Source organism: Dipodomys spectabilis, unplaced genomic scaffold (genome assembly GCF_019054845.1).
Source record: "Dipodomys spectabilis isolate Male_0828 unplaced genomic scaffold, ASM1905484v1 ptg000164l, whole genome shotgun sequence".
In the NCBI taxonomy this organism is placed as follows: domain Eukaryota; kingdom Metazoa; phylum Chordata; class Mammalia; order Rodentia; family Heteromyidae; genus Dipodomys; species Dipodomys spectabilis.
This window is the reverse complement of record NW_024870841.1, coordinates 8,854,673-8,926,761: the sequence shown is the minus strand read 5'-3', so window position 1 is coordinate 8,926,761 and position 72,089 is coordinate 8,854,673.

Here is a 72,089-nt window from a genome sequence, read left to right as displayed (position 1 = left end):
TTGACACATCATGATCACATTGTGACACTCAAAACCTACTATATACTCTTAGCACCTTTGAAATATCACATGGCCTTTGTAACACCGCAGTCACTTTGTGAGCCCATATCATTGTGAACGGACAGCTGAGATTAGACATGTCATTGAATAACACAGTTTTTTGCCAATTTCCCCAGTGTGATATCACATTGTTGTTATGACATCAGCTCATTGTGACATCACAAAACTACAATGACAACATACCCTTATAGCATAACATTGTAATTATGACATCATAGATGCATTGTGAGTGCACATTTTGTGATTCTATTCTATTTAAAAGCTGGTATGCCTTTTAAATCTGAAAAGCATGTGTACTCATTACCATTGTAACATCAAAAACCCTTTGGGACATCAGCAGCATTGTGACATCACATTGGTTCTATAGTACCACAGTTCACTGTGACATCAGAAAATGACAATATCATCATAGCATTATGATATCACATTGTGAATTCTTTTATGGGATTGCACTCTATTTTAAATGTGATATCAGAAACAAATTATGACTTCATAACCATTATTACATTACAATCACATTGTTACATTACTTCATATCGCTACCACCCTGTAACATCATAAACTTATCCTGTATGTTTGGGAAATGCTGCTTTTGTGATATCTAAGGCCCTGTGTGAGCTCAGAATCTCTTTTCAAAATCATAATTTTTCAAGTATGACTTACTGTATAAGATATTCAGTTGAACATAAGGACCATGGTGCCATCAGACTGGCAGATGTCATGACCAATATGTCACATGGTAACATCACAAACTTGTTAGGAATGCAGAAATTTATGAAAACACATGCCTTTGAAGACATCACAATCCCACTGTGAACTTATAACTCATTCTGAGTTAATGATAATTGAGATCTGGCATGCCACTGTGACATCACAAACCTATTGTGACTTCATCACCATTGTGGCATCACCAACAAATTGTGACATCACAACATTATTATGACATGATACTTTGAAATCAAATTGTGATTTCACTTTGCCACTGTGTTTTCAGAAACCTAGAAAAATTCATAGCCTATAGGAATTGAAGGTCCTTCTGTGAAATTGTAAATCACTATGAATGAATATTAATTGATATTGGACATATGATTGTGATATTACATAATCGTGACATCATAAACTCTGTGATTTCATCAGTGGTGACATGAAAAATTCATTGTGTCATCACATTGCCATTGAGACATCATGATAACATCATGATATTCCAAAGCTATTATGAGCTCATAATACTTTTGAAAAAATATGGCCCTTTTGAGCTTACAGTCCCGTTGTGTACCCATATCCTCATTGTGAACAAATGACAATTGATAGCAGATAGGCCATTCAATATCACAAAATCTTTGTGATATAAACACCAGTGTGACAACACAATGTCATGCCATTGTGATATCATAGAGACATTGAGAATGTGTATTCCATCATTTCATTCTATTTCAAATGTGGCCTTTGTCCTCACAAGCATTGTTACATCACAATGCATTTGTGACCCAATATTGCCACTGTAATATCACTAACACACTGTGACATCACAAACGTCCTACTCTTAGTTCATGAGAATATTGGTACACAAATGGACTGTGATGTCACAGAGGTCATCTGTTTTTTCAAAGGGGCTAATGTGACCATAATCAGTGGGGGATGTCACAAAGGTTTTGTGATGTCACAGATGTGATGAGGTCAAAACTGGTTAGTGATGTCACGTGTTTGTAATATCACATGACATATCCAATGAGAAGTGCTACTAGCTCACAATGAATATACAAGTTCACAGAAGGATTTTGAAGTCCCAAAGGCCATGAATTCTCTCAAATGATTTCTGATCATATTAGGTTTGTGAAAACACAATGGAACAATGATATCATAATGGCAATATGATGTCACTATATCAAATCATAATAATATTTTGATGACACATGTGGTTGTTGATGCCATTCTGCTGATAGGGTCACAATAAGTTTACAATATCGCAATGGATTGAAAATATCAAAATGACATTTTAGATTTCAATTTTCATTAATCCATAATGAGTATATGAGTTCACAAAGAGACTGTGTTGTCTCTGAAGGCATAAGTTATAACAAGCATGAAGATTCCAAACAGGTTTCTGATGTAACAATGTGAAAATATGGTCATGGTGTTTGAAAAGGTGATGTCACAGTGGTCATGAGATCACAGTGTATTTCTTATGTCAGATATTATATGTGAAATATGATGAGTTCAAAAACAGATTATGAGCTCACAAAGGGCCTAATATATCACAATGGCAGCATATCACAAAGGTTATGAGGAGAGGACAGGTTTGTGATAGCACAGTGGGTTTATATCAAAATGGCAATGTGATTTCACAATTGTTATGAGGTTGCAATGGGTTTCTAATATGAACCTACATGCCTTATTGAAATAGAATGAAAGCACAGAATTGGCATTCAGCAAGTGTCTATGACTTCACAATGACAATGTGTTGTCATAATGCTATGATACCATTGCAGATTTGTGATATCACAATGAGTTGATGCTGCCATAAGGACAATGGGATATCACAATTTGGAGGATGTTAAAAAAAGTTTGTTATGTTACAATAGCATATCTGATCTGCAGTGTCACTTGGTCACAATAAGGTATGGGAAGGAGTTTGGTGCTATTGGTTTACACCTGTAATCCTAGCTACTCAGGAGGCTAAGATCTGTTGATCGTGGCTCAAAGCCAGCCTGGGCAGCAAAGTCCATGAGTCTCTTATCTCCAATCAGCCACAACAAATGTGGAATTGGTGCTGTAGCTCAAGTGGTAGAGCACTTGCATTGAGCTGAAAATCTCAAGGATAGCACGCAGGCCCAGAGTTCAAACCCCATGACGAGAAAAAAAAAGATATGGGTAAACAAAATTTCTGTGATGTCAGAAAAGCCAAGTGTATTGTCAAATATGCTAATAGGTCATAGCAGGTTTGGGATGGTACAATGTGATGGTGATAGCATAATAGGTTTTTGATGTCACAATGGTAATGAGGCCACAATGGGTTTGTAATGTCAGTACAAGTTTGCAATACCACAATAACATGTCCAAGTTCTATTGCGACTAGTTTACACTGAGGATATAAGTTCACAGGAAGAGACTGGAATCCCAAAGGCCATGAATTTTCTAAAATATTATGAGATAACCCCACATTTGGGAAAACACAATGGGACAGTGTTATCACTATGGCCATGTGATGCCACCATATCATGTATATAATTTTCTTTAAAATATTTATTGTGATTGACCTAAATTTCACAAATTTCATAGAATTGTGAGATAGTGATAGTTAAATTTTCAAGCACATTCTAACACTCATGAAGCAAATTGTGGTCCATAATTTGGGAATTAGATCAGCTTAGAGAATAAAGCTATTTCTTCTATAACAAGTGATATGTATATTTCTTTCCTTTTGCTTACTGTCAGTTTTTCCCTCTAGCTCCCTCATTCCATCCCTCCCATCACTGTCCTTGAGTAGCTTAGTTCATTTTCATTAATGTCCAATGCAGCTGATGTCTCCTTCTGGTTTGTTTTCCTTTATCTATCTCTGATTCTGTTTCCTCTTTTAGTTTCCCTCAGATGTGTGCATATATACTTTCAATGTGGTCAGTAGCTTTGGGTTATTTTGTAATGAAACAAGGTGACTGGAAGTTCTTTGTTTGTCGAGTCCTGTTTACTTTGTTGTATCTCTTTACATGTTGTATTTAATATCCGCATATCAAGGAGATCGTTTTCCATTTGTCTCTTTTGGCTTACCTCACTCAAAATTATTTTTCTAGTTCCATCCATATCCCTGCAGATGCCATTATTTTGTCCTTTCTAATGGCTGCATAATATTCCATTGTATATTGGTACCACCATTTTTGGATCTATTTATCCATTAGGAACATCCAGTATGGCATCTGGGTTGTTTGCATATCTTGACCATTGTGAGCAGTGCTGCAATAAACATGGAAGTGCATGTGTACTTGTATCTGGTTCCTATTGTTCAGCATAGATGCCTAGGAGTGGTATGGCTGGGTCATTGGGAAGGTCTATGATTAGTTTTCTGAGGTACCTCCTGACTGCTTTCCAAAGTGGTTGTGTTAGTGCCCATTCCCAGCAGCAATGCAATAGAGTTCCTTTCTGTGCATTTGTCAATGACTCCCTCCAGCCTTTGTTTTTGTCTGACCTTAGGAAGCAGACCATGCTGAATAGAATAAGATGAGATCTCAGGATTGTTTTTATGTGCATTTCCGTGCATTTCCACGTATGAATAGCATTTCCTCATGTGCTTCTTTGCCATTTTTATCTCTTCTGAGAAGTCTCTTTTTAGTTCCTTTGGCCATTTAGTAATTGGTTCATTAGGTTTGGGAGAGATTTGTGTATATACTGTAGGCCTTTGTCTGATATATTGCTGGTAAATATTTTTCCCAATTGGTTCTTTCTAGTTTGGTTGCTATGTCTTCAGCTGTGCAGAATCATTTTGTTTTAAAGTAGCCCCATTTGTTGAGTCTCTCCCCAATTTGTTGTGATCCTGGAACTCTGCTAAAGAAGTTCCTGCCTGTGCCTATGCATTCAAGTGTCTCTCTCAGTCTGTGCTTCAGTAGATTCAGATTTTCGTGATTGATGTTATGGGTTTTTATCGATTTTGAGTTGTCAAATATCAGATGATTGTAAGCATGGATCTTCTAATCTATACCATTTTTTTTCTTTTATGAATTACCAAATTGTCTTTGTTTTTATGGCTCTATAGTAGAGTTTGAAGTCCAGAATAGAGAACCCTCCCTTTTTTTTCTAGAATTGTTTTGGCAACCTTTCCTGGTGTCCTGATATCTTTAGGTTTTTATGCTTTTCTTTAAATACATCCTTTCCATCTTTGGTTAGGTTAATTCCAAAATGTATTATTTTTTGAGGTCATTGTGTGAATGGTGTTATTTCCTTGATTTTATTTTCAGCTTATTTGTTGTTCATGTACGTTACAGAGAACTGATTTTTGTGGATATTTGTATTCTGCTACTTTGCCAAAGTGGTTTATAAACTGTTTTGGGGTGGAGTTATTAGGATCATTGAGGTATAATATCATTTCATCTGCAAAAAAGGATAGTTTAACTTCTTCCTTCCCAATGCAGATCCCTTTAAAGTCTTTCTCTTGCCTTATTACTCTGGCTAAGCATTCCAGGACTGTATTGAAGAGGAGTGGTTAGAGTGGGCATATTTGCCTTGTTCTTAATTTTAGGAGAATTTGTTGTAGTATCTCCCCTTTATGTATAATATTGGCTTTTGCTCTCTCATATATGGCTTACAGAGTTTTAAGAAAATTCCTCTACTATTCTCTTCAGAGCCTTTAACATGAATAAATTTGTATTTTATTAAAAGACTTTTCCATATCAATGGAGATAATCATGTGCTTCTTTTCTTTTGTCTGTTTTAGGGCCTAAACTATGGGCCTTGGTGTTGTCCCTCAGATCTTCAGATCAAGGATAGCACTCTACCACTTGAGCCACATTTCCACATCTGGTTTTTTCTGCTTATGTGATGGTGAGGAATTGAACCATGTCCTCATGAATGCAAGGCATGCACGTTACCACTGAGCCATCTTTCCAGCCCATTCCTGACTATAATTAGGTGCTGGTGGCCTGAGTTGTTAAATAACCAGTCTGGGATACAGAAGCCAGGCTCCGGTGTTGGGATCCCTGCACACACACAGATCTTTCGCTGTCATTGGTTGGTTCCTGAGGGCTGCTATTCCTTTCTTTCCAGCCTCTTCTGAATCCTGTGCTCAGCCTCTGACTTCAAACAGGAGAGATCATTTATGTAGCTCACTCACCCATCCTCTGCCTGGTCCTGTCTTTCTGTCACCATCCTGGGACACACTCTTTGGGCTTAGGTGAGACCTGTGCTGCTGGGCTTCCCACGCAGGGTACAGAGTTTGGATTTCTTCTGCTGCTGGCTCCTGTGGCCCGTTGGTGGTCTTCCCAGCTTGAGCGTTTAAGCTCCCTTAATGGGTTGCTTTTTTTCAAGCCAGGTGGGCTAGATGTGCTCCAAAGGCTGATGGGGTCCTTGCACAGTTTTAATGGAACCTGTAGTCCACATTGTAGGGGGAAGGATATGGGTCAAGCTCTGGAGGTTACTGCCAGCACTCGTTTTTCTTGGAAAGGGGTAAGTCTGTTCCTGTTGGGGTGCTTAGCTAGAACTGGTTGAGAGCTGTGGAATGGTCCTGGCACAGATCATTGTCTCTGTGCACTGTAGATTGCAGGTTGCTACCAGTGTTAGCATTGTATTGAGATGACTGTGGGTTGGGCTGGGTGATGGTGGTGGCTCAGGGCCTGTGTTTTACACCATCTCTGACTCTGTTTATGTGGTCCTGATAAGCTCCATGGGTGTTCTTGCATTGGCTTCCTATGGGTCACTGTGGTTATGGGGGCCCAGGAGTTTTGGCAGGATGGCATTGAACCACTTTGCCAGAGAGGTGTCCAATAGGATCTTTCTGCACGTTCTGAGCTCCGATGATTTTGTCTCTATTTGCAATGTCCATATCAGTACAGGCACCTGGGAGCCTCCTGCACTGGCCTTCCTTGGATGGACCCTTGTAGTTCTTGGCTTCCCACCACTGTTGTGAGGCGTGGGGAATTTGGTAGGATTATGCAAGGTTGCTCTACCGATGAGGGGTTGGTGAAAGCTCTTTGTGAAGGTTCCAAGTTCTGAGGTGCCTCTTTTAACAAACACTGATTCTGGCATCAGCACTTTGGGTATGTTCTTTGTGGGCATTCTTCAGATAGCCTACTGTGGTTCTGGGGGCTCTGGGCTGGGCTCTGGTTTGGCACAGATTTACAAGAACATCAATGGTTGGGGAAGGGTCTTCGTGTTTTTCCCATTGTATTTTTTTTCCTTTACTTTTTATTGCACCTCTTTTTATCTGGGTGGTCATCTTTTCAGTCATGGGTCTTTTGGGGAAATTGAGCCTTGGAATTCTGTTTGTTTGGAGAGAGCTGTGGTGTTTCCCTACTGTTTTGGCATCATCTTGGTACCCACTTCCATAATTATGTTTGATGTAAAAATTAGTTGGTTATAGCATAGTGTTGAGGAGCTCACAATAGATTTCTAATATCACAATGGTTGATGATGTCACAATAGCATGGTTGATCTCAATTGTCATTAACTTACAATGATTATGAGTTCTCAAAGGACTGTGATGTCTCCAAAGGTATGTGTTGTCACAATAGTTGACATGCTTGTGATGTCAAATGTAACAATGTGGTCAATGACATCTAGCTGTGTGATGTCACAGTGGCCATGATGTCAGAGTGGATATCTGATACCATACATTCCTGAAATATTATCATGTGAAAAACAGATTATGAACTTACCTAGAATCTAAGATGTCATAATGGCAACATGCCACAAAAATTAATAGGACAGGACCAATTTGTGATGTCATAATGGGTTAATGATATCACAATGGTAATGTGAGGTCACAGAGGGATTGTCATGTCACAATGATTATGAAGTCAAACTGGGTTTCTGATATCAACCACATGCCTCATTTGAAAGAAAAAAATCACAACATAGGCAATCACAATGTGTCTATCATGTCATATTGGCTATATGATGCTGTAATAGTTAATGTCATTGTACTTTTGTGATATCAAAATAAGGTGATAGTGTCAAAATGACAATTATGGTGTCATAATGGTTTGTGGTATTATACTGGCCTATCTGTTGCAGTAGTCATTAGTTCACAATGAATATATGGATAACAATGGGAGTGTGGTATCACAAAAATGATGTGTTTTTTCAAAGGTGCTCAGATGCCAAAATAGGTTTGAGATGTCACAATTTGATTTTGATGTCACAACAGCAATGTGATGTCACTATACAACTGTGCTGTCACAGATGTAATGAGGTGATTTCATAATATTAGTAATATTGATTACATATTCCATTTAAATTGGTCTTAGAAATAAGGATAGGGCTTCACAGAAGTAGCTTGAAGTCACAAAGGCCATGATTTTGAAAAACGTAATGAAGTTATATTAGTTTTTTTGAAAACATAATGGGAGTTATATACCAAATATGATATGCTGTCACACTGGTTACTGCATCATTAGGGTTTCTGCTATCAACCCAGAGTCCACATTTGAAGTAGAATGAAATCAGAGAATATGCATTCACAATCTGCCTATGACATCTCAATGACAATGTGAAGTAATAATGCTATGGTGACATGGTAGGTTGGTGATGTCACAATGCGCAATGTGATTTTACACTGGTGATAAACTCAGAAAGGCTTTGTGATGATACAATGGCATGTCTGATCAAAATTGTCATAGTACACAATGAGGATAGGGGTACACAAAGGGACTGTGATGTCACAAAGACCATGTGTTTTTTCAATGATTGTAAGAGGTCATAATAGGTTTGTGATGTCACAATGTGATCGTGGCTAAATGCATGAGTGATGTCATATTGATGATGAGGTCACAATTGTTTGGTGCTGTCATAATGTGTTTATAATACCAATTTCAATTGATACTTGTTATCAATGAGGATGCTGGAATAAGCACCTGGGCCCCAATCATTTGTGGGACCTAATCATCATCTTTCCCCAAACCTGGCCTATTTGAGAGGGTGGTTTATGCTTCTGAAGGGGTTGAGCTGTCATGTAACTCACGGAGATATGTCAAGAAGTGATTGGGCATTGTATAGTTTGGAAGTGACAATTGAAAACTTAGGCAAGAGATTTGTTGGAGTGCTGGAGGTGTACAGTCCTTATAGAGGCAGTGTTCATAGCAAAGGAAGGGGAGAGAAAGAGTGGAAATAACTGGATAGAAGAAGGATAGCAGGAGGGCAAGAACTGACAAGAGAGGAAGTTGAGTGAGAGCAGGATGGTAATGATGGCAACTCATCTATGGGGCACATTCCTGTGGAAAGTAGAGAGACCTAAAAAGAAGAAGGAATTGGTGGAAGATGAATAGGGAAAGACCTGGAAGAAAGGACAGATCTGTAAAGGAATGAGGAACGGAATAGAAAAACCTTGTCTTTTGAAGTTTGGAGCTTTGGAGATCATAATTTTGGTATTGGTGGTTTGCAAAGGGCAAAGGGCATTGCTGCCCATTGGATATCTGAGGTTTGGTGTTCAATGCTGCTCTTGGCCTGAATATCCAGCCCAGGACAAGATAAAAACAGGCCCCTTTGTAGTGTAAATAATTTTATTATCTTAATCGTATCTTGATGGATTATTTCATGCTTTACATGACTTAAATTTTGGAGGTCTCATTGAGATAATCCATATGGATGGAACTGGGCCTTGGCCCCTGGGAAAACCTCCTTGTATATGAGTTTCTCATCCCTCAGGGGTGAAAGCCTCCCTAGAGTTGTTGTTTCCTGTGGACCAACAGGGATAAGAGTCATTTCAGGGCTAGGAAGGTACTCAGTGGTAGAGTGCTTGCCTTGCATACCTGAGGCGCTGGGTTCCATTCCTCAAAACCACATAAGCAGAAAAAGCTAAAAGTCACACTGTGGCTCAAGTGGTAGAGAACTAGCCTTGAGCAGATGAGCTGAGGGACAGGGCCCAGGCCCAGAGTTCAGACCCCATGACCAGCCAAAAAACAAACAAACAAACAAACAAACACACCAAAAAACACAAAACGAGTTATTTCAGAACCATGTAGGAGTGAGAGTCTCGGCAAACTTGTCAGCCTGATTTGAAACCTCTTCTGGAGCTCATCTGTGGCATTGTCAAGAGGCCATTTGGACCTCCTCTGAAGGATATTTTGGGTAATCTCAAGAGGCCATCTGGGACCTTCTTGAGAGCTCATTTTCGGCTTCCTTTAGAAGCCATCTGTGACCTAATCTGGAGGTTATCTTAGCCCTCCTCGAGGTCCTCATCTAGGTCTTCCTCCTGTCTTGGGTTTTATTTGTAGGACATCTGGGACTGACTCCAGTGGAAATTTGGGTCTTCTTCAAGAATCTATTTGGGGCCTCTCCTATAGTTTACCTGAGAATTCCTCTGGAGGTCATTTGGGGTCCCTGAAGAGGACAATTGGGAATTCCTCCACTGGTCATCCTGGCACTTAAGTGAGAAGGCATCTGGGACCTCTTCCAGGGGTCATGTTAGGCCTTCTCAACAAGTCTTCTCAGATGTACTCAGTACATTAATTGGAACTTCATCATGAGGCCATCTGGAACCTCCTCTGGAGGTCAACTGGAGATTTCAAGAGGTCACCTGGAAGGTCCTTTAAAGCCATCTGAGACCTCCTTGAGTGGGCTTTTGTAGCCTCCTTGAAAGGACATCTGGGACCTTCTCCAGAGGTCATCTAGGCTCTCATGAGTAGCCCTTATGGTATCTCCTCCAGAGGGCATCTCATACCTCATCAAGAGGGCATCACTGAGAGTTATGGCACATGTGGGTTTAGGGTTTATGGTTATTTGTGTTTGTTGATAGTTCTGTTTCCTGTATACACCTTTGCTTACTCCTTTTTTTTTCCAGGATGGGAGAACAATATGTTAAAGTTCCTGTAACTGAAATATCTTCTTCTGGTGTTACAGGATCCCCCAGAAGAAGACATGTCCTCCTAATCTGTGCCATCAGCATCTCTGATGTTCAGTCCCTCCAAAATAGAATTAGTTTCTTGAACCAGCCTGAGGTGGTATACAACAAGCACTTTGGAGAAATGGTGGGCAAATCAACTTTCTAATACATGTTCCCTTTACAATTAGTGTCATGTAAAAGGGGAAATAGCAAGATCCGTCCGTTTCTGAAAAAGCTCAGGGCCTTATCTCTTTACATCAGCCCACCTGGGATGACTTAGGGCAACTTTTACAGCTGCTTTCCACTTGGGAGGAAGGGAGTGAATCTGGCACAATGGCTTGAAGGTGGTCTTGTCATTGGAGCAAGTCTTTCCCCAGACTCAACCAAGCTGGGACTAGAACAGCGATCAAGGTAAAGATGTGCTTAGCAATATTGCAAGCCTGTTAGCAGGGTAAGGGCAGTGGCTAGGAAGCCAACTATTTTAATTAAGATGAATGAGACTATAGTACCCCAATGAATCCCCTAATGCTTTTCTAGAAAGCCTCCAAGAGGCCTATAGGAACTATATGCCAATAGATCCTGAGGTCCAGGATAATTGAAGAGCCCGAAATATGGCTTTCACTATACCGTCAGTCCAGATGTTAGGAAAAAACCTTCCAATTTAAAAGGATTTGAGGAAAGGTATTATCTGAGTTGGTAGCAATTGCCCAACAGGTGTTACATAACAGTTATACAGTGGAAGAAAAAACAGTCTAAGAAGGGGTTTCACATAGCAGCACCAGGACAGGGATCAAGAGATTCGTGGTGAAGACAGTTTAATTCATTTGCAAATATCCATAGGGAACCTCTAGGACTAGATCTGTGTGCTTACTGGAAGTAAACATCAAGGGAAAAAGGAATTTTCAAGGAAGAGAAGGATTAGAAATGACATGTTAAGTAAGCAGGTTGCCACTGGGAAACTGTAATCACAGTTTCTCTCCTGAGAACAAGGCAAATGAGCTCGGGAAATCCAATTATGCTAAACATAAAAATCAGCCCACTGAAGAAAAAATGTGGTGATGAAAATTTTTACACATTTTGAAAACACAGGCTGCAAAATATTCTAAATCTCAAATACATGCCAATCAAAACCCACAAATAGGTAAAAAGTGAATTAAACAGCACAGTGGAGAAAAGAAAGAATTATCAGATGTGAAGAAAAGATTTGAAGACATAAATCATAAAATTGTGAGAGTCAAAAATAAGAACAAAAATTCACAAAATGAAACTGAGAAAACTGCAGAATTAAATGAAATCCAAGTACATCAGACAAGGTGTGCCTGGTGCAAAGGTCAACCCAGAGGTCACAGGCTGAGAAGGACAAGGACACCAATGCTTCCATCCTTGCTGACTACAAGCAAGGCAGGGAGAAGATCCTGACACTGTACATGAAATCAAGGCCAGGTAAAAGGAGCTGGTCATGATAAAACAGTGCATTCAGCTTTTACCTTTGAAGGGTATGAGCAAAAATTCAAAGCACTAGAGGAAGAACTGAAAGGTCACTTAAAAGAATAGACCCAAAATTCCTGTGTCATTGAAGAAGAGGCTAAGAAAAGTAATCAGTATAATAAATGGGTCAAAATACGGATTGTTACTCTTTAGAAAGAGTCAAGGACATACATATTTTGATGGGGAATACCCTGAAAAACAGCATTAGGCACAAAAAAACAACAGTTAAACAGTTGAAAGGCTTGTCATAAAAATACAAGGAAGTGTATAACAAGAAAGAGGAGCTACTAGAAGAAAACACAAAGACAATGACAAGATCCTCACCATAAATGTAATGCAGAAATAACATGAGTAAGAGGCAACCCCACCACAATGTAGCACATTCAGCAGTCCTAACTGCCTGAGAGTAAAAGAAAAAAATTGGAAACTCAGTAAATATAAATCCTGACAATGGCTCCAGACTGGGTATATGAGTGTCTCAGGAGCTAGCCCCTCAGGGAAAAGCTACACATTCTGACAGGCCTCAACATTATCCTAAGCCTAGCCCCATCAGAGCAACTCCAAGCTAGAAGAAACAGCCACTTCTCAGTTTTGTGATACTCAAAGGAAATCACCATCACATGGAATTAACCTGGGAAGGTGTTATAAAATCTCTAGTAAGGAAGATCATTGTTCTGCCTGCTGAAACATACTGATTTAAGAAACCAATGAAGCCACAGGAAAATCAAACACTGTAAGCAAACCAGTGCACCAATATACTGGTTAAGATCTCAGGGGAGATAGAAGATCTGCCTGGAAAAAAAACAAAAAACAAAAAACAAAAAACGGAAGAACACTTTTGTCTATCTGTTTTTTTTGTTGTTGTTGTTGTTTTTGGGGTCCGGTCGTGGGGCCTGAACTCTGGGCCTGGGCAATGTCCCTCAGCTCTTAGCTCAAGGCTAGTGCTCTACCACTTGAGCCACTGCACCACTTCTGGGTTTTATTTTGCTCATGTGGTGCTGAGGAATCGAACCCAGGGCCTCAGGCATGCAAGACAAGCTCTCTAATACTGAGCCATCTTCCCAGCCCCTGTCTATCTGATTTTAGAATTTAAAAAAAAATTGTTTTCTAATTTTTCATCATTTTTATTTTAGTTATTTTATTGTTTTTACTTTTTTCTCTTGGTACTTTTGTGCTTTCTTTGCTATATTTAATAGCTGTTCAATACATCTTCTGATATATATCCATATTCAATTATTTGACCTTATTCTTAATTATGCACATACTAATTAATGTATTGATTACTTAATTCACAAACACTCATCATTAACTCACTTAGTTGTATTATTCCTTTATACATTTTTAAGTGTTTCATTTAAAAATGTTTCTTTTTTTCCTTTTTCTGTATCTCCCTTCTCCTTTCTTTCTATCCATTAACTCTCTCAACATTTAGGTATTATGTTATCTCTCTCCTTGTCCATTCCCATATACCTCTAATTTTATTTTCTCCTCACAATTCTCCCTGAACTTACTAACTTCTGGACTTCTGTCTTCTTCTTTGATTTTCTTACTCTATGTATCTCTAGTTGTTTGTTGTAGATTGTATCTAATGAACTGGACTGTATATGTAGTTATTTTGACTGTGTTAAACAATTTGTGCAACTACAGAGCTTAGGTTGATGATTTTCTAAAACAGTGTGCTAGCAAGAGCTCCCATATGACCCAGCAATCCCACTTTTGGGCATTTACCCAAATGTTTACAAACAAGACCAAGACCATATTAAAGCTACCAACACAACTATGTTTATTGCAGCATTATTTACGATAGCTAAGATCTAGAACCAACCCAGATGCCCCTCAGTAGATGAATGGATCAAGAAAATGTGATATATATACACAATGGAATTTTATGCCTCCATCAAAAAGAATGGCATTGCCCCGTTTGTTAGGAAATGGAAAGATGGAAAAAAATTATATTAACTGAAGTAAGCCAGGCCCAAAGAAACATAGGTCCCATGGTTTCCCTTATTTGCAATATCTAGTATGTATGAGTCAAGCGGAAAAAGTCAGATAATGTGATGTTAGGAAAATGAACACTTAGGTATGTATTTTATTGTTTTTTTTTTCTTTCATGCATTTGTTTCTAACGCATTTATAAGATTATTTCTTTGTTGCTTTGTATGTCCCTCCCCAACAGTATACCCTTGCTTTCAGTACATTTGATGTCAGTATAACTTGTGGAGGAGATGGGGAAAAACGAGTCGTTTAAGGATACAGGTGGACCTGTTGCAACAATGAAAAGTACAAGTTGTCATGTCGAAAACGAGCTTTACAACTTTGGTGCGGGGGAAGGATTGGGTGGGGGGTGAGCGAAGAGGCTAGGAAGGGATGTGAAGAGTAAACAAAGGAGGAGGCTGCAATGCTTGATAAGAAATGTACACATTATCCTGCCCATGTAACTGTAACCCCTCTGTACAGTATGTTCACAATAAAATAAAATAAAATGAAGAAAATGTGATGATTGATAGAAAAAAAATTGGCAGAATATGGTGGAGAAAGACAAGAAAAATGGTATGGCCAGTTATCTCTACTCCCACTATCAATGAGTGGGAGTCCTTATCTTGGGGTTCATTTCGCCTAACACCAACTTGTCTGACTGCTTCTGCTTCTTCCAGACATATACTACTTATTGCAAATAAGGAAAACCATGAGACCTATTTTTCTTTGAGGCTGGCTTGCTTCACTTAATATAATTTTTTTCAAGTTCTTGTATTTCCTAACAAATGGAACAATGGCATTCTTTCTGAGGGAGACACAGAAATCCTTTGTGTCTATATACCACATTTTCTTGATCCATTCATCTATTAGGGGCATCTGAAATGGTTCCGTATCTTAGTTATCATAAATAATGCTGTAATAAAAATAGTTGTGCTGGTAGCTTTAATATGGTCTTGGTCTTGTTTGTGATTCTTCAGGTAAATGCCCAAAAGTGGGATTGCTGGGTCAAGGAGAGGTCTATATGGAGTCTTTTGAGGAACCTCCAATACTACTTTCCAAATTGGTTGAACAAATTTACAAGACAAGCTCTCAAATAATTTTTCTAACATATTTTTGATTTTTTTGTTGATTTGCATGCCTCCCTCCCAAGGAATAACACCAGTTTTCATTGTATTTGTGCAGGGGAAGGGAAAAACCAATTGTTTAAACAGCCATAGAGATGGACCCATTACAACAATGAGATGTACGAGACCTAATGTTGAAAAACGAACTTTACAACATTAGTGCAGAAGTGGTGGTGGGATGGGAAGATATGGGAAGATGAAACAAAGGAGGAGGCAATAATGATTGATAAGAAATATACTCATTAATTGCTTATGTAATTGTAAACCCTCTGTATAGAATTTTCACAATAAAAATAATATAATAAATAAATAAAATAATCCGGAGGAGAGTTCCCAAAATCCTCTACAAACACTACTGGTACATATGTTGAATGAAAAGTTTGAAAGCCTGCAAAAGACTCTGTGTGAAAGTGGTGACAGGGAAATGCAAGAGCATAATGAGGCCAACGAAAGATTAATACGGGAATTAATGAGCCTGAGAAGCTGATCAAAGAGTTATTGAGGAATTGCATGAATAAGATGAGAAAAAAATTGATTAATAGATGCATTAATGGAATCCATAAACAGAATGCTTGGGCAATCCCCAGAGGCTACAAAGGAAATGCTGGGTGAAGCCCAATGAAAGGAAAGTTTGTCCAATTAACTTATAACCAATCAAGAGATTTTAGAATACATACTGAAAACCATATTAAGAAGGTAAAGAAGTCCATACAAGACGTAAAAAAAAGCTCCAACTGAGAATCTGAAGCCATCAAATCTGACCAATTAGAAGGAAAGGAAATAAGAACAAAATAGAAAATCCTTGAGAGTAGCTTAGTCTGTGCAGGGGATCCAGTCTCCGAAGACAGCCTTGACACTATAAAAAAAGTACAAATCTAAGAAATATGATAGATCTATTCAATAGTTAGGAGAGACCACCAAAAGGCCTAATTTAAGGCTAATGGTTGTAGAGGAAGGCTAAGAGAAGTGAAACTTCTAGGACATGTATTTAACAGGATCCTAGCAGAGAACTTCCCAAACATGCAAAATGGTAGGTCTATTCAGACACAAGAAGTCTTTAGAACACCCGATAGAACAGACAAGAATAGAACATCCCACTGTTACATTGTAATCCACACAGGATCAATTGAGAGAAAGGAAAGGCTGATTAAAGCTTTCCGGGAGAAAATTTAATCACCTATAAAGGGAAACCATCAGAATAATTTCAGAATATTCAGCAAAGTCAATTAAAGTAAAAGGGTCTGGAATGGGCTGGGAAGGTGGCTCAGGCCCTGGGTTTGATTCCTCAGCACCCCATAAGCAAAAAGAAAAAAGCTGGAAGTGGCTCTGTGGCTCAAGTGGTAGAGCGCTAGCCTTGAGCTGAAAAGCTGAGGGACAGCGCCCAGGCCCAGAGTTCAGGCCCCTCGACTGGACACCCCCCCCAAAAAAAGGACCTGGAATGATGCATGCCCCATCCTAAAGACAAACAACTATCAACTAAGAATACTCCACTCAGCTAAATTCTCCTTCATTACATCAGGACAAATAAAAATCTTTCAGAAAAAACATACACTGAAACCACATATCTCCACCAAATAGCATTATAAAAGACATGTAAATATATCCTACACATAGAAAACTAGCAAGAGCACAATAAAAGACAAGAAGTAGCCCCCGAACAGAGAGTCTAAAGATCATAGGAAGAATCCAGTGGGCACAGCCCGAAACAAGATGGATAACATGGCAGCAGTTACCAAACACCTCAATCCTAATTCTCAGTTTTAAATGGAATCAACTCTCCAATTAAGGGACATAGAATGTCTACTTGGATAAAAAAAATCTGACTTCAAGAAACATACCTTGTCCACAAAAACAAACGTCTTGTGAAAATGGAAGGCTGGAATAAAGTTTAGCAAGCGAACAGCCACCATGAAAAGGTGGGAGTTGAAATCCAAATGTCTGGTACAATGGACTTCAAGTTAAAATTAGCAAGAATAGATAAAGAATATCATTACATATTCATTAAGGTATCTCTCCTTCAGAAGTGTATTACATTTTTAAATATTCTGTTCACCAAAAAACAGAGAACCCAACTTAATCCAAGGAACAATACTTGCCCTAAAATCTCTTACAGATTGAAAGACATTAATTGTTGGGGCTTTAAATCACCACTATCCTAGCTGGATACAACAACACAGCAAAATTGAAGAGAGAAAACTCAGATATAAAGAACTGCATATATCAACTACATTTAACAGACAGACATGTACAGAATATAACACCCATCAGCATCTGAATACATATACTTCTCAGTAGCTCATGGAACATTCTCCAAAATAGATCATATTTTAGGTCACAAAGAAAATTTGTCAAAATTAAGTATATGGATGGCTGTAGTTTTGTCATATACAGCCTTTATTGTATTGAGGAATGTTCCATGGATTCCTAATTTTTCCAAAATCTTCATAATAAAGGGGTATTAGATCTTGTCGAATGATTTTTCTGGATCTATTTAGATACCCATGTGGTTCTTTCTTTGCTCCTGTTGATGTAATGAATAATATTAATTGATTTACATATATTGAACCAGTTTTGAATCCCTGAAATGAATCCTGTTTGATTGTGGTGTATGATTTTTTGGATGAATATGTTGAAGTCGATTGGCCAAAATTTTGTTGACAAGTTTTGCATGAATATTTATCAAAGAAATGGGTCTATAGTTCTCTTTCTTTGATGAGTCCCTGTCTGGTTTTGGGATGAGGGTTATGATGGCTTCATAGAGTGTGTTCGGTAGTGAGCTTTCCCTTTCAATTTCATTGAAGAGTTGGAGGAGTATTGTTGTGAGCTCTGCTTTGAAAGCCTTGTAGAATTCCACTGTAAAACCATCTGTTCCTGGACTTTTCTTAGCTGAGAGGTCTCATTGCTGTTTCTATTTCAATGCTTGATATGGGCCAGTTAAGCTGGTTTAACTCATCTTGGTTTAGTAAGTCCATTGGTCTACAGACCTATAGCCATTTAATCTTCGATAAGGGAGCTAAAATAATAGAATGAAAGAAAGACAGCCTCTTTAGTAAATGTTGCTGGCAAAATTGGTTAACTACTTGTAGAAAACTAAATTTAGATCCTTATATATCACCCTGTAACAGAATCAACTCCACCAATGGACAGTAAGTCCACTGTCTCCAGTTCGCTTCAATCTAGTATTAGAATGCCTAGCTACAGCAATAAGACAAGATGCAAACATAAAGGGGATCCAAATAGGGAAAGAAGAAATAAAACTCCCTTTTTGCAGATGACATGATCTTGTATTTAAAGAATCCCATAGACTCCACTCCCAAATTACTCAAGCTGATTCAAAATTTTGGCAAAGTATCAGGGTATAATATTAACCCCCAAAAATCAATGGCTTTTCTGTATGCCAACAATGAGAAAAGTGTGGCTGAAATTAGGAAAGTATCTCCATTTGTAATAGCCCCACAAAAAATAAAATACCTAAGAATTAAATTAACCAAAGAAGTGAAGGACTTCTATGATGAATACTTTAAAATCTTGAAAAAGGAAATCAAAACAGAACTTAGAAAATGGCAAAAACCCTATGCTCCTGAATTGGAAAGATTAACATCGTGAAAATGACAATACTTCCCAAGGCTATCTAAAAATTCAACGCGATACCTATCAAAATTCCATCCTCATTCTTCAAGGAAATAGAAGAGGCAATCCAAAAATTCATATGGAACAACAAAAGACCCCGAATAGCAAAAAGGATCCTCAACGGAAAGGACAGTGCTGGAAGAATATCAATACCAAATTTCAACCTCTACTATAAAGCCATAGTAATCAAAACAGCTTGGTACTGGCATAAGAACAGATCTCAGGACCAATGGAATAAAATTGAAAACCCAGTAATGAACCTACAGACCTATAGCCATTTAATCTTCGATAAGGGAGCTAAAATAATAGAATGAAAGAAAGACAGCCTCTTTAGTAAATGTTGCTGGCAAAATTGGTTAACTACTTGTAGAAAACTAAATTTAGATCCTTATATATCACCCTGTAACAGAATCAACTCCAAATGCATCAAGACCTCGGAGTCAAAGCAGACACTCTGAAAACATTACAGGATGGAATAGGAGAAAACCTAGGTCTCCTTGGCTCAGGCCGAAATTTGCTTAACAGAGACTCGGGAACACAACAAATCAAAGAAAGGTTGGACAAAGGGGATTGCATGAAGTTGCAGAGCTTCTGCATGGCAAAGGACATAGCTAGCAAGATCAATAGAAAGCCCACGGATAGGGAGAAGATCTTCACTAATCATAAAATGGACGAGGGTCTCATATCTAAAATATACTTGGAACTCAAAAAATTAAATCCTCCAACAACAAATCCTCAAAGAAACAACTGTCCAGTATACATGTGGGCTAAAGACTTGAAGAGAAACTTCTCTGAAGAAGAATGAATTATGGCCAATAGACACTTGAAGAAATGCTCAACCTCCCTACCCATAAAAGAAATGCAAATCAAAGTAACATTGAGATACCACCTCACCCCAGTTAGAATGGCTATAATCAAGAACTCTAACAACAACAGATGCTGTAGGGGATGTGGACAGAAGGGAACCTTTCTTCGTTGTTGGTGGGAGTGAAAACATGTTCAACTACTTTGGAAAGCAGTATGGAGGTTCCTGAAAAGACTTCACATAGAGCTCCCCTATGACCCAGCAATCCCACTTTTGGGCATTTACCCAAATGTCACAAACAAGACCACACTAAAGCTACCAGTACATCTATTTTTATTGCAGCATTATTTACCATAGCTAAGATATGGAACCAACCCAGATGCCCCTCAGTAGATGAATGGATCAAGAAATTGTGGTATATATACACAATGGAATTCTATGCCTCTATCAGAAAGAATGACATTTCCCCATTTGTTAGGAAATGGAAAGGTTTAGAAAAAAATTATATTAAGTGAAGTAAGCCATCCCAAAGAAATATAGGTCCCATAGTTTCCCTTATTTGCAATATCTAGTATATGTATGAGTCAAATAGAAAAGGTCAGATAATGTGATGTTAGGAAAATGAACCCTTAGATATGTATTTAAATGTTTTTTTTTTCTTTCATGCATTTGTTTCTAACGCATTTATATGATTATTACTTTGTTGCTTTGTATGTCCCTCCCCCACAGTATAATCCTTGCTTTCACTATATTTAATGTCAGCATAATTTGTGGAGGAGATGGGGAAAAACAAGTCGTTTAAGGATACAAGTTGACCCGTTGCAATTATGAGAAGTACAAGTTGTCATGTCGAAAACGAACTTTACAACTTTGGTGTGCGGGGAGGTGGGTAGGGACAGAGATTGGTGGGTGGGCAGTGGGAGGCAGGAAAGGGATGTGAAGTGTAAACAAACGAGGAGGCTGCAGTGCTTGATAAGAAATGTACTCATTATCTTGCCCATGTAATTGTAACCCCTCTGTACTGTATGTTCACAAAAAAATAAAAATTAATATTAAAAAAAGAAAATTTGTCCAAATTCAGAGACATTGAAATTATCCCCTGCATTCTCTTAAACCAGAAGGGAATAAAAGCAGAATTCATCACCAAAACCCACCCAAGAAAATCCTGTAACACATGGAGGCTGAACAACACCTTGTTGAACCACCAGTGGGTCATGGAACACATTAGAATGGACATTCAAATGATCATGATATTTAACAAAAATCAATACACAAATTACCAGCTCCTCTGGGACACAGCAAAGGTAGTACTCTTATGCAAGTTTATAGCTGAATCCATATACCAACAAATTGGAGAGATTTGAAAACCAATAATTTGACAATTCTGGCAAGGTCTATCTACAAATTTAATGCAATACCTATCAACATTTCACCCTCATTCATCAATGAAATAGAAGAAGCAACCCCCCAAATTCACATGCAACACTGAATATCAAAAGCAATCTTTCGCAGAAAGAACAGTGCTGGGAGAATATCCATACAAAATTTAAAATTCCAATACAACGCTATAATAATCAAAGCAGCTTTTTCCTGGCACAAGAATAGACCAGAGGTACAATGGAATTGAACTGAAGACCCAGAAATGAACCCAGAGACGTGTAGCTGCCTAAACTTATATTAGGGAGCTAAAACAATAGAATAGATGAAAGACAGTCTCTTCTGTAAATGCTGCTTTCCAAAAATAGTAAACAAAAAAACTGAACCTAAATTCTTATACATCACTCTGTACCAGAATCAACTCCAAATGGATCAAAGACTTCACTATGAAAGCAGACACATGGAAATATTAGAGGAAGGAATAGGAGTTATTCTAGGGTTCTTGACAATGGACAAATTTTTCTGAAGAAAGCCCCAGAAACACAAAAACTCAAAGAAAAGGTTGGACAAAAGGGATTTCGTGCAACAGCATGCTTCTGCAGGGGAAAGTACATAGCTACCAAGATCAAAGGAAATCCCAGAGATTGGGAACAAATCCGTAAAATAGAACTCACAAAATTGAACCCAACACCAACAAATTCTCAAAGAAACAGCCTCCCCACTAATAAATGGGTTAAAGACTTTCAGAGAAACAATAGCAAGAAAGAAAAAACCACTTGTTTCGCTACCTTGGTGTTGATTTAACTTAACATCATCTTATCTGGTCAATATGTACATAGCATTTGACTTTTTCTGCTTGCCCAGACATATACTAGTTATAGCAAATAACTTGTTTCTTTTTTTTTTTTTTTTTTTTGCTTTGTATGTTCCTCCCCTACAGTATAACCTCTGTTTTCACTGTATATAATGTCGGTGCCCTGCATCTTGTATATACACTTCTCTAATTTGGGGAGAGAAAGAGAAAAAAAAAGTTTATATAGCGATACAGGTATCACCTGTATCAATGACATCTACAAGACACTTTGTTGCAAAAGGAACTTTACAATATGTGTGTGTGTGGGGGGCGGGGGAGAATGTAGTTGTGGAGGCGAAGGGATGGTAGGGGAAAAACAAAGGAAGAGGCAATGCTTGATAGGAAATGTACTGATTACCTTGCTCAGGTAACTGTTACCCCTCTGTACAGCATTCTTTTTTTATTGTGAAAATACCGTACAGAGGGGTTTCAATTACATTGGCAATGAAATGAGTGCATTTCTATTTAATCATTGTTGCATTCTTCTTGTTTTCCCTTACTATCCTTTCCCATTTCCTCCCACAATACCCATTCACTCCGCATACCCACCCTGACAAAGTTGAAAAGTTCGTTTTTCAACATAATATCTTGTACATCTCGTTGTTGCAATGGGTCTACGTGTATTCCAATTTAAACATTTTGTTTTTCCCTTCCCCTCCACAAATCATACTAACATCAAATACAGTGAAAACATGGGTGATACCGTCTGCAAGGGACAACAAAACAACAAAGAATTATCTATAAAATATGTTAGAAACTATAGCAAGCAAGAAAAAAAAATTAGGTCCTTATCTTGAGGTTCATTTCGCCTAACATCAACTTGTCTTAACGTTTCTGCTTGTTTCAGATATACTAGGTACTACAAATATGGGAAACAATGGGACCTATTTTTTGGGGGCCTGGCTTACTTCACTTAATATAATTTTTTCCAAGTCTTTGCATTTCCTAGCAAATGGGACAATGTCAGCTTTTCTGATGGAGGCCATTTTTTCTAATGGAGGTATTGAATTCCATTGTATATATATACCACATTTTCTTGATCCATTCATCTACTGAGGAGCATCTCCTTTGGAATACAGTATGGAGGTTACTCAAAAGACTCCACGTAGAACTCTATGACCCAGCAATCCCACATTTGGGCATTAACCAAAATGACGACAATCAAGACAATACTAAATCTACCAGCACAACTAGGTTTACTGCAGCATTATTTACCATAGCTAAGATATATACAGTATTCTTATAATAAAAACAAGAACTTATTTAAAAAGACTTCAAGAGAGACTTCTCTGAAGAGGAAATAAGAATGGCCAACAGACCATGAAGAAATGTTCAACTTCTCTAGCCACAAAAGACATGTAAATCAACACAACATTGAGATTCCACATCACCTCAGTTAAAATGAGTATGATCAAGAAATCTAATAAAAGATCCTGGAATGGATGTGGTCAAATGTATACCCTAGTTCATTTTTGGTGGGAGTATTAACTTGTTCAACCACCTTTGATAGGAGTATGGAAGCTACCCAAAGGACAATGCATAGAGTTCACGCATCATCCAGCAATCCCATGTTTTGCCATTGGCACAAATGATCACAAACAAGGCCATAAAACAGCTATCAGCATAATTATGTTTATCACAGTATTATTCACCCCCAAAAGCTCAGTAGATGAACTGATAAAAAAAGTGATAGATAGACAGATATAGAGAGAGGGAGAATATAATTTATTGAATATCTATTTCAAATGTATAAGCATGTATATATATATACATGTTTATAATATATTCATATATATGTGTATATGTATATTTATGTATATAGATGCATATATATGTATATTAAATACATTATTTATATATTAGATATGTGTATATATTCATACACTGTATATATTGTGTATGTATTATATAAGTGTATATAATATATTTCTATATATTTGTATATATAATATATACAATATTCGTATATATACATATATTTATATATACAATATGTACTATATATTATATCATTATAACTAATATTATAACATAAAATATATCAACTATATTATATAAAACATAATAAACATACTATCATTCATATACATATACATATTTATAGATGTTAATATACGTAATACATAATAATGTAATATATAATATATGTAATATATTATATAAGTATATGTATGGATGTATACATATAATATATAAGTATATATATTATATATAATATGTATGTTATGTATTTGTAGGTATATATATTAAATAAAAATATTTCATATATTTATATAATATATATTATATTTAATATATAACATGAAATATATTCTGTATATTTATATATAATATATGTACCTATATATACACATCTGCTTGTATATACCTGAATTTTACAGGTATATCTCTGTATATATTCCTTTATATTAACATATATACAGAAATATTATCTGTATATACATCTATATATTATATATGACTTATGTAATATATGTATATATACATATTATATGTATTAATATTATGTATATATCTATATATACATGTTATATATACTATATATTTCATGTTTTACATTACATATTTATGAATTCTATATAACATATTACATATATACCTATAAAATACTTATTGTAAAGGTACATACATGTATATGCCTATATATATGTAGGTATATATATTTATATATATAACATTTATTATATAGGTTTATATACATATAACATATATAATATACAGGTTTATATGTATATATTATATATTATACTAATAATTCTTAATAGACAGTGTACTCATTATTTTACTCATGTAACTGAAACATCTTTTGTTTATTGTTTTTGGGGGTCTGGAAAGAATGTCAATGCCCAATTTATTAGGAAATAGAAAGAGCTAGAATAAATTATTTAAAGTAAAGTAAGCCAGGACCAAAAACATAGATCCCATGGTTTCCCTTATGTGTAATAACTAGTATATTTCTAAGACAATCAGAAATGGTCAAATAAGGTGATGTTAGGTCAAATGAAGTGCAAGGTAAGGACTCAAATGTTTTTTTCTCTTTTTTTGTGATTATTTCTAAAACATTTCTAAGGTGATTTTTTTTTTGCTCTGAATGTCCCTCCCCCATGACATCATCCCTGTTTTCATAGTATTTGTTGTTGGTATACTTTGTGGAGGAGGAAGGAAAAAAATGTTTAAAAAGGATTTAAATAGCATTGCAATGAGATGTGCAAGATTTTATGTAGAAAATGAACTTTAACTTTGGCCAAGAGTGGGGGTGAGGGTGGGGGTGGAGAAGAGGTAAGTGAGGCAGGAGAGTGGAGACAGAGAATGGGGATGAGAAGTGGGAAGGGATGCGAAGTTGAAACAAAGAGGAAGCAGCAATGCTTGATAAGAAAGGTACTAATTACCTTGCCCATGTAATTGTAAATCCTGTGTACAGAATTTTCACAGTAAAAATAAATAAATAAATAGAATAAATCTCTTTGGACAGTATCTTTACAATGAAGTATATAATGAAATAAGTTAGGACTTCATAACTTTGCTTACAACCCATGACTTTGGAGACATCACAGGCCTTTTGTGAACAGTTTTGCATTAATGACAATTGAGTTTTGGCATTCCATTTTGACATCACCAACCAATTGTGGCTTCACAAATGTATTGTGATTTCAACATGCTTGTGGCAACACCAACTAATTGTGACATTAAAACATTATTACATCATATTTTTACATCACATTGCCATTATGATATAACTGCCCATTGTGTTTTGCAAACCTAGTATGTTCTCATAATATTTTAGAAAATTCCTGGCCTTGGGGACTCCCATCTCTTTCCTTGAACTCCTGTACTCCTGTAGTAGGAGCAAATAAAATTGAAGAAGTACTTGTGTTATTTCAATCTCACTTTTTTAATCCCAAACACAATTTGACCTAATCACCCCGCTCATGTAACTAACCCATTATGATGTTACATTGCCATTTTGAAATCATGATCACATTGTGACGATTATAGGTTTGTGAAAATCCCATGGGACAGTAATATCACTGTGACAATGTGATGTCACAATATCATGTCATGATTACTTCTTAGCATATGAATATTTCTTAGCTCCTTGGAATAAACACAAGCCCATTGTGACATCCCAATCCCTTTTTCTACCCATATTATCATTGTGAACTAGTGACAATTGAGATCAGATATGCTATGGTAATATCACAAACCCCTTGTTACATCATCACTATTTGGACATCACATTCCTGGTATGACACCATCAGCTCATTTTGGCCTCACAATACTACAATTTCATAATAGTATTATGATATTACATATGCATTGTTACATCATACATGCAATATGGAGGTGTATCATATGAAATCCTCTTATTTCAAATGTGACATGTGTTTTGTTATCAGAAACCCATTGTGACTGCATAACCATTGTGGTATCAATAATCCATTGGGACATCACAAACTCCTGTTCTCATAATTTTGGTAAAATGTTTCCTTTGTGATATCTTAGGCCATTTGTTAGATCATTATCTGTTTTTGACTTCCTAATATTTCATGTATGACATGTCACAGAAAACCACTGTGACAACATGACTGCTGTAACATCACAATGCCAGATGTTATGAACATTGCGTCACATGGCAACATCATAAATCTCTTTGAACTTTATCACATTTGTGTTGAGACCTGCATCTGGAGATATCCCAATCCCTTTTTGAACTTATGTATTTATTTAGAATAAATGACAATAGAGATCCACCATGACATTTTGATTTCAACATCCAATTGTGATCTCAGAAACCTCCTGTGACCTCATCACAATTATGGCATTAACAACTATTTATGACATCAAAATATTATGTCATGGTATGGTGACATCACATTTTCTTTGTGATATCATTGTCCCATTTTGTTTTCACAAACCTATTTTAACTCCATCACGTTAGAAAACTGACTCCTTCCTTGAAAGCAGATCCTCGTTGTAAAACAGTAGCAATTGAAATCAGACCTATGATTAAAATATTACAAGTGTGGTGACATCATTATCCTATTGCTGATGTCATAACCACTGTGACATCACAAAAACATTGTGACATCACATTGCTGTTATAACATGATTATCACATTGAGACATCCCAACCTGATATGACCTCTCAGAATCATTGAAGAAAACGCAAGGCCTCCTTTGTGACATCAAAATCCCTTTATTTATTTATATCCTCATTGTGGATAAAGGACAACTAACCTTGCATTGCAACATCAGAAACCTATAGTGACCTCATCACCAGTATGACATCACTAGCATGTCCCCTCATCATAACTTTTGAAATGCTGCCCTTTGTGAGGTCATATTCTGTTTTCAAGCGCGTAATATTTATGGCATGTTATATTATAAAAACACTATGACTTCATGAAAATTGTAACATAACATTGTCAGAGGTTATGACAACTTTGTCACATTTTCACTACCATAAGCTTGTTAGGAATTCATCACATTCCTGCCAACACATGCTTTTGGAGACCTCACAATCACTTTCTGAACTCATATAATCATTGGCAGTTAGACAACCCATAGGGACATCACAAAAATCTTCTGACATCGTCAACATTATGTCATCGACAAATAATTGTGACAATATTACATAATCATGACATACCATATTGCCATTGTGATATTTCTGTTCCATTGGGTTTTCACAAACATTATGACTTTATAATATTTTAGAACACTCATAGGCTTTGGGATTTTAAGCTCCATATGAACTTGTGTGTTATGACCCATAAAATCAAGACAATCCTTCGAGACACAATTAAGATAACAAACAAATTTATTTACAATTGAAAAGGACATGCAGCTACCTTGTACTGGACTAGATACACAGAGACATGAGCAGCCGCGACCACCTCAGACTAACAATGGGCATCCCTGCCTTTTATTAATTGGTCTGCAAAACAAGAGACACCCAAATTAAAAGCTCCAAACTTCAAAGGGCAAGGTTTTATTCTTTTCCCTTCCTCCGAACTTTTCTACACACCTCTCTTATCTTCCAGGTTCTTCTCCTTTCCCCTTACACCACTTCCTTCTCTTCAATCCCCTCCACCCTCCACAGGATTGACTTGCTGTATCTGGGTGCCCAATTGTCATGCTTCCTCTCCTACTCTCTCTCAACTCTGACTCCTCCCAGGGCGTTCCCATTGTACTGTCTCACCACTATCTTCCCTCCAGGACTGTCTCTTCTTTCTCTCCTGGTCTATTGTTCTGAACACACAGCCTATAGATAAGTTGTAACCCTCTGTCACATCAATGGCTCTCCTGCCGTACAATTTTAAACCATCTCAAACTGCACACTGCCCAGTCACTACGTGACAGCTCACTGTATCGGGCTTGACACACTATCCCCTCCAGCAGCATGCTCTGTCCCATTTGGTGGAAAGCCTTGTCCACTCCAGCATATCAAGCCAGGGGCTACCCTGATTATTGGGCCGTGGTGACTATTAGGGCACCACTGGTTAATATATCTCCACTGGTTTTCATGTACAATCAAATAATGGATTCCTTCTGGAACAAATCCTAAACTTTCCCTTCTCACCCCTGCCCTCAACAGATTTAAAATACAATTATAACATATAATAAGGAGTAAACCATAATAACACACTAGTTAGCACTAACTAACACTTGATAAATCTTTCCCGAATGGATTCTTTGAGTTTCTCTGAACTGTACATCGTACAGTTTTCTCTGGATATTGTTCCACTTGAGAATGATGGATCCAGTGCTGTTTCCCTGCAGCATTAATAGTCGATGATGTAATTAGCCACACCAAGTTACTTTCCAAATGGGCTCAAATTTAGGAGCAAGATGCCTTTTTACCCAGACCACCTCTCCAGGAAAGAAAGAGTGGGTGGAGTTTTTCTCTGGAGGCCAGCGGATAAGCCAAAGAACATGTTGCAAAGACTGCAGGGACTGTACAGATTGTGGTTAGACATTTCTGTTGATATAGCTTTCCCAACTTTAGGAACAAATATCAGAGGCTGAAGAAGGCACATGATGCAATGCTGCCATCCTTGCTGACTACAAAGTAGGGCAGGAGAATATCCTGACACTCTCCATGGAAATCAAGGCCCAGAGAAAGGAGCTGGACATGATGCAACAATGTATTAGGATGAAGTGCATAGTAATTATAAGCTATGAAGCATGTGAGCAGAAATTCAACAAAGAAAGAATAGAAAGAGCAGCTGATGGGGCTGACTAGAGGTGCCATGTCATAGAAGAACAGACCATGAAAACTGAACAGCAAAATATCAGAATCAAGAAAGAGGTTGTTATCCTTCAGAAAGTGTTAAAGGACAGGCAGGCTTTGATGGGTAATGCCCAGGAAAGGGAAAGAGCATTAGGCAGAAAAACAGAACAGTTAAACAGTTAAAAGGTCTGTCACAAAATACACTAAAGGAAAAAGAAATAGAAGCTATTAGAGGAAAAGGCCAAAGAGACTTTTGACATCTCACCAAAAATATAATGCAGAAGTAGCAGGTCTCAATGTAATTGGGGTAGGTGGGAAAAAAAAAAACCCTCTTAATAGCACCATTTCAAATTTAAAGAAGGAGTTGAAGACCAGTTAGAGGTGTTGTGAGAAGGAGCAGCAGTTGGAGAGTGGAAGGAATTGTGTGCTCCTGGAAGAACACTTGCAGGATAAGGAGGACTTTGACATGGAGACTGGAATCATGAAAGCTAGCTTCAAAGAAAAGGAGGAGGATAAAAGGGAAGAGGATTCCAAGTTCCAGACTGAGGTCAGAGTACTAAATAGGAGTTAAAGAAAATAGAGATCCCTGAGGTACAGAGAAACAACTGAGATTATCAGGTAGCTCGGGAGACCACTCTAAACACAGTGGAGTGTCTACAGCTACTAATCATTATGATTGAAAGAAGGAGGAAAAATGATATCAAGTTTGCAAGTTTGGACACTAAATTTCTGTAAAATGGTTATAGGCTCAACCCTTCTGTCTGTTTCTATCTGGTTATCAGGCATTCTTGTAAATTGTCCCAGGCCAATACCTAAAACAGTTGGTCCTCAGCCATACAATCATATGTAATGTATGTAGAAATTTCCCAACAGGTAAATGCTGGAAAGCTTGAACTCATGGAGATACTGTTTATGCAAGTTACCTCACATGGTTAATTTGAAGAAGTGGATTCATAGAGGTAAAGCCTGAATTATGGGTATCAATATGATAATGTGATGTCAAGATGCTATGAATTCATTATAGTTTGATGATATCACTGTAAGCTGCTAGTTTCATAATGACAATGTGATGTCACACTGGTGATGACCCAAAGTGTATGGGATGTTAAAAGGCATGTATGATATAAATTGTCCTAGGATCACATCAGGATATGGTACACAAAGGGACTGTGATTTCACAAAGTCTCTGAGTTGTGTCGAAGGTGCTAAGAGGTAAAACTAGGTTTGGGATATCACAACGAGATAGTGATATCACAATGGCAATGTGATGTCATAGTGGCTTTGTAATGTCACAATGGTAATGAGGTCACGATGTGAGAGTGATGTCACCATGAGTTTGGAATATGATCATCTCATGTCCTATATCATGTGAGAATGTTTCACAATTAGGATACTAGTTCATAGAAAGAGCTTGAAGTCCAAGGACCATGAATTTTGTAAAATGTTATGAAGTCAAAATAGAATTGTGAAAACAAATTTGGACAATAATATCCTAATGGAAATGTGATGTCACAATATCATGTCAGAAAAGTTTTGATGTCACTATGGATGATCCATAATGGTGCTACTGTCACAGTAATTTTGGGAGATCACAATGAGTTGGTGATGTCACAATGGGATGGTGTATATCAATTGGGAGGAAATCCTAACTTGTTTGTGATGTCATAATGTGACAATATGGTCATAATGTCTGGCAATGGGATATCACATTTGTCATAATGTCACTGTGGACTTCACATCACATTATACCAAACATATGACAAGGTCAAAAACAGAGCATGAGTTCAAAAATTGCATAAGAAATCACAATGGCAGCATGTCACATAAATTATGAGGACAGGGCAGGTTTATTATATCACATTGATATCATAATGGAAAAATGATGTCACAAAGCATTATAATTTCACAATGGTTATGAAAGCATAATGGGTTTCTTGTTTCAACACACATGCCACATTTGAAATTGAATGAACTCACAGAATAGGAATTCCTAATGTATGATGTCATTTTAGTTTAGTGATGTAACAATGAGTTGATCGTGTAAAAATGAAAATATGATTTCAAAATGGTGTTGTCACGAAGGATAGGTGATCTTACAATGGAATGTATAATCTCATTTCAATAGTTTACATTTAGACTAAGGATATGCAAAGAGACTGTGATGTCACAAAGGATATTTGTGTATTTACATGTGCTGATAGGTCATAATAGGTTTAGGGTATCACAATGGGATCATGATGTCATAACAGCAATGTGATGTCATAATGGGTTTGTGATGTCACAAATAACTCTGAAATATCACAATTACATGTCCACATTCAATCGCTATGAGGATACAAGTTCACAAAAGGACCTTGAAGTCCCAATGGCGAATTTTCTAAAAGATTATATGGTCATAATTCATAAAATCACAAAGGGACATTGATATCATGATGGCAAGTTGTCAAAATATCATTTTATAATAATGTTTTTATGTCACAATGAGTTGGTATTGCCCTAATGGTGATGAAGTTAAAATAGGTTTGTGATGTAAAAATGTGTAGATGTCACAATAGCATTCTGGATCTCAATTTTCATTAATTCACAATTAGTATATGGGTTCAAAAATGGACTCTGATATCTCTAAAAACATGTTTTGTTACAAATGTGATGAAATCCTAACAAGTGTGTGATGTACTAGGTGGCACAGTGATGATGTCTGATAGTGTGGAGTCACAGTGGGAATGATGTTGCAGTGGATTTCTGAAATCACATATCATATCAGGAATCTTATGACCCTGAAAACAGAGTATGAGCTCACGAAGGCCTAAGATATTCTAATGGAACCATGACAAAAAAGATATGGGGACAGGATAGGTTTATGACATCACAGTGTGTTAGTGATATCACAATGGCTTGTAATGTCACAAAGAGATTTTGATATTACAATGGTTATGAGGTCACAATGGGTTTCTAATATCAACCAATATGCATTATATTTAAAACAGAATGAAATTACAGAATAGGTATTCACAATTAGTCTATGAGTTCACAATGACAGCTACATGTCATAATGGTATGATCTCATTACAGTTTGACGATGTCACAATGAGTTGAAGATGTCATAATGACAATGCTATTTGGCACTGATAATGATGTCCCAAAAGTTTTGTGATATTACAATGGCATGTCCTTAGTTCACCATGAATATATGTGTAAACAAAGTTACTAAGATATCACAGAGTACGTGTGTTCTTTTCAATGTTGCTGAGGTCATATAAAGTTTGGAGTGTCACAATTTAGTCGTGGTGTCACAAAGCCAATGTGATTTCAAAATGGGTTTATGAGGTCAGTTTTGGTGAGGTATTAATGGGTTAGTCACAACTAGTGATATTACAAACTTTTTATGACAAGTTTGTAATATCACAATGACATGTCCAAAACGAGGCCACCATGATAAACAAGGGAGTATCTAAATCCTGCAGACACTGAAACTCATCATGACCCTTTGCTCTAGCTGTCTGGAGGGGGCAAGATATGTTGCTACAGGCAGATGGGCATTCTGCTGGAGGGGGTGGGATATCAAGCTCCACATGTTTAGCAATCAAGTAGTGATTGGGCAATGGGCAGTTTGGGAAGTGACCATTGAAATATCTTAGAAAGGAGACTGGTTGGTGGTGGGTAGGGGTACAGACTATGTGTTCTGAGCAACTGAATAGGAGTAAATGCAGGGAAATACCTGGAAGGAAGGACATGGGGAGACAGCAGGAGGGGAAAGACCTGAGAGGAGAGGAATTGAAGGAAAGCCGTAGGGCAAAATTGGCAACTGGCCACTGGGGCCGAAGGGCAATCCTGTGGAATGTGGAAAGTCCTAAAGAGAAGAAGGAAGTGGTAGATAGGAAAAACATAAAGACCTTGGAAGTAAGGACAAGTCAGTAGAGAAGGAGGGAGGAAGAGAAAAGTAAAAAGCCTTGCCTTTTGAAGTATGGAGATTTGGAGGTCATAATTGTGGGGGGTGGTGATTTGCAGACCAATAAAGAAAGGTTGGGGCTGCCCATTGAAGGTCAGAGGTTTGTTGGTCAAGGCTGATTTTGTCTCTGGATATCCAGCCCACAATCAGGCATTCTCAGGCCCTTTTTTGTGTAAATAAATTTGTTTATTTTCTTAAATGCGCCTCTATGCACTGTTTTGTGCTTTAGAGGTTATTATTTTTGGAGGCTCCAGTGAGATGGCCGTGGGCTTGGATTCAAGGAAAGCCCTCTTAGGTGAATTTCTCAGGCCTCAGAACTGAAAGTCTCCCTTCAGTGTTTGTTTCCCAAAGACCAACAAAGTTGAGACTCATTTAGAAATCCTTTAGTGTTGAGTCTTGTTAAGCATGAGAGCCTGGTTTGCGGACCTTTCTGGAAATAATTTGTGGCTTCCTTGAGATGATATCTGGGACCTCATCGAGAGGTCATTTGGGCTTCCTTGAGAACCGATCAGGGTCCTCCTAGAGAATTTATGTGTCATGTCATCTCCCACCTCCTCTGGAGGTCATCTGGTGCTTCCTTGAGAAGCCATCACTGTGATATCTTAGGACTTTTGTCAGCTCATATTCAGATTATCTGTTTTACGCCTTATAATGTTTCAGTTATAACATTGCTTGATATTGATATTGGAAATATTGTGATATTACAAACTCATGGAGACATCACTAACCCAATGTGAGCTCACTGTCATTCACAAACCCACTGTGAAATCACACTGACATTGTGAAATCATGATCACATTGTGACACACCTAACTTATTTTGACCTCCTAGCACTTTTGAAAAAACACATGGTCTTTGTGACTTCATGGTCTGTGTATCCATATCTTCATTTTGACCAGGCTTAAGATCACATTTTAAAAGGTAACATCAGAAACCCTTTGTGACATCATCTCCAGAGTGATATCAAATTCTTAATATGCTATCAACAGGTTATTGTGACATCACTGAATTATTGTCATAGCATTATCACATCATATTTTTGTTGGGATGTGATAGGCACATTGTGAATGCATATTCTGTGATACCATTCCATTTCACATTTCCATGTGGGTTGATAACAGAAACGCATTGTGTCTCCTTAATCATTGTCACATCACAATTTCTTTTTGATATCCCCATTACATCAGCACTGTAATATTTCAAACACATTGTGAAATCACATTGCCATTGTTCTTTCACAATCACATTGTGACATTGCTAACATACTATGAATTCTTAGCTTCTTTGAAAAAACACATTGCCTTTGTGACATCACAATCCCTATCTTTATCATTATCCTCTTTGTAATCTACTGATAATTGAGATGTCATGTAATGCCATGGTAACATCACAACCCATTTGTGTCTTCATCACCAGTATAACATCACATTTTTGTTATGACAAAATCAGCTCATTGGGACATGAAAATACTACAGTGACATCATTGCATTCTCACATCACAGTGTCATTATGATGGCAATGACATATTGGGCATGCCTATTCTGTGATTTCATTCTATTTCAAATGTGGCATGTGTTTTGATATCAGAAATGCAGTGTGACATCACAACTATTATGATATCACAGTGCAAATATGTTACAACTAACACATTGTGACATCACAAACCTGTCTCTCCTCATAACTTTAATGACATGCTGCCTATGTGATATCAGAAATCCACTGAGATGTCATGACCACACTGACATTACACTGCCAGATTTCATGATCATTGTATCACATGATGAAATCACAATCTTCATAGGACTTCATCACAGTTGTGGCAACACATGTATTTTAAGACATCATGGTCCCTATGTGAATTCATATACTTATTTATACTACAAATACATTGTGACCTCACAGACATTGTCACTGCATCATCACTGTGGTATGACAAACCCATTGTGACAGCACATTGCCATTGTTATATCAGAAACACATTGTGACATCCTAAACCAGGTATGTCCTCTTAGAGACACAAAATCTCCCCAAAAAGATTTATGTGATTTTTTTATAATTAAATTGCTTTCAGGTTTTTTCATCATTGTTATTGAACTTTTGAATTCTTTTTACTTTATTTCCTATTGGTACTTTTTGTTTTTTTTGGCTTTACATAATTGCTGTTCTATTCATTCCCAAGTAAACATACATCTTATATAAGACCATTCCTTAATTGTGTATGCATGTTTAATTCAGATATCAATTATTCAATTCACAAACCCTCAGCCATGACTCCTTTAACTGTAGTATTATTTCCTTATACAAATTAGGAAAACCATGAAGTATACATTTCTTTGGCTATGGCTTATTAAGTTAATATTTTTTCAAGTCTTTCCATTTCCTTAGGAATGGGGTAATGTCATTCTTTCTGATGGAAGAACAGAATTCTACCAATAAAACAGAACTGAAGACGCAGAAATGTATTCACATCTGTAATGCATATAATCTTTGAAAAGGGAGCCTAAAACACAGGATGGACGAAACAGCCTCGTCAGAAATTGTGTTGGTGAAATTGGCTTTATGCAGAAAACTGGTGTTAGAACCTTAAACATCCCCCTGCACCAGAAAATCCCAAATGGATCAAAGACCTTAAGTTCAGCCTTGACACGATTACAGGAATTGTTAGGGGAAGCACGAGGGCTTCCCCTAACATGTCAAAACTTCCAAAAATACAAATCACAAATCTCAAAGTAATTCTGGATAAATGGGATTACATCAAACCAAATCAATCAGTGTTTATACTCTAAAGCCATGGAGAAAAAAAAAGTGATTATGTAGCACAGATTTACTAGGGAGCAAACCTACACATGAGAGCCTTGACCAATGCTCAACCTTCACTTGCTTTTATAACTAGGATATTTATAGTGGGTTTACATGAACATAAGAGTTTTCCGGTGGGGATTAGTAAGAAAATAACTGATGGTAAGACATGGATAACATGTGAAGTGATTTGAAGTACGAGAAAGGAGAGATTAAGGCAGGGGGTGAAGCTCAAAGCCTTGCTAGGTGCCAGCTAAGGAAGGTATAGTTACACAAGGGAAGGGCAGTAAATCAGGCATGTTTATCAAAAAAAACACTGGTCTGAAGGCTGAAAATGACCTCTGTCTATGTGGACTGAACAGTCTCTAACATAATGTTTCATTTAAATTAAGAAGCACGATTTTAGATTTTTGCAGTATGGGATGGTGCATTGTCACAGGCAAACTCTGCAATGTCAGCTAATCCAATCTACTCATTCCTGTGTAACCTAATAGCTAGGTTTCAACACAGACCAGTACAATGAAATTGTACAAATGAAACTTTGACTTTTCCCTCCGATGAATGAAAATTTTGCGAAATAAGTTATCTTCTATATATTTACAAAACATTTCTCATGAGCTTTTCTACTATTTTGGATTCATTACTGATGTTCATAGTACTTTTCTTGAGGGGGGAGGTCCAATCGTGGGGCGTGAACTGGGCCTGAGCCATGTCCCTCAACTCTTCAGCTCAAGGCTAGAGCTCTACCCCTTTAACTACATCGCCACTTCTGCCTTTTTTCTTTTTCTTTCTGCTTATGTGGTGCTGAGAAAACGAACCCAGGGCTTCATGCATGCAAGGCAAGTGCTCTACCACTGAGCCACATTTGTGGGGCTTATACTCAGTGTTTCATGGTCTCCTTAGATTTTTTTTTGCTAATGAATGATGACACTATTCTTTGAGCCATATCCTCACATTCTTCTTCTTGCGGGATAATTGGAGATGTTTTCAAATTTTTGTCTGTTTAGGCTGACATTGAACCAAAACCTTCAGATCTTATTCTCCTGATTTTCTAGGATTCTACACAAGAGGCCACTAACATCAAGCTTTGAGTTACTGTTCTTTAAATTATGTAGTAGGAGAATGTGGAATTATATTTGTGTTAAGTATTTAATTTTCAAAAATAAGTTTGAATCCACTTGTTATAATGTAACTGTTATCAATTTTATCTGTTAAATCAATTAATGTTTCACATTCCCACAGAAATATAATTGAAAACAAAGGGTATATTTGTTTTCTTAAAACAAGTATTGGACCATGAATTTCTTTCACTTTACATTCATACTTTATACCTTAATTTGCAGACTTCAGTGAATAAAATAATTATATTAATTTTATATCAAAATAAAGTGATTATAGTTAAGAATAGATATTTCAATGCAGCCAAAAGACACGTTTTTTGAGTAGTTTCCTAAAAATGCAATGTTACTTAAAGCAACTAATGGATATGATATAGTTGCATATTAATAAAGAGTCATTTCCTTAGGAAGGAAAGTTTTGTTGTGAAAAAACTTAAAAAATAAAAGACAGCATACTGGAAAATATGTTCCAGCAATATCAGTCTGTAGGTGTAGATTTTGTTTCCCATTGTTTCAGGGGGCCCATTTTTGGTATCTTACTTTTCTCCATCTGGTGATCCTATAATATCTAATAACATCTTGGAATTGTTGTATCTTTACTGGATTCTCTCATTTCTTTTGGAATGGCTGGAAGGATAAAAAATTGAATTTCTGTTTTGGTTTTACCGTTTTTTCTTTTTATTATTTTAGGAACTGTTACTCAAAATGACATATAATATCAGGAGACAGATTTCATTTCCACAATCATACCCTACTCTTTGGTACTTAGTGATCCCCAAACGTGAAAATAAAGATAGGGAACTGCTTATTTAGATATTCTTCAGAATTTCAAGACTTCATTAATGCAAAGCCCTTAGTATGTACATCATACATGTGTACAAAACTGGTGACAAGTTTTACTTATTTTCAGTAACTAGGATATGTGGTGTCCCTGTAGTTGCATCAGGAAACTGTGTAGTTGAGTTTAGTTTACTAAAGTGAAACTGCTGTAACAAATTTCTTCAAGGTTAATGGATTGCATTATCCATATTTATAATTTTACAGTTCTAATGGACAGATATCTAAAAGCAGTGTCACTAGATTAAAATCTAGCCATAAACAGAGCTGAAGTATTTTCAGATATTTCTAGGGGAAAAGGCATTTACTTTTTTTCCTTTTTTTTTTAATTGTGAGAATACCATACAGAGGAGATAACAAGTAGATTTCTTATGAAGCATTGTTGCCTCCTCTTTGTTTCCCCTTCCTATTCCTTCTCATATCTCCCTACGTCCCCACACTCGGTCCTAAGCCTAACACCAAATTTGTAATTTGTAGTTGATATTGGTATAATTTGTGGAGGGAAAGGGCAAAAACAAATCATTTAACTAGGGATACAGGTGGACCGATTGCAACAATGGCATGTACAAGTAGTAATGTTGAAAAACGAACTTTACAAGGCATTTACTTTCTGTTCCACTTTCCAGAAATTTCACAATATGGTTGTTGTGTTTTCCTTTTGTTGTCTTTTCCTTTATTTTCAAATGTACCATCTTTATACCTTTCTGATGGTTAGTCCCCAATCTTTGTCCTTTCCAACTAAATCTGGGACATTTAAGTACCTATTTGAGTATAGTTTCTCCATGTGATAATTATTCAAATTTGCATTCCTTGGATAAGGAAAGGTGATTATTTTACTGATAACCCAAATCTACATTTGAGAGATTACATATTTGGGGACAATAGATGTTTTGGGAAGGTATTTTTCTGCCTACCACAATGAATGTGTAGCATTCTTTCTACTGTGTCATGATATACTTTCATTAGATTTGAACAGCGTATTTCTTCAATGAAATCTAACTAAAAAAATTAAAATTATTCCCTGAAAGTAATACTGATTAAAACAGTCATCTCCTAGTAACATTAAATCCCAGAGAGCAGCTCCTGAAACAATTCTGGCACTGTCACTTTTTATACATTCTGTTTAAAAAGTTTCTCTTTTCAAGAGCATTCGACTGCTATTTTGGTAATATGATTTATATTTATTTGACTGTTACTTTTAAAGAATGCATCACCCAATACTTGTTCTCTTTTTCTACCTTTCTTGTACCTAATCTACTTCTGAAAGAAACATAATTTTTTGAATTATTTGAACTGCTTATTGAAGTTGAATCAGTATGGAGAGGAAAAGAAAAAGGTGTCTCTTTGTTTATGTCACGTTCAAAATATACCTACAAGCTATTTATCTTAAAATCATCTATTTTTCATTATGTTTAGATTCTGATAAAATTTAGCCTCTCAACACACAATGTTATTGCAACATTATTTCAGAATTCTCAAAAGCAAACAAAAAATTCCTAATTATTCCTTTTAAAAAGCTTAGCGAAAGCAAATAGAGAAAAAATGTAATAGCATCAAGCAGGAAATTTCATCTATATTTTTTACTTCTTGTTTAGAATTTGTTAAATTCTGGTGTTCTATAGTCAATTCTTATGATGGTATAAAAGGATGGTAAGAAATTAACATCTTAATATATGTTCTACTATTAGCTTAGTTTTGCTGTGTTATATGAGGCTGCATTTGAGTCTTCCAGAATATAATTTGTTTGAAGATTCCCTCTTGAAATATGCTACTTTTATTTATTTATTTATTTTTATTACTTTGGGTCCCGTCGTGGGCCTGAACTCTGAGCCTGGGAGCTGCCCCTCAGCTCTTCAGCTCAAGGCTAGCACTCTACCATTTGAGCCACAAAATATGCTACTTTTATAGATATGGGGAAAAAATCATCCATTAGGAACAGACAGTGGGATAAAAATCTTCCTCTAGAAATAGTTTTTCAGCTCTTGTTCTGGTTCAAATTTGTAAGCTGAAGTAAGTCACATGACCTATCTTGACATTCCAGATTAGAGGGAAATCTCACTTACAGGAAGCTGATGTAGGTCATGCAGTTATTTGCACAGATATGTCACACTTGAGAAAAAAAAGAATAAAGAAGAGTATTATAATACAATCCACAATACTTTCCATCACATGTCTCTGCAGGAAGGAAGCTATTATGTACCTTTGTTTATAAAACTATTAGACTTTCAAATCATGTTTTCATGCCTTGGATGTTACAGGAAGTAGAGCATATTGTGATACTGAGTTCATAAAAATCTTAAAGAAAACTGGAGAAATCTTTTCAATACTAGAAGAACTTTATACTTTGTAATGTACTATCTTTTCATATAAATATATTTTGTCAACTATATGTGACTATTCACAAGAATAAATTTCTACATTTATCTGCATCTTGTGCAGAGAGCATAGTCAATTAGATAAAAATGGGAGTTAATCAGTAGCACTTTTTAAAATGCGAAATAAGTGGAGAGTAAGCAAATACACATATTTTTCCACTATTGCCTCCCACCTCTTTCTCCTTCCTTCCTAGAAAACACTCTTAACCAAAAAAAAAAAAAAAAAAAAAAAGCTAGCCGGGCGCTGGTGCCTCACGCCTGTAATCCTAGCTACTCAGGATGCTGAGATCTGAGGATCTTGGTTCAAAGCCCGCCCAGGCAGGAGAGACCGTGAGACTCCTATCTCCAATAAAACCACCAGAAACCCGGAAGTGGCACTGTAGCTCAAGTGGTAGAGTGCTCGCCTTGAGCTGAGGAGCTGAGGACAGCGCCCAGGCCCAGAGTTCAAGCCCCACAGCCGACCAAAAAAAAAAAAAAAAAAAAGCTTAGGTATTTGGCCCTTGACCTTGAAGGTGGAAGCAGAATGGTATGGTATGGATGTTGGAGCTGCCTGTTTAAGCTGTTTTACATAATAATGCTACATGCAACAATTCTATGAGTCCTGCAGGTTTTAACTCTACTTTCTTAGTGATGTGACATGAATGTCAGCCTTACTGGACTTAGTATTGTTTACTACTTCCTTTTTAGCACCTGGCCAAAATTATGATACCGTGTAATGGAATGAAAATGTAATACAATCTTAAGAAAGTCACTTAGGGCTCTGGAAATGTGGCTTCATGGTACAGTGATTGCCTAGCATGCATGGAACCCTGAGTTCAATTCCTCAGTACCACATATACAGAAAAAGAAACACTGGAAGTGGTGCTGTGGCTCAAGTGGTAGATTGCTAGACTTGAGGGGGAAAAAAGCCTTGAATTCAAACTCCAGGACTGGCAGAAAAAGGTCATTGATTTCGTAAATCCAAAATAAGGACTCATACTTGGAATATATAATTGCTCCATCCATACTGATAACTGACAAGAGTCCCTAATTCATGTGCTTACCTATATTAGGATACGGTTTTTAAAAAAAAGTATTGTTCATTAGGTCATGGCAATTAATGCCAGGAATATGCTTAGATAATAGGTGAAGATTAATCCTAGAAATCCAAAGATTCCAGGTTTTTGAGTGGTCACTTCTAATTACAATGAAAAGGTTAATCGCAGTGAGATTTAGAAATCTTTTTGGTCAGACACAGCATCAAAAACGCAGAGGGTAGTTACTAGTTATGACATAATTCCAGATGGAAGGAATAATTGATATTAAATAAGGTATACCAGAAACTGTTCCATGGAGCCATTTTTGGATATTGAAGAATTAGTCTTATTTATCTAGGCTTATTCTTCATTGCATTTAGCAATCTAAATCTCTTATGCTAGTGCTTAACCTCTGTGTACAAAGTTATATCTCCTTCTATGTTGATTTTTCATACCTGATCTCTTTTGCTTTCTAAAAATCTCAGTCTTTCTCTATTTGTCTATGAACATTTTCTGATATAAAGTCCACCTATCTTGTAGGCAGAGGATGATAATGTAAGGGTCCCATGACTAATCAGTCATTAAGGTAACACCAAAAAGAGGACATATTTATTGCTATTTCAATTATTCTGAATAGATGCAATGCCATTATTTCATTCAAATTTCCATGGTTTGTCTACATAGTGTCATTAAGTGCACACAAATGCAAATATGAGCTAGGAGCAAGTTACTCATGTCTATAATCCTAGCTAATCAGGAGGGTGACACCAGAGGATGGAGGTTTAAAGTCCCCCTGGGAAGGAAAGTCCATGAGAATCTTATCTTCAATTAAATAAGCACCAGAAAACTGGAAGCAGTGAGGTACATAAAGTGATAGAGCAATCATCTTGAGCTGAAGATTTGAGGGATAATGCCAAGGACCAGAGTTCAAGCCCCAAGACCAAAAATTTAAAGAAGAAAATATGACTTTGGGTATCCCCAAGAGAAGCTATGATGTCAATAGTAATCTTCCCAAGAGGTAAAAAAAATAATTTAGTGCACCTACTTTTGCTGAGTTAAAGCTATGGCTTCTTTGCTGGACATATTCTCTTTCAAAAATTGTCAAATATTAGTTTTATAATAAATTTCTACTAATATTTCTCAGTTCAAAACAGAACTTTTGATACAATTGGTGTCACTTGTCTTAGTTATTATCTCATTTCACAGCCAACCCAGGATGGAAATCCTGTCAAACTCGTAATTAAAACCAAAAACCTTAAGTGGAGTTGTGGCTCAAGCAGTAGAGTACTAGCTTTGGGGGCAGGTGGACAGAGAAATCAACTGTTCCGGGACAGGGTCCAGAGTCTGAATTTAAGCCTCAGAACCAGCACAAACTAAACAATGAAACAAAAACAAAAACAAGAAACCCACTAGATATACCTTTGTGACTCTTCTTAAAGCAGCACCAGTCTGAGAAGAGTCTCATTTTGCTAATTATATTCACTGAATCCTGCATTTTTGGAATCCTTGTTGCTATGGAGAACCCAAGGCCAGACTATAGGAATTAATAACTGATTCCTGCCACAAGATAATAATTTCAGAAGTGAAATATCCACCCAAAAGGCACTTTAAAACCTCCATGTTTTTGTTTCTCTGCAGTAGAACACTTTGAAAGCAAAGTTATTTCCTTTTTTCGATGTCGGCCTTCAAATTGTGGAAAGTTTCCTTTTGTAATACTCTCAATTAGAAATTTACAGAGAAGTTTTAGATGAGTAATGAACACACTCGAACAAGTCAAGAACAAAGTATCCTTTAAGCCTTCGATTCTTTCCGTGTACAGTAAAAAGTAGGGCACAAATTACCTTGAACTTTGTCATCCTCTGTGTTCAATTCCTCTCCTTGAATAATTTCCACTTCCAGTAACAGTTCCTTCCAGATATTTCCAATAAGAATCTATGGTGTTGCTCTTTTAAAGGTATTAATATACAATGAATGTTTTCTTGCTTCACTGAAATAGCACAAGGATATATTTGGACATGAGATAACATGTGTTTCAGAGACAAGTTAGTAAAGAGAAAATATGAAATTTAAATGGCTTATAAAACATTAACCAGGAGTACATTGAGTTCAAATTTTGTAAGTGCTCCGTAAATTAAGGCCAATTTTAAGTAGGAAGAATTTTCTCAGAAAATTGTGGTGTGTGTGAGAGAGAGAGTGTGTGTGTGTTGTACATTATTTCCTAAGTGTACATGAGTTAACGGTAGGGGAACGAAAGGAATAAAAGAAAAAGAAGTACTGTCATTAAGTATAAGGGTTCAATACATTATAGAAGACTCTATAAATAAGACAAAATTGAAATATAAACGCCAAGGCCATTATGTTCATCTATGGGAGTGGTATAGAGAAAGCATTACTAAGTGGTACATGAAGGATGAAGCCACCCTCTTTCATCTCCTGGCTCTAAATCATGGTTGCTAATCACACAAATTGGTAAAAAAAATAGGAAGGAACAATAATTCTGGTTCCAAAGCAAGTCAGATATAAAAGCATGGACTTAACTGGAAAAAAAGTCCATATTGAGAAAGCAGGGATTATACTCGCAATGAGTTGGTGGCAAAGACCATTTTCCTTTCCTTTCCTTTCCTTTCCTTTCCTTTCCTTTCCTTTCCTTTCCTTTTCCTTTCTTTTGTTGGTTCTGTGTCCTGAAGTCTGGGCTTAGATGTTGTCCCTCAGCTCTGCAGCTCAAGGTGAAAGTCCTACCATTTGAGCCACAGTGCTACTTCCAGGTTTCTTGTGATTAATTGGAGGTAGGAATCTCATGGAGTTGGGCACTGGTTGCTCATGCCTCCAATCCTAGCTTCGTAGGAGGCTAAGAAGTGAGGATCCCGGTCCAAAGCTGGTCCGGGCAGGTAAGTTTGTGAAACTCTTATCTCCAATAAACCACTTAGAAAACCGGAAGTAGCACTGAGGCTCAAGTGGTAGAGTGATGCCTCAAACTGAAGAGCTGAGTGGCAGTGCCCAAGCCCAGAGTTCTAGCCCAACAGACCAAGGGAAAACAAAAATGAAAAACAAACAAACAAACAAAAAAAAAACAAGTCTCAAGGACGTTTCTCTCCGAGATGGCTTTGAACTCCAATTCTCAAAACTCAGTCTTTTGCTTAGATAGGATTACAAGCATGAGCCACTGACACTGGGTTTAAGATCTCATTTTGAACAGTACATATTCAGGATATTTCAATGTGTATGAACATCTTTATTTGTATGAATTCTGGGGTTTGAAATCAGGGGCTACAACTTACACTTCACACTCACAGTTTAAAAATTGATACTCCTGGAAAAATTAAACCTAAGTCTGTAAAGAGGGATGGGAAATGCAGTTTGCAGGTAGCGTTGGCAGAACAGTCTTTGAGACACTACCTATAATTAACCAGTCCAAAGCTGCTTTGGAAGAATGAGTCAAGTGATGGAATACTAGTCATGAGCAAGATTGCTTAATAAGAGCTTGAGGCTTTTGCTTACATAATACAAACCTACACAAACACAGAGAGGAACTTATATGTGCAAAACACACATACACAAATGATACAACTCAGAATGTGTAGAAATGTTAGAAAACAGTAGAAAATATGTCCTGAGTAAGACTGGAATCAATTGATGATTTTTAATACTAGAAAGTCCTCATGTGAACTGTCCTCCAAAAAGTTGGAGAATATTACATAGGTAGGGAGCAGAGATAGTTAGAAATTCGAGTAATGGTTATTAAAGGTATCAGATCCTTAGAGGAATCAATCAGAGTCCACTGCCAGTGCCTCTGAAAATATCCATATGCTGTGTCCAATGTTAGAACAGCTTTGAAAATAATACATGCAGCCTGAATAGTCATTCTAGTGGATAAGATCATAGGAGAAGTTCAGAATTGCTACTTTGTACCTAGATTAAATAAACCAACATACTATGGCAGGGCAATGTAATACAAGCCTAGAATTCTAGCAGTTAAACTGAGACAGGAGATTAGAGATTGGAATTACATAGTGATACCTTCCCTGGAAAAGGTAGTATAATTTTGTCTCAATAAAATAAACCAAAAAACAAGAAAGGGATACAGAGTTGGAAGTTTGGGTTAATTTTGTCATTATGTTTTTGGAAGTCAAATTTCCAATTGAAATGCAATTCATATGTAATCCTCATTTGTGTTTTAACTGCTCTCTTCATTAGCGAATATTTGTAGATGTAATATCGCTCATGGTTACCAAACAAATTGGGAAAACCTAAGCACCCTTCTGTTGTATTTAAATAAATGATGGATTACAGAAGCTGAAGCCAGAGAAATAGCAAAGTTCATCTAATGTAAGACTTTATAGACCTTCCTAAATTAGAATATAGATTTAAATAAACATTTTGGTTTTGTTTGTAATTGGGTATTATATAGGAAACTACAAAATTCTTTTTAAGTAGCAGATTTAATTTATAAATTCAAAAATGATTCTGGCATGCTCTCTTTCAAGAGAGGAGAAATTAGAACTTAGTTAAATAGATAATTTAAATAGTTCATGTAAGAATTGATAATGTGAAGAATGTAGACAGTTTCTAACACATGGATATTAATTTATAAATTTAGAATAAGAGTAATATTTCAGGGTTTTTTAAAACATGTTTTGAAGGGATATTTGTGTGAAATCGTGGTTCTTCTGCCAATATGTAACACAGGAAGAAATTTCCTTAATTATGTGACTCTATATACAGTAAGAAAAATGCTAGCTATAGGGTTTGTTTTTATTTTTGTTTTTGTGTTTTGTTTGGTCCTAAGGATTGAGCTCAGCCTGGACGTGTCCTTAAGTCTTTTTTTGCTCAATTCTAATGATCTACCACTGGAATAGCAGTGCCACTTTGGTCTAGCTTTTTCTGAGCAATTATTGCAGATAAGAGTCTCAGAAAATTTTCTTCCTGGGTGGTCTTTGAACCATAATCTTCAGATCTTAGTCCCCAGAATATCTAAGATATTTAAAACTATAAATATAAATAATACTTTGCAATTGTTCTCATCTCAAGAATACCACAGGGGAAAAATGATGCAGCAAAGTTAGTGCAGTATTCTTTCCATAATTGGAAGGTTATTACATTAGCAGAGGTGCAGAATTTTTTAACAACAGTGATAAGCAAGTAATGATGTGATTTAAGGGAATTTAAAGGTGCAGCTTACAAGTTGGAAATTGATGAACTAAGATGACATTATGGCATAAAAGCTTGGGATTGATTTTCATAGGAATAATAGCTTATTCTTTCACTAGCCATACAACCGGCAAGGATCTTATATCTAAAATATACCTGTAACTCAAGAAATTAAACCGCCAAATAACAAATCCTCAAACAACTGCCCAATAAATAAGCGGGCTAAAGACTGAAAGAGAAACTTCTCTGAAGAGGAAAGAAGGATGGCCAATAGACATATGAAGAAATGCTCACCTCTCTAACTATAAAAGAAATTCTAATCAAAACAACATTGAGGTATCACCTCACCCCAGTAAGAATGATTATAATTAAGAAATGTAATAACAACAGATGCTAATGGGGATGTGGACAGAAGGAAACCATAATGCATTGTTGGTGGGAGTGTAAACTTGTTCAAACACTTTGGAAAATAGTAAGGAGGTTCCTCAAAAATCTCCACATAGAGCTCCCCTATGAACCAGCAATCCCACTTGTGGGCGTTTACCCAAATGAACACAAACAAATCATACTAAAACTTCCAGCACAACTATGTTTATTGTATCATTATATACCATAGCTAAGATATGGAACCAACCCAGATGCCCCTCAGTAGCTGAATGGATCAAGATAATATGATATATATATATATATCATATAAATATGATATATATATATATATATCATATAAATATGATATATATATATCATATTTATATGATATATATATATATATATATATACACACACACACACACACACACACAATGGAATTCTATGCCTCCATCAGAAAGAATGTCATTACCCCATTTGTTAGGACATGGAAAGACTTGGAAAAATTATGTTAAGAGAAGTGAGCCAGGCCCAAAGAAAGATAGGTCTCATGGTTTTCCTTATTTGCAATAACCAGTGTATATCTGAGTAAAGCAAAAAAGGTCAGATAGGATGATGTTAGCGAAATGAACCACAAAATAAGTATTCAAACTTTTTACTTTCATCCAATTGTCTCTAACATGTTTATATGATGATTTCTTTGTTGCTTTGTATGTCCGTCCCCCATTGTATAACCCCTGCTTTCACTTTATTTGACGTTGGCATAATTTGTGTACGGGAAGGGAAAAAACAATTTGTTTACGTAGGGATACTGGTGGACCTATTGCAACAATGAAATGTACAAGTTCTTATTTCCAAAAACGAACTCTACATCTTTGGTGGGGGGGATGATCGAGTTGTGTGGCGGGGGGGGGGGGGGGGGGGGGGTGTAAATGGGAAGGGATTGGAAGGAGAAACATAGGAGGAGGCAACAATGTTGGATAAGAAATGTACTCGTTATTTTTCCCAAGTAATTGTAACTCCTATGTATGTTATTTTCACAATTAAAAAAAGATAAATAATAGCTTATTCTAATCAACAAGTACTTACTGTTGAGGAATTATTACAGATGTTTCAGAGTTATATCCTCCACCAGAATCTGCCTATTTTTCCATCGAATTTTCAAAATGTAACACCTGATGGGAAACAGCATCTATTGCAGAATTACATAACATGCAAACAGGTGATGTTTTGAATCTCTCTGTTATGTAATGTGGAGAATTTGAAAATAAGTAGTTAGTAGTCAAAGGAATTTTGAAGAAAACTTATATTCTGACCTCTTAACAACATATCTACTTTTTAAAGTTATGAATTTCCAAAGAACTAAACTGTTTTCTGGTTAACAATGAGACAATACTAAAATAACCTTTTTTTTCAAAATAATGTCAAATGTGAAAATATTGCATAGTTTGATACAATTCAAGTTAATGAGCCTCTGATAAAGAAGGGGTGATTAATTCAAATTAGATGACAAATAGTGTTAATGTTTAATAGGTAATAAACTTAGAATAATATTTACTAAACCAATAGAGTGAAATTATATTTTATGTACTTAATTTTTTAACTTTAATTTTATTGTCAAGGTGATGCACAGAGGGGTTACAGTAAGAAAGTTTGTGAATACATAACTTTTTAAATTTGTCACCCCGATCCTCATTTTTCACACTTTTCCTTCACTCTAAGACCCTTCTCAATTTCTACAGTAAATTTCCAACATATTGTCTTCTGAATATTGTTATTTCATTGCTTCCCCTTTTTCCTTTTTTCACGATTTTGTTGTTCTTCTTCCCTTCTCTAATTAAGATCAATGTATATACCATACACAGTGTACCAAAATCAAATACAGCAGAGGATAAAGCAAGGGGGGAAAACACAAACACACACACACACACACACACACACACACATGCAATCACATATTACACCAAAAACAACTGCAAAGAAAAAAAGCCTCGGTTAACCTATCTTGGAGTTTATTTTGCTCAGCATCATCTTATTGCATCATATATACATAGGTATAGAGCCATTCTGCTCATCTGCTAGACTCTCTTAGACATTTCCTAATGAATACAAATGAGGAAAACCATGCAATCTGTTACTTTGTCTTGCTTGTTTTATTCAATAAGATTTTTCCATGTCTTTCCATTTCCTTATGAATGTTGCAATATCATTCTTTCTGATAGAAGCATAGAATTACACTGTGAATATATATACCACATTTTCTTGATTCATCCATTGAGAAGCAGATGAGTTTTAAAGATGGTTACGTGAAAATATCACTTAGGAACCTACAAAAATGACAGATGCCAATTTCACAGACATTCTAAAAACATGATTTCTAAGTAAGATAGGATTATGTGGTGGTAGAAGCATTGAGATATCTGAATGATTCGAATCTATACATTGCACTGAATTACACAAGAAGATATCCAATATAATATAGGATAAAAATTGAAGTGATAAAATATTCACTTGAGAAAGATATAGGAGGCTGCTAGAAGGATAAAGTTCATATAATATTGAAGAATTTAGAAATGAAAGCTCAACTATGTCTCTTTAAATTAAAATTATGTACATGTCAGGGCAAAGGAGGAGGAGGGGAAGAAAATAACTGACAGCAGATCATTGTTCCTAATTAGAGTATAAAAAACAAACAAACCTAATCAATAGCTTCCAGGTTAAAAAGAGATCAATATAATATGTCCCCCTTAACTTAGATACATATGAAATATTTACTTGGTTTTCCCAAAATAAATCAATATATAAACTATAAAATAAACGAATACATAAAAGCATTTTTTTCCAAATCTTTCCATTTCCTAACTAATGGAGCAATAGCATAAAAGTCATTAGAATTCCATTGTGTATATGTAGCACATTTTCTTGATTCAGTCATCTATTGAGGGGCATCAGGGTTGGTTCCATATCTTAGCTCTGTTAAATAAAGCTGCGATGAACATAGTTGTGCTGGTAGATTTAGTGTGGTCTTGTTTGTGGACATTTGGGTAAATATCCAAAAGTGGGATTGCTGCATCATAGGAGAGCTCTATGTGTCTTTTGAGGAAACTCCATACTGCTTTCCAAAGTGGTTGAACAAGTTTACAATCCCATCAACAATGCAGTAAAGTTCCCTTCTCTCCAAATCCCCTCCAGCTGCTATTGTTCTTAGAGTTCTTGATTTTAGCCATTCTAACTGGTTGTTTTGATTTGCATTTCTTTTATGGCTAGAGAGGTTGAGCATTTCTTCATGTGTCTATTGGCCATCCTTCTTTCCTCTTCAGAGAAATTTCTCTGTAAGTTTTTAGACCACTTATTTATTGCGCAATTGTTTTTTTGAAGATTTTGATTTTGGAGGGTTTTAATTTTTTGGATTGCAAGTTTATTTTAGATATGAGACCGTTGTTTGTTTTATGGCTAGTGAAGATCTTCTCCGAATCCGTGGGCTTTCTATTTATCTTGCTAGCTATATCTTTTGCCATGCAGAAGCTCTGCAATTTCATGCAATCCCATTTGTCCAACTTTCTTTGATTTGTTGCATTTCTGGGTCTCTATTAAGAAAATTTTGGCCTGTTCCAAGAAGACCTAGGGTCTCTCCTATTCCATTCTGTAATGTTTTCAGACTGTCTGCTTTGACTCTGAGGTCTTTAATCCATTTGGAGTTGATTCTGATGCAGGGTGATGCATAAGAATCTAGCTTTAATTTTCTACAAGTAGTTAACTAATTTTGCCTGCACCATTTACTGAAGAAGCTGTCTTTCTTCTATTCTATTTTTTAGCTTCCTTATTGAAGATAAGATGGCTATAAATCTTTATGTTCATTTCGGGATTTATAATTCATTCAATTGACAATAAAATGAAAGAAAGTAACTGTTATATAGTGTTAAAATCGTGATTCATACTTGGCTAAAGAACTTCTCAGGAACTTGAATTTATATACCTTTTTTTTGGTTTTGTGTGGGTGGAAGTTGAACTTGCCCATAGTTGTTTTGGGCTGTAAAATGTTTTCTAAAATTTATGAATTTCACCACGTATTATAAATATATATATTGCTAGGTTCAATAGAGGTTTTCATAAATCACCTTATTAAAATATTTGATATGTGTTCTATTTGTAGCTCGTATTTTACTCCGAGTAATTACTGCAATCTAAAGCGATCATACAACTTTCACCATTTACTCAGTGATCACCTGTGATAGAATAATTCTGTCAAAACCCTGGCAGTTTATTCATGTTTAAAACTTGCGTTGAAAGTTCTCGTTCCATTATCAGTGTGTATTGAGAGTGGAGCATACGTATTCATATGAAATTTCTGTCCAACTTCAAATTTTTTAATTTGGGTAATTTAGTACTAAAGAATAATACGTAAATGGAAGAATACTATTCACTGTTAACAAAACCATATATTTATATGTGTAAAAGACCTTACCATAACTTCTGTAATCAGGAAATAACTGATAAGTATATTCATAGAGATTGTTATAGAAACAACAATTCTAAAGATAAGTTGTTTAATTGGCCTAAAATTCTTTTTTCCTCTGTTCATTTTGTATATGCAAAAAGAAGCTAATTGCAAAATTAGAATTCTAAGAACTGGTATATATATATATATATATATGTATATATATATATATATGTATATATATATATATATATATATATATATAGCTATAATCATCTGTACCAAAGTGGGAAGATGTGATATGTAACACTAGTTTTCCATCAATTCTATTATTTACATCGATTTTTTTCTTTTTTATTTAAATTTTATTGTCCTAGTGACCTAAGTTAGGGTATAGTTACACAAGTAATGAGTCCAATACTTCTTGAAATTGTTACCCCCTTTATCATTTTTCTCTCTCTTTCCCATTAACCCCTAATGTTGTACAGTTCCTATGCAACACATTTTCTTGTGAGTACTGCTGTTACACAGGATCCCCCGTTTTTATTTGTCATACAATATTATTTTCACACTAGTCATTGCATAAGTTCAATGTTTTAGGTCTAACTTTTCACACTAGTATCATGGTGAACACACTAGCCTTCACAGAGTTTTACAAAACTTTTGGAAATATATCACATTGATAAATCCGAGTGTATTCTCAGGATTTACAGACTTTCAAAAATCAGGATGTGATGAAGAAACACAATACAACTTTACTACCTTTGGAAGTACTTTATTCATGATTTTATGTGACTACTGTACTTATTTGCTCATTTCCTAAGCTCTAGCACATCATAGTGTGAAGCTATCTGTGTACTTGGATGAGAATACTAAGATGACTTCATCAAGAATTATAGCAATATTCAAAAAATTTTGAAGTGATATGATCCATACTCTTTAACATTATAAAAACACATGTGTCATGCATAACGATGCCCCTATGTTTAATCATTATACATGTGAAACATGCAAATTTTTAAAGTATTAACGTTGCACACATAGTGATAGTAGGGAGAGATATAGAACGGTGTAGAATTAGTTTTATTTTCATAAATATATTAATATCTGTCGATGTTAGTATTGCAATTGGACAGTGAAACATTAGGAGTTTCTAAAGAATGGCTCTTGTTAAAAATTGTTTTTAACTTACCTGTATCTTCAGAACTCTGGTGAAAGGGAATATCAATATGTGTAAGCTCTCTATGTGTTAGAGAAATTATTAGTTATTCTAATTGCATGATAAGAAGTGAGGAGTATAGGAAGAAATCATGCAAATAATTATTTACTTTAAACTTTTTGGCAATGTGCCAAATTGCATATATGTACGTTTGGGTTGATCAGATTAAAATAACGGGAACATTCTTGCTTCCAAAATTAATGTAACAAAAATTTTGTTTTTACAACCAAGGAGGCATAAGTAGAAAGAAGATTGCACCATGTCCAATCAAATGCTTCAGAAATATGCATAAGAGAATTACATGAAGAAACTGACACATAGAAAGGTTTGAATATAGGGGGCTGGGAAGTTGGAACAGTCGTAGAGTGCTTGCCTTGCATGCCTGAGTCTCTGGGTTCGATTCCTCAGCACCACATAAACAAAAAGAAAAAAGCCAGAGTTATCCCTGTGGCTCAAATTTTCGACCACTAGCCTTGGGCTGAAGAGCTGAAGGACAGGGCACAGGGCCACAGTTCAGGCCCCACGACTGGACCCCACACCCCACAAAAGAAAGAAACGATTGAATATAAACACATTAACACAATAAACAACTTGTCAGCAATTTTGCTTTGTACGACATTTCTTTGAAGTGGTGGGGGAATGCGTGTTGAGTGGGGCAACAGGCTGTGGAAGATTTTCTAAAATTTGGGAGGTAATATTGAGGCTCATTTTGCAAGATTTCAACTTCAGTTGCATAGGCAGAAAATATCTTAACAAGTATGTAGATGCTTATGTAGTTGTTTAGAGTTATAATAAATACAGTAAAATTTAGGACAATTAATTTGTCAAAACCAAACCACTAAAATTTAGAGAAATGAAGGAAAATGTATGTTATTTAGAGCTAAGAGTGAAGTGAAGAAAATATACTAGTACATGCTACAAAGTTGAAAATAAACAGAACCTATCATATATGTGACAATATAAACCAGTTTCACCAAGGAGAACAAACACCTTACCCTCTGAAGAAAGAAGCCTACATTAAGAAGGTATGTCAACTGCTGTTTCCAGTGTGCCTTCGGGATGGGGATCTATGTATTCTATTATTTATATAACCATAATTTCTTTTTTTTATTTTGAAAGTACCAGACGGAGGGGTTACAATTACATTGGCAAGTTAATGAGTACATTTCTTATCAAGCACTGTTCCGTCCTTTCTTTCCCATTCCCATCCCTTCCAATCTCTGCCCCCATAACCATAATTTCTTTGTCAAGGTGACTCAGTTTATTGAACACCACCCCACATTATGGCATGTGAATTGCTCACAGAAATAACTAATTTCAAAAGCAAAGATACCACAGCACACCCTATCTTTGCCCTTTCAGACTTCCTGAGAATTGTGCTGTGGTTCAGTAGAATTGAACTCTGGGTAGAATTCTTACCCTTTTTAACTCACATATAAAAATATCCTACTGCTTATATTTATTTGCCCTTGCCTACCCATCATCTAGGCTCGATTGGTACACACGTTTCATGTGAATTTTCATTCTTTTTGATACCAGTGTTCATATAAATTGAAATCATAAATCTGGACATTATATATTAGGTTTCAATCAGGGTGATTCTAGGGTGATTCTAGAAGAACCTTCCTCAAGTGACCTTTCAATATTCACAACTGCCTATTGAAGAAATCCTCTCATATGAAGAAGCCTTTACCACTATCATGTCATTTATCCAAATCTTACCATATCAACAGGCATTACTTCAGAGTTTGTTAAGGAGGGTTTGATGGATGAATGTGGAGATATTGAGAGATAGTAAAACTTGTGCATTAGTATGTTTTTCCAGACCCCGTGAGTAAAAGTACATGCTTACAAGAAATTATCCTCAAAAACAGAACATTAGTTCAGAAATATTTTACTGTGTACAAAGGAAACTGTACACAGTAAAAAGTGTGTCTAACCTTATTAAAAAAGAGGCAAATGAAACCATACTTGTAGAGTTAAATCTGTTCTTTTAATGCAATTGTTATAAAAGAAAATCACTGGCTTCGGAAACAATCTTACTTCCATGAATGAATTCGTTTCAACACAAAGGAAGAATTTTCTACATGATTTTTTGCTCTATGGATTTCTGAAAATTTTCATTTCCCTTCCTAACTGATATCTGGGTTTGCTCTTCAGGTGGAAGGAACATGAAAGTTGGAAGGAAAACTTCCATGAAAATCTTCTCTTTGGAAATGATGCAAAATTACTTCAATGTTATTTAAATACTTCAGCATGATTTTAACTTTTCTATTTGGTATTATATTTTCAAAGTAAGAAGAGCCATGTGTTGGTGGCTGGTGCCGTTTGCCTGTAAATCTAGGTATTCAGGAGGCTGAGATCTGAGGATTGTGATTCAAAGCCAGCCTGAGCAGGAAAGTACATAGGAGTCTTATGTCCAAATGACCCCCAAAACTAAATAACTGAAAGTCCCATGTGAATCAACTGGCAAAATTCAGGCTTTGACCTGAAGAGGAAAGGGACAGCCTCCAAACCAGAATATAAACCCTATGAGAGGCATGTTATTAATAAAAATAGTAAGAACAAAGCGTTCACCATATGTCTCTGTAACATTGAAAGTCTACAAACCTTGTATTAGGCATAAATGCTTCAACATACTCACTGGCTTATGATGAGAAGCCATTTCTTGACAGCATTATATAGTTATGCCAAGTTAGAGTTCAAAATCAATCAATTCAAAAATTTCCTTCAGATTTCCTTCTGATTTTTTTCCCTATGAAGGAGAATGTGTGAGATCAATGTCCTTTGTCTACATATACCTAGATACTTACCAGTTTGCTATATATTATCAAGAGACTTCCATGAATGACTTACTGACAAAAGATATTTACTATAGCACAAAGAAATCTTTGTGAATATTGAGACTCGCCGATGGACTAGGAAAATCTCTCTTCTGAACATACTAAGTACCCATTACTTAGCAGGCCTAGGTTGCTCAAAGAAAAAAGAAAACTGAGTAAAAGGCTATTTCTTAAGTGTAAGTGGACCCATCGAAAAAGGTACATTTGCCTGAGAATAATATCTTCCTTATTATTTATTATTTCTGCAGAACATAATAAAATATGAGAAAAATATAGTGATGTTTTATCCCTCGTATAAATTTCCTATCAACTTCTATGATCCAAACAGAAGAATAGGTAGGAAAATTTCATGGGCTTTGTAAATCAAATAATTTTGCAACCTATTTTTCAAACTAGAAGAGGCTAATATATCTCAATATTTTTCATGTGTTAGCTAATTTGCAGTAGAGTTCTGTGACTTTTTCACAAGGCCTGTGGCATGGCAAAAAATAGTCTCTTTCATGTATCCCTCAAATATCAGCCAATATTTATTAGTTTGGGTGGTAAATGTACACTTTAGTTAGACACTATATTTTTGGGAGGTAAATGTACACATTAGTTAGACACTATATTTTGAACACGTACATCATTTCAGAATTTCCTGTTATATTTCTGAAATGTTCAAAGAAGATTAAGCTGTAATTTTTGACTATAATTTATGACACTTCATGAAACCATGTCCAATGAAACTAATGTTGTTTTCAACTTGTTTGTAATTTGCCACGCATATTTAAGTCACGAAATGTCATTGTTTAGCTGATTTTACATTCCTCGTCTACAACATTCCTACTCTAAATAAAATAGTTTTGCAGGATATTTTACAAAACTATACTTTGCAAAAACTACATTAGAGGTCTGGATTCCAATTTAATCAGAAGAGTTGAAGTATTTGACCACAGAAAAGGAAGTTTCACAAGTGAGAATCTTGCTCATATTTAGGATAGGTGTGGAAAGCTGAGGATTTCTAATTTTGGACATATTTAGGCACCAAGATTTCTCCTATTTTATAATTTCATTCATTGTGAAGAATTCGACATAAATATCTGAAAAAATGATTTCAACATCGATTTATAAATGATGGCTTGGAACCTGGAGACTGAGGAAAACCTGTGTCTTTCTTCAGATGTAGGAATGTAAAGAAAAGAGAACTATATCCACAGTTCAGTATAGGTACTACAAACCCAAAAACATACTATCATTGTGAAAAACATAATTTCAGAGAGTGTATTTATGAATATTCTTCTTATTAATAGAATCTTATTATCAATGTGATGCATAGAGGGATTAGTTACATATGAAAGGCCGTGAGTACATTTCTGGTCATATGTTCTTACCCACTACTCATTTCCTCATAGTTTTTTCTTCTGCCTCAAATCTCCATCCCTTTCCACAAGGTATAACGTTTATTACTAGAGGTTGTTTTGTGAGGATTGCAGTTGCATTGGTTGAATCTTAGTGCTTTGTCTGAGATATTGTTTTTCCCTTCCCTTCCCTAACTTAGATTAATGTACATCTAATATACCAGATAAGAAAAGCAAATACAGTGACAACCCTAGATACGCCATGGGAAAATAAAGGAAAAACACAAGGAAGAGCTTCACATAGTATACTTTGAAAAGAATCAACAAGGAGATACCCATTGTTTCTATATCTCTGAATTCTTTTTGCTTATCCTAATCTTCCATATATATATATATATATATATATATATATATATATACACACACACACACACATATATATATATATGCACACACACACACACACACACACACACACACACACACACACACACACACATAACGGTATTGTGATCCTTTGCAATGTCTAAATAGAACAAATACCAAGTTTTACAAATAAGGGAAACCATGGAGCCTATGTTTGTTTGGGTCTGAGCTACTTTATTTCACATGATTTTTTCCAAGTCTTTTCATTTCCTTACCAATTAAATGATGTCATTTCCCCCTATGGAAACTTATAATTCCATTGTGCATTCATCCCACATTTTTTTCATCCATTAATCTACTGTCAAGTATCTGGGGGTGTTTCCATATTTTCCCGTGGTATATAATGCTGCAATGAACATTACTTTGCATTCTAATAGGATGTGGTGGAATTTCAATGTTGACTTTATATGCATTGATTTTATTGTCAGAGATGTTGATTATTTCTTCATAGGTCCTTTGGCCCTTCTCAGTTCAACATCAGTGAAGTCTCTCTTTAAATATTTAGCCTTCTTATAGGGTTATATATTGTTTGGAATTGGGGGATGGGATTTAACTTTTTAAATTTTTATTGTATTTCTGCTCTATGACCCTTTTCTGTTTCATGGTTAGTGAAAATAGTTTTTCCAGTCTTTTGGATTTCTATTTATCTGCTTAGCTATGTCTTTCATCATGCAGAAGCTATGCAGATTTACAAAACCCCATTTATTTGACTTGCATTCATGCGTCTATAATAACAAAGTATCATCCTGTTTCAAGGAACCATAATATTCCTCCTATTATTTCCACTAATAATCTCAGCCTATCTTCCTTGACCCCCACGACCTTGATTTATTTGGTATTGATTATGGTATATGGTGATATATAATTACCTATCTTATTTTTAATTGGTGTTTCTCCAATTTTGTCAGTATTGTTAATTGGATATTGCTTCTTCACATTTCTGCCCTTTTTCTGTTTATTTTCAGCTGATCTAGGGATGTCGTATAAATTTTCCTCTAGAAGTGTCATTTCAAATGTAGGTACCATGGTTTTCCGTATTGTAATAATTGGTATATATCCAGTTTCACCTTGGAAGAGGACTGCAATTGCTTAACGTTGCAATAGTTTAATAGCTATGGATATATGTGCATAGATGACTATGCTAAGCAAAACGATCTCCAAGATATAGAAAGAAAAGTATTATCAATGTTGGATGTATTCCTTACAATACTATGAAAAGCTGTTTGTTGTTTTCTTGACTTTTTCCTTTATTTTCCTATGGTCTCTCCCTTTATGTCAAAGTATTTGATTTCGTTAGCCTGTGGATTGTACACACGTTAATCAAATTTTGTCAGGGAACAGGAACAAAATATCTTGAGACAGAGGACATTGAGTGAACCAATGATACAACTTTCCTCACAAGACAATATATAGGAAATGAAATTGACCTCTGAGCAGGGATTTGAGGCAGAAAAATGAGGAATATTATAACTTGTGACAAAAAAAATTCAACTCACTGCGTTATATACATAATAATAATCATTTGTTACATCAACTTAAAATAAGATTAAACTAAAAAGGAGAGTATTGATATTTACCCTTATCCTATGTTTTATAAGTTCACACATGGATATGTAGGTAGATTGATTTTTACAACTTACATCCCTACATGATTAGAAAAGAGGATTTCCATGAGTCTACTTGTTCCCAAACATCCTTTACAAGTTAATATTAATTTAAATCCTGCAGGAAATCCAAAACTATTTGAAATTACCAACTACGATGAACATGCTGCACTAATATGTCCATAATCAGAAACTCTCCTATTTTAACGCTATTAATAAGTATGAGTAATATTCTCACATCCTTAACTTCCTCACCTGTACCCAAATAATTCAAAACATTTGATTGCGTAGGAATTCTACCAATAATTTTGGATATGTTGAATTTATGTAAAATATGCTTTAAAAATCTATTCCAATTTTCATTAGGATTATTGTGGACCACAGTGCCAAATCAACTATTAATATGTGGGGGAATTTATATGTGAGGCAAATTTCACACAACATTAAACAAAGATAGAATCATCTAATATAGTTTCCTGAAAATGTCTTTTGTTACATTTGACAGTTACAGTACCCTCTTCTTTCAACATTACAGATTACATACTGAGAAGTTATTAAACGATGCATATCTTCTTACTCTACAAATATCAGATTCTCAGCAGAAAACTATGCTGTCTTCACAAAGTGCATGTTTTCCAAAAATACTTTTTGATAATATTTTGTTTCTACATACAAAACCTGTTATTTCCCTGCCAGCAGTGTAGCAAAGAAATCAGTGTCTTTCGACAGATGAGGTTACACATGAAAATTATTGAGATGGGTGAGAAACTTGCTTAGTATGAAATATATTTCAGAATCCTTGGTTGAAACAAACCATCAAAATTTGCATGGCCATACTTTATGGAACAAATAAGTTGATGAAAAATTTGTTACGAATCCAATATCATTACACTATTGTGACACATTTATTATACTCTACCAGTATAAGAAGAAATGAAATGGAATATGATATTCACAGGAAGACTAGTACAATGATTTATGTAGTGTGATTTGTTATCTATAGGGAAACATATGCACATTTCCATTTGATTATTGAGGTTTCTATACTCCAAACTTACTACATGTATATGGAAAAGGACATAGTGAATTCCAATAAAGATATAAAACGTGAGTCTATTTCTGCATTCAAAGAAAACCATGTATAACATAATAAAATCAGATAGGGTCAATTGGCAGTAGAAATAAAAATAAATTCATTTGGTTTAGCCAGTGTCACAATGTATTTATTAATTTAAGATATAATTGAAATGATGACAAATACTTTGAACTCATGTTGTGTCGCCTGAATGGTTCCTATAAAGAAATAAGAGGAAACAGAAAACTTTAATTTGGTCTTTATATTTTCTCATGTTCTCTCAACACATATTTTTTTTTCTGGCTTCTCAAAAGTGGATGGTACTAGAGAACTTGAGAAAATCTGTGGCAATATAGGGGTCCATGTTACTTGCTGATATGTCTCAAAGATTTATTCAAAAATAATCTATCATTATATATATGTGAACAGATTTGTATGTGTAATCAGGTATTTTTGTTGCATTGTGACCTTCCAAGTTGTACACACACACATACAAATAATTGATTTGCTTCTTTGTGATGAACTGTGTTAATGTGTCATAGCAAAAGAGCACATGATTAAAGGGCATGAATGTGCATCCAGAGTATCTTACAAGTCATCAGGTTCACTCGTACTAACAAACCCAAGCATTTCAGGGTGCACATACACTCTACTTAGAGCCCTCAATACTGATGCTGCAAGTGAAGTAGCCAGATAAAGAGCATTGGCAGAACAAAGGATCCCAGGATAAGCAAGCACAATGCCAGAAGCCCACAGTATAGAGGACGCTTATGCCTGAGCAGGCCTACCCAAGCTAAGAACCTAAGGACTGAAGAGTTAAAATGCCAGATCTACACATCAAGTTGCAGGCCCTGAGATCAAGGCCCAGACTATGATTTCAACCCTTAGTCCCTTATTACAAGATCCTCTGCCCCAGTTAAACTACCAGCCCATGAGTTCATGCCCCATGCTGAGTTCAAGGCCTAGGCTGTGACTTAAGGCCCAGAGTTTCAGGCCGAGCTATTATTTCAATTTCCAGGAAAACAGTTCAAGGACTAAAGAGCAGTTCGAGGCCGAGGTTTTGAGAGCAAATTCCAAGCCCTGAGTTTAAATCACAGGCCCTGAATTCTAGGTCCAGGGCCCATGTAAAAATGCCAGACTGAGAGTTAATGGCTCAGTTTCTGAGTTTAAGTTCGAGGCTTTGAATTCAAGGTCCAAGCACCAAGCTAAAGGTTCAGGACACAAGTTCAATACCCAGACCCTGAATTTAAATCCCAAACATTGAGTTCCAGGCCCAGAAGTTGATACCAGGGCCCATGAGTGTAAGGTCCAGCTAATCAGCTAAAAGCCCCATCCCCAATTTGAAGTCTCAGTGCCCCCTTTCCCACTGATTTCAAGATCCAGGGCCTCAGTTCAAGTACCAGTCCATGAATTCAAGGCCCAGGTTGTGTGTTTTAGGCACAGTCCAGGAGTTGAATTCCCAAGTCTAACATGTTCAGATGAGATTATAAATTCAGGTCCAAGGAACACAGCTTAAGGCCTAGGTACTGAGTTTAAGGCTTAAGTCATGAATTCAAGTCACAGGCAATGAGTTCGAATCCCAGCAATTCAAATCCCAGGTCCAGATTTCAAGTAGCAGATCATGAGTAAATTCTAGGTTAAGAATTCACGTCACAGGTCCTGATTTCAAGGGCCAGTCCTTGAGTTGAACGTCCATGGCCCACTGTTTGAATTCAAGGTTATGAGTTAAGGGCCCAGGTCCTGAGTTTAATGCCAAAGACAAGAGTTCCATTCCTAAGCCCGGAATTAAAGTCTCAGGGTGATAATTCAATGCCCAGACCAACAGTTAAACTCCTAGGCACTGAGTTCAAGGCCCAAGCCCTGGATTGAAGCCCTATGCTGAGAGGTCAAGTTTGAGGCCCCAAATTCAAGTCTCAGTCTGACAGTTCAAAGCCCAGGCCAGGACTTCAAAATAGAAGCTGCAAATTCAAGTCCCAGGTCCTGAGTTCAAGACCTATGACCCAATTCCAGTGTGAAGATGGAAGTTCAAGGCCCAGGCCCCAAGTTCAAGGCTCAGGGTGCAATGAAATTCCCAGGCATGGCTTGAAAACCCGTGTGCAAGTTTAAGGTCCATGCTTTGAGTTTAAGTCTTAGTCCCCATGTTGGAGTCCCAGGACCCCCCTACCTCCTGTAGTTCAACATTTTGGGATGAAGTTCCAAGCTGTGAGTTCAAGGAGCATTCTGTGAGTTCAAGACCCAGGCCCAGTGCTTCAGGCCCAGACTATGAGTTCGAGTTCCAGGTGCCAATTCAAGGCTGAAACACACAGTTTATCAGCCCTGTTACAAATTGAAGGGCATTATATTGAATTCAACGCCCAGGCCCAGATATCAAATCCCAGGCTTTCAGTTCAAGGCTCAGACCATGAGATTTAGGCCCAGACTATGAGTTCAAAGTCTAGACCCCAAAATGAAATCTCAGTACCCACTTCTTGTCGAGTTCAAAGTCCACGGACACAGACCAAGAACCAGGATATAAGGGTAAGGCCAGGAAGTGTGTTGAAGATCCAGGCCAGTCATTTAAGTCACAGGCTGTGAGTTCAAGGCCCAAGGTTTGAATTCAAGGCCCAGTTTGTGAGTTCAAGACCCGTGCCCAAAGTTTTAGACCCTTATATGAGTTCTTTTCCCATGCTCCAACTTCATGTTCTAGGCACTCAGTTCAGGACCTGGTTGTGAATTCAAAGCCCAGGCTGTGAATTCAAACACCATGTTCAGATTTCAAAGTCCAGGGCAACATTTCACATATCACTCCATGAGTTCAAGCCTTAGGCTGTGAGTTCCAGTTACAGGCTCTGCATTTAAGCCTGAATCCTGGGGTTAATTCCCAGATCCTGAGTTCAAACCCCAGGCCAAGTTCATGTCCCCAGCCTTTTAATATCCCTGGCTCCATGTTCAACTTACACACTGTAAGTTCAAGGCCTAGACACTAAGGTCAAGGTCCAGGGACTAGTTCAAATCCCAGTTTGTGAGTTCAAGACTCAGCATGCCAATCCCAGCCCCTAGTTTGAGTTCAATTCCCAAATTCGAAGAACAACTTCCAGGCAAACTTCATGTCCCAGGCTGTGTTAACATCCCTGGCCTCATTTCAAAATTGAGCCCTGTGAATTCAAGGCCCAACACTGAGTACAAGGTCTAGGACCCCAGTTCAATCCCAGGTTGTGAATTCAAGGCCCAATTTGTGAGTACCAGACTCAAGCCTTAGTTCAACTCCCAAGCTCAAATTCAAATTTGAGGTCCCAATTTTAAGGCCCTGGCCCCAAATTAAATGTCAGGGTATTGACTTTAAATTCCAGGCTCAAATTCAAGACCCAGGATGATAGTTTAAGGCCAAATATCAATCTCAATGCTCATGCTGCAATTTAATTCAAAGGTGCTGAGTTCATATCTTGGCCCATGAGTTCAAGGACCAGGTCAAAAGTTCAAGAATCTGGTCCTGAGTTAAAGGCTAAGGCTGACCATTCAAGTCCCAGGCTGAGTACAAGGTTCAGACCCTGAGTTCAAGTCCCATGCTGAAACTTCAAGTCGTAATACTAAATTCAAAGCCAGGCAGAAAATTGAAGTCCTAGGTGCCAAGTTCAAAGCTCAGGCAAGGAATTCATTTCCAAGACCTGAATTCAAGGCCTAGGCCCAGAGTCTATGGATAACCCTAAGGATTTTCTATTCTTATTAGATGGTGTAGAGGCTGTGGAAGGATCAAGGAATCAACAAAGGAGAAGACTATCACATGGCATATTAAAATGGAAAAATGTGAGAACATAAAGAGATTGAGTAATTCTGCTCTTACAGACATAGGCCAACACAAACCAAGAAGTAAATCATTTTCTATAAATTTCTATGCATTCCCATAAGTGGGCAGGTCACAAAAATGAGTTAGTTTTTGCTGAGCAGAACAATTATTTCTGTTTACATTTTCTGATTCTGTGTTAGGCTCTTGTCCAGGCATGAATCACATAGACAACATTTTTCGGGGTCGTGTGTGTGTGTGTGTGTGTGTGTGTGTGTGTGTGAGCTTGTGTGTGTGTGTGTGTGTAGGTGTAACTTGCCAATAGTTTTAATATGCTGTGGAATATTTCTTAAAATTTATGAATTTTACCATATCAACACATTGTATAATTTTACATATTGGTGGGTTCAATGAGGTGACAAATCACATTCTTAAAATATTCAGCATGTGTTCTTTCTCTTTGTAGGTCCTTCTCCAATAGGAGTAACTACTGCAAACTTAAGAGTTCATACTACTTTAATAATTTTACTCAGTGATTACCTATGATAGAATCATTCTCTCAAAACTCTGGCAGTATACGATTCTTGTCTAAAAGTTTTCTTGAAAGTTCTCGTTCCATTGTCATGGTACATTCCTGTGTTTGGAGCATATATATACTTTTAAAATTTCTGGAGAATATTAGATTTTGTTATTTATTTGGTACTAAAAAACTATACATGAATTGGAGAATACTATTCACTGGTAACAACGCTTCATTTATATATTTTCTGTGCAAAAGACTAACATACATTCTGTAATCTGGATTGCTCAGCCCCACATAAGCAGAAAAATATAGAAGTGGTACTGTGAGTGAAGTAGGAGAGGACTAGACTTGACTTGAAAAGGTGAGGGACAATGCTGAGACCACAACTGACAAAAAAAAAGTCTTCCAAATCACAGTGCGATGAGGAGATTATATTCTATGATGAGTAGATTACAATTAATTGATTGAAGACATATATCAACTTACAAAAAATTGTCAAGTGATATGATAAAAAAAATCTTGAATATAACTGAAAACGGCCTGTCATGAATAATGGTGCCCCTGTGTTTAAACAGAGAATTAGTTTGTTCCCTTAAGAAGTGTGCACTGTTTGTAAAACAATCATAGTCACAGTATGTACGTATAAAGAAAGATATAGAATGATGTAGAATTAATTATATTTTAAAGATATGTAAATCCTATATCTTAAAATGTGACATGGAACTAGATGCTGGTGGCTCATGCTTGTAATCCTAGCTACTAAGGAGGCTGAGATCTGAGAATCAAGGTCCAAAGCCAGTCCTGACAGGACATTCTGTGAGACACATATCTCCAACAAACCAGTAAAAATCCACAAGTGGCATTGTGGCTTAAGTGATAAAGCACTTGCTTTGAGCTGAAGAGTGCAAGGACAGCATCCAAGCCCAGAGTTCAATACCCCCTATCCAACAAAACAAAGGAAGAAAGAAAAAAGAATGTGACATGGAGTTATATGATATAACAGCTTTTGATTTAAGATGTTTTCAAAAAATTAACAAAATAATGTGAAGGGAAAGTGATGCGAAGTTCTGATGTAATGCTAACATCCCATCCTCTGGGTTTTCTCTAAATGACTGATGACTAAGAGCAAGACAGAGGGAAGTACTCAATATAGGTGTCAAATAAAGACATATAGTAGCAGTTAGTCCTTATAACTTGGCAGGCCTAGAATGTATTGCTCATATTTTTGGAACTTTTCTTGATAACAAATGAAAGAAGAAAACAATTCACAATTATATTCAAATTGTGTGAAACTATTCGTAAAATGTTTATTGATGTGTACTAGTCATTAGCAATAAAGTCATTTTTTGAAATTTCCTTTTTTTGCAAATGGAACATTCTGATACATAACAGATAGGCTTGTATAGATCATTACCCTTGACCTCAGGGCCCTTCCACATCTCTAAGGTCTTTTTACTCAAGTCCAACAATCTATTGTTTTGAACCAATGTGATGCTTCCTGTGATCTGGTATTTCATTCGAAATAAGACTCTCCTGCCATAGTGGCTTTAACCCACCATCCACCTGAATAGCTAGGATTGGAGGCGTGACCACCAGGACTCAGCTACAAATTTTTACACAAGGCTTCTTTTTTTGGTATGTCATGGGCTTCAAGTCTGGGCGTGAATGCTGTCCTTCAGTTCTTCAGTTAAGATTATCTCTCTACCACTTGAGACACTGCACCAATTGCCGTTTTTCTGAGTGGTATATTGGAGATAAAAACCTCAGGGACTTTCCTACTCAAGCTCGCTTTGTACCGGGATCCTCAGATCTCAGCCTCCTTATTAGCTAGAGTTACAGGCATGAGACACCGGCATTCAACACACAAGAATATCTTAAAGCAGATTCTTCAATGAAGGAAAAGTAAAATTTGGGAATATTGACAATCAAGAGTTGTCGTTGGAATATTCTTTTAAATGGTTACAAACTTCTTAATATGCAAGTGAAGTTAATGTATTTCACAAGAGAAGACATATGAACATCTTGTTTTCAAAACTATAACATGAATATTAGTAACATGTCCATTTATACGAGTTTGAGAAGGCAATTTTCTAAACTGATAGAAACAGAAGCATTGTGGTGTTGCTGTACATATAGGACAAAACCTGCAATTTTTAGAAACTGCCATCAAAACACACATGGGAAAGTGGAAATAGAAGAATAATATCATTCTTTGTTAAGGTAGATACAACCAAGAACCAAATGACCTTCAGAAATAGTATTTGGAAGGTGCGCAAATGATACATTTTCATTGATATCACCTAAAGTAAAGCAGGATCCTCCCAGAAGAAGGAAGAAAACATCCTCATTGCCTGGTTTACAATCATTTGTAGCCTTTTGACTATGTCCCTTGTGTTTTGTCTTTTTCAATGTGATAGGGAAAAGACTGGCCATTTCCTTTTCATGACCTCAGAAATCTCAGATCAACTTGCACTTCAGTCAACTGAAACATAAAACAATCTGACTAGGTGTACATTATGGTCACTACTCTTTTATTCAATGAATTTCATGGAAACTCTGCTATTTTAAGGAGATGTGTGCCTTGTTTGAATTTTCTGTATTTTCCACGATTCTCCTTGCAGATATTACACCTTTCCTTGGATTATTTATTGCTATGCACACGTAACACCCCATTATTCTTTTCCACTTTTTGTATAGAAATTAAATCAGAGGAGGAAAATTTACATTTATGTTATAGCATTTGTCACAGCAAAAAAATAAAAATAAGCTTGATTAGAATGGTTTAGAATCCTAAAGTTTTTGTGGAGACAGAAAATCGGAATACTGGTCTTTTCATGAAACTTGCCAACCAACTGTGACACAGAACAATTGGGCCTCAAGTTTTAAGTACCCTGGATGATACTTGAAATCCTCAAATTCTCTATTGTGGCTGGAATAGAAGGGAAAAAAGAAAAACCATGTCTTCAATTCTGGCAACATATAAATGGCAATAGCTGGATGAAATTTGGCAAGCATATATTATTATTAACATATTTCACACTGCATATATGTCACTCTTCTTGCCAGTAAAGACTTAATTTACTTCAAGAACTAATATATAAATATATTCTTTTTTTCAACTATGCATCCATCGAAGTATGCTCTCAATACCTACATATCATTTTATTGTTCATTATAATTTTTATCTTGGAGTTATATCCTTGAATGTGTATTGATCAGTACTCGGTTATACTAACCATATTTTTTCATGTGAAATAATGTGAACGTTCTTTAGAGATATTAATGCAGCTCATTGTCTGAAGTGCCATATTTTGAAGTAATATTAAAATGTAATAATAAAGAAAAATAATATCACCTATTGATGTATATAAAAATATGTGGCATTCTTTGTATAGGTTCATGAAACTCTAGAACCACATCTAATACATTGAACCTAAATTTTATGACTAGAATATGTAACTCCTTCATCAAGAAGAGAAAAACTGTTACAGATTGAAAAGTAGCAATAAAATCTGAAACCCTATTGGGAATGTGTATTCCTAGGTAGTAGAAGTTGTCAGTTGGAGGCCACCATTCTGTCTATATCTTTCTTTCTTCCCATGATTGATTGAGAAATTGCAAGAATTATATTTGGGTTAATTACAGAGAATTTTCATCGAAAACATTGAGTGTATTTTGAATTCATAGAAGTTAAAATGTTGATAATGTAACTCTATTTCAATTTGCAGAAACCTTCTAAATTGTAATGCTTCATGGAAATAACTAGACACTTTACAAAGGAGAAATATGTATATCTTGTTTTGTAATATGACAGCATATATCCCAGCTATCTAGTACCAAACAAATTTGAAATTCCTCTATGGTGAATTTAGAAAAATCTGTCAATTAGTTAATGTATCAATTATCAATTGGACAATTGCAGCACCGTTCAGAGAGTGATGGCAAAAGAAATGACTGCATGATTTGGAAGGCCACAGTTCTTCTGTAGAATGTTCGCTTACTATATGTAATAGCAAAACATAATGAAGTTTGCTGACAAGCCATCAAAATAACTCTTAGAATGATCTTTGTTTCTATCTCCTCAACTTCTCTGGTTTGAACTAAATAGTCGTGGAAGAGGAAATAAATACACCATGGGAATACATGGACCAAAGTGCTTATAATTAAAATGGAATTAAAAATGAAAATCGTCAAAATGATAAAAAGGACTGAACTAGAATGTATCTGTAGACTATTGACTGTACAAATGCAAACTTTGCTTGATGGTTGCCTTAAGATAGTGTTCTAGCACAAAACTGGTGCTATCTTCATCTCAAATGGGCAGAGTAAGCCGGAAAAACACAAGAAAAATGGCAAATTCGGGTATCTCAATTCCCAATCTTGATAATCAGGGGTTAGAACAGATAATGAATAATCCAGAGGAGAGGTCCCAAATAGCTCTACAAACACTGCTGCTAAACATGATAAATGAGAAGTTTGACAACGTACAAAGGACTCTGTATGAGCGTGAAAGGGAGAGAGAGGAGGCATCCCAGAAGTTTATACAGGAATATCATAAGCGTGAGGAAGCTACTCAAAAACTGATACAGGATTTGCGTGAACAACTTGAGAATACTCAAAGAGAAAGTGAGGAATGGCGTGAGCAGGCTGAGAACACTCAAAGAGAACGGCAGGAATCCCATGAACGGGAGGAAGCTAATCAAAGAGTAATACAGGAATTGAGGGACCAGGTAGAGAACACACAAAGATCACTAAAGGCATTCATGGTATCCATTAACAAAGGGCTGAAGGAAGTCAGAAAGACCACATAGGGAATGTTGAATGGAACCCAACAGAAGGAATGGGAGTCCAAAGAAACCATAACCAATCAACTAAGTGATTTGAGGACAAACACTGAACACCAAATTAAGGAAGTAAAGAAATTCATACAAGACCTAAAACAGAGCTTCAACAAAGAACTTGAAGCCATCAAAGTTGACCAATTAGAAGGAAAAGAGATAAAAAACAAAGTAGAGAGTCTTGACAGCAGGTTAGACCATGCAGAAGATCGAATCTCAGGGATTGAAGACAGCCTAGATATTATAGAGAAAGAACATACAACCATTCAAGACAAGTCCAAGAATTATGATAGATCTATCCAAAACCTGGAAGACACCATTAGAAGGCCTAATCAAAGGATAATGGGTGTAGAGGAGCACCTAGAAACAGAAGTTAATGGTCTAGGAAATTTGTTTAACAGGATACTAGCAGAGAACTTCCCAAACATGCAAAAAGATAGGCCTATTCAGATACAAGAAGCCTTTAGAACCCCAAATAGACCAGACCAGAATAGGACATTATAATCACACAGGATCAACTCAGAACAAGGAAAAGATCCTTAAAGCTGTCAAGGAGAAAAGGGTAATCATGTATAAAGGGAAAACAATTAGAATCACCTCAGATTTCTCAGCAGAGAAAATCAAAGCAAGAAGAGCCTGGAATGATGTATGCCATGCCCTAAAAACAAACAACTATCAACCAAGAATACTGTACCCAGCTAAACTCTCCTTCAAAACTGAAGGCCAAATAAAAACCTTCCATAGCAAAGAAAAATTGAAACAATACATCTCCACCAAACCAGCCCTACAAAAGATTCTTAAAGATGTCCTACACATAGAAAACCAACAAGACCGCAATAAAGGCCAAGAAACTGCACCCAAACTGAGAATCCAAGAACCATAGGAAGAACCCAGTTTTCGCAGCCCCCAAGAAGGTAGATAACATGGCAGGAACTCCCAAATACCTCTCAGTTCTATCTCTTAACGTTAACGGTCTGAACTCTCAAATTAAGCGACATAGACTGTCTAGTTGGATTAAAAAACAAGACCCTTCTATCTGCTGCCTGCAGGAGTCACATCTTGCCAGTAAAAACAAACACATTTTCTTTTTTTTTTTTTTTGTCGGTCGTGGGGCTTGAACTCTGGGCCTGGGCGCTGTCCCTCAGCTCTTCAGCTCAAGGCGAGCGCTCTACCACTTGAGCTACAGCGCCACTTCCAGTTTTCTGGTGGTTTATTGGAGATAGGAGTCTCACGGTCTCTCCTGCCCGGGCTGGCTTTGAACCGCGATCCTCAGATCTCAGCCTCCTGAGTAGCTAGGATTACAGGCGTGAGCCACCAGCGCCCGGCCAACAAACACATTTTCAATGTTAAAGGCTGGAACAAAATCTACCAAGCAAAAGGCCCCCATAAACAGACGGGAGTTGCAATCCTAATATCAGATAAAATAGACTTTAAATTAAAATTCGTGAGAAGAGATAAAGAAGGTCGCTACATACTAATTAAAGGATCTCTCCTTCAGGAGGATATTACAATTCTAAATATCTATTCGCCAGACAATGGAGCACCCAAATTTATCAAAGAAACACGACTTTCCCTCAAATCCCACATAGATCCAAAGACATTAATTGTTGGGGATTTAAACACATCACTCTCCCCACTAGATAGAACAACTCAGCAAAAACTCAAGAGAGAACCTGCAGGTCTAAACAGCTGCATAGATCAACTAGACTTAACAGATATCTACCGAACATTTCACCCAGCAGCATCAGAATACACGTTTTTCTCAGCAGCACATGGAATGTTTTCTAAAGTAGACCACATTTTAGGCCACAAAGCAAACTTGTCTAAATTCAGAAACATTGAAGTTAAACCTTGCATTCTCTCTGACCACAAGGGAATAACATTAGAACTCAACACCAAAAGCCATCAAAGAAAGTCCGGTATCACATGGAGGCTGAACAACACACTGCTGAATCATGAGTGGGTCATGGAAGAGATTAGAAAGGAAATTCAAATGTTCATGCTATTCAACAAAAATGAACACACAAATTACCAGCTCCTCTGGGACACAGCAAAGGCAGTACTCAGAGGCAAATTTATAGCTCTGAGGTCCTACATCAAAAAATTGGAGAGATCTGAAACTAACAATTTAATGACACATCCAAACCACCTTGAAAATGAGCAGCAAGATAAACCCCAATCCAGTAGACGGAAACAAATAATCAAAATTCAATCAGAATTGAATTATTTAGAATCCAATAAAACTATAGAAAGAATCAACAAAACAGACTTGTTTCTTCGAAAAAATTCACAAAATTGACAGACCCTTAGCAAATCTTATCAGAAAAAGAAGAGAACACACACAAATTAATAAACTCAGAGATGAGAATGGAAACATCACCACGGAAACAACCAAGACTCAGAACATTACAAGAGAATAATTCTCAGAACTTTATGCTAATAATTTTGAGAACTTGACAGGAATGGACCTCTTCCTAGCAAATATTGACATGCCAAAACTAAACCAAGATCAGTTAAACTATCTTAACAGGCCCATATCAAGCATTGAAATAGAAACAGCAATAAGAGACCTCCCAGCTAAGAAAAGACCAGGATCAGATGGTTTTACAGCGGAATTTTACAAGGCCTTTAAAGCAGAGCTCACACCAATTCTCCTCCAACTCTTCAATGAAATTGAAAGAGAAAGCTCCCTACCGAACACATTCTATGAAGCCATTATAACCCTAATCCCAAAAACAGGCAGGGACTCATCAAAGAAAGAGAACTATAGACCCATTTCTTTGATGAACATTGATGCAAAACTTCTCAACAAAATTTTGGCCAACCGACTTCAACAATTCATCCAAAAAATCATACAAAAGGATCAAATAGGATTCATTTCAGGTTCAATATATGCAAATCAATTAACATTATTCATCACATCAACAGGAGTAAGAATAAGAACCATATGGTTATCTCAATAGACGCAGAAAAAGCATTCGACAAGATCCAACACCCTTTTATGATGAAGGTTTTAAAAAAATTAGGAATCCATGGAACATTCCTCAATACAATAAAGGCTGTATATGACAAACCTACAGCCAGCATTATACTCAATGGTGAAAAACTAAAGCCATTTGCTCTTAACTCAGGAACAAGACAAGGATGCCCACTCTTTCTAATTCTTTTCAATCTAGTATTAGAATGCCTAGCTACAGCAATAAGACAAGATGCAGACATAAAGGGGATCCAAATAGGGAAAGAAGAAATAAAACTCTCCCTCTTTGCAGATGACATGATCTTGTATTTAAAGAATCCCATAGACTCCACTTTCAAATTACTGAAGCTGATTCAAAACTTTGG